The following is a 72,089-nucleotide window of genomic DNA, read 5'->3' as shown; positions in this document are numbered from 1 at the left end:
GTTGTTTAGAAGCATTTTAGCGGCGATCCAACATGATTAGATGATTTTGTCAATTTTTCATGTGTGTTAGCCCACGGTTTTTTTAAGTGTCTGAGGTCCATGTTGAATTTTCTTGGAGTCTTCTTTAATCGCATCCTTAGTGACCTGGTAAATAACTCTAATAGCCTCTGTGCGACTTTTACAGTATTTAGAACCAATTTAGGGGCGACATAACAAGAATTACTCAATTTGGCCAATTTTTCTTATGTGTTAGCCGACGAATATTTTAGGTGCTGGAGGTTCGAGTTGAATTTTCTTAGATTCTTGTTTAGTAGTGTCTATGACGACCTATGGAATGACTCCAATAGACCAGAGGGGATTCTATGGTGTTTAGAAGTATTTTAGGGGTGACACAACAAAAATTAGGCGATTTGGTCATTTTTTTGTATGTTCACGCCCCTCAAATTGTTTAGGTGCCGGGGGTTCGTGTCGTATTTTCTTGGATTCTTCTTTTGCAACATCCATAACAACATGGAAACTGACTCCAGTAGCCTCGGTTTGGTTTCTATAGCATTTAGAAGCATTTAAAGGGGTACTCAATAGGAATTAAGTGATTTTTTCAGTTTTTCGTGTGTGCTAGCCCACTGATTTTTTAGGTGCCAGAGGTCCGAATCGAATTTTCTTGGATTCTTCTTTAGTAGAATTTGTAACGAGCTAGAGAACGACTCCAGTAGCCCTAATACAGCTTTTACGACATTTAAAAGCATTTTACAGGCAACACAACAAGAATTAGGCAATTTGGTCAGTTTTTTGTGTATGTTAGCCCACAAATTTGTTAGCTGATAGGGAATCGAGTTGAATTTTCTTGGAAAATTCTTTAGTAGAGTCCATACCGACCTGGGAACAACTCTAATAGTACCGGTGCAGCTTCTATGGTGTTTAGGAATATTTTAGTGGCGACCCAACATGATTAGGTGATTTTGTCAGTTTTTCATGTGTGTTAACGCGTGAATTTTTTAAGTGTCGAGGGTCCAAGTTGAATTTTCTTTAGTAGCATCCGTAGTGACTTGGTGAATAACTCTAGTAGCCTCGATGCGGCTTCTACGGTATTTAGGAGCATTTTAGGAGCATCGCAATAGGAATTACTCAGTTTGGTATGTTTTTCTTTGTGTGTTAGCCGATGGATTTTTTAGGGCTAGAGGTACGGATCGAATTATCTTAGATTCTTCTTTAGTAGTGTCCATAATGACCTGTTGAATGACTTCAATAGCTCCGGTGTGGCTTCTACGGTATTTAGAAGCATTTTAGGGGCAACATAACAGGAATTACGTGATTTGGTCAGTTTTTTGTGTGTTCACGCCCACAGAATTTTTAGGTGCCGAGGGTCCGTATCGTATTTTCTTGAATTATTCTTTAGATGCATCCGTAACAACCTGGACAATGACTCCAGTAGCCTCAGTTTGGCTTTTATAGCATTTTAGAGCATTTTAAGGGTTACGCAATAGGAATTAGGCGATTTTGTCAGTTTTTCGTATGTGTTAGCCCACTAATTTTTAGGTGTCGGGGGTTCAAATCGAATTTTCTTGGATTATTCTTTAGTAGCATTTGTAATGAGCTAAAAAATGACTCCAGTAGCCCCGGTTGTTCTTCTACGACGTTTATTAGCATTTTAGGGGCGACGCAACAGGATTTAGGCGATTTGGTCAGTTTTTCGTGTGTGTTAGCCCACAGATATTTTAGGTGCCGGGGGTCCAAGTCAAATTTTCTTGAAATCTTCTTTAGTAGCATCCGTAACGACCTAAGAAATGACTCCAGTAGCCCCGGTGCAGCTTCTACGGTGTTTAGAAGCATTTTAGGGGTGACGCAATAGAAATTAGGCGATTTGATTAGTTTTTCATGTGTGTTAACTTACAGATTTTTTAGGTTCCAGAGATCCAGGTCAAATTTTCTTGGATTCTTATTTAACAGTGTTCATAATTATTTGGGGAACGACTCTAGTAGCCTCGGTTTAGCTTGTACAGTGTTAAAGATCATTTTAGAGGTGAAGAAACAATAATTAGGAGATTTGATTAGTTTTTCGTGTGTGTTAGCCTACAAATTTTTTAGGTGCCTGGGGTCAGGTTTGAATTTTCTCAAATTCTTTTTTTGCAGCGTCTATAACGACCTGAGAATGATTCAAATAGTCCTGGTCTGGCTTCTACGGTGTTTAGGAGCATTTTAGGGGTGCCGCAATAGGAATTAGGCGATTTGGTTAGTTTTTCGTGTGTGTTAGCCCATAGATTTTTTAGATGTCGGGGGTTTGGTTTGAATTTTCTTGCATTCTTCATAGTAGCTGCCACAATGACCTAGGGTACGACTCCAGTAGCGTTGGTGCACCTTTTACGGTGTTTAAGAGCAGTTTAGAGGCAACAAAACAGAAATTTGGTGATTTGGTCAGGGTTTTTTTATGTGTTAGCCCACAAATTTTTTAGGTGTCGAGGATTCGGGTCAAATTTTCTTGGATTCTTCATTAATAGCGCCCGTAATGACCTGGAGAACGACTCTAGTAAGCCCATGTGGCTTCTATGGCATTTAGAAGCATTTCAGGGGTGATGCAACAAGAATTAAGAGATTTTTCTAGTTTTTCGTGCGTGTTAGACAACAGATTTTTTAGGTGCCAGAAGTATGGGTCGAATTTTCTTGGATTTTTCTATAGTAGCATCCGTAACAACCTGGGGAACGACTCAAGTAGCCCAGTGCGGCTACTATGGCGTTTAGGAGCATTTTAGGGGCGATGCAATAGAAATTAGGTGATTTGATCAGTCTTTTGTGTATGTTAGCCCACATATTTTTAGATCTCGAGGGTTTGGATCAAATTTTCTTGTATTATTCTTTAGTAGCATCCATAACGACATGGAGAATGACTCCAGTAGCCCTGGTGTGGCTTCAACGATATTTAGGAGCATCTTATGGGTCATGCAACCAAAATTAGGTGATTTGCCCAATTTTTCGTATGTGTTAGATCACGATTATTTTAGATGTCGGGAGTAAGGGTTGGATTTTCTTGGATTCTTCTTTTGTAGCATCTGTAATGACCGAGGGAACGACTCTAGAAGCCCCGGTGCAGCTTCTACGGTGATTACTAGCATTTTAAGGGTCACGCAACAGAAATTAGACGATTTGGTCAGTTTCTTGTATGTGTTAGCCCACAAAATTTTTTGGTGCTGAGGGTTCAGGCTGAATTTTCTTAGATTCTTCTTTAGTAGCGTTTGTAACGACCTGCAGAATGACTCCAACAGGCCTAGTGCGGCTTCTACGACGTTTAGGAGAATTTTAGGGGGGAAGCAAAAGGAATTAGGCAATTTAGTAGTTTTTCATATGTGTTAGCCCACAAATTTTTTAGGTGTCGGAGGTTCGGGTCGAATATTCTTGAGTTCTTCTTTAGTAGAGTACGTAAACACTTGGGGAGCAATTCCAGTAGTCCCGGTGTGGCTTCTACGATGTTTAGAGCATTTTAGGGGCGACGCAAACGAAATTAGACGATATGGTCAGTTTTTCGTATGTATTAGCACACGGGTTTTTAGGTGTCGAGGGTCCGGGTAGAATATTTCTAAGATTGTTCTTTTATAGAGTCTGTAATGGCCTGGAGAACGACTCTAGTTGCCCAGTGTGGCTTATATGGCATTTAGGAGCATTTTAGGGGCGACACAATAAGAATTAAGCGATTTTATCAGTTTTTCGTGCGTGTTAACCTAAGGATTTTTTAGGTGTCGGGAGTCAGGGTTACTTGGATTCTTCTTATTAGCATTTATAATGAACTGGAAACGACTCCAATAGTCCCGGTGCAGCTTCTACGGTATTTAGGAGCATTTTAGGGTGGCGCAACAGAAATTAGGCAATTTGGTTAGTTTTTCGTGTGTGTTAGCCCATGAATTTTTTAGGTGCCGGAGTTCCGGGTTCAAATTTTCTTGGATTCTTCTTTAATAGTACCCTTAACGACCTGTGAAATTATTTCAGTAGCCTCGATGCGGCTTCTATGGAGTATAGAAGTATTTTAGGGCTACGCAACAGGAATTAAGCGATTTTGTTAGCTTTTCATGTGTGTTAGCCCATGAATTTTTTAGGTGTCGGGGGTCCGGATCAATTTTTACTCAAAATTTTTTCATTAGCATCTGTAACGACCCGAGGATTGATTCAAATAGATCTGCCACAAATTTTGCAGCATAGATGAGCAGTTTAGAGGCGACGCAACATAAATTAGGCAATGTTTTTAGTATTTTGTCTGTTTAGCCCACAAATATTTTAGTTTTCGGAACTCAGGGATGATTTTTGTTCGAAACAACTCGGGGAATGATTTCAACCTGGGGAATGATTTCAATAGCCCCGCCCTCGATTTTACGGCATTAAGGAGCATTTTAGGTGCTACGCAACAGAAATTAGGTAATTTTATCAATTTTTCGTATCTATTAGCCCACCGATTTTTAGGTGTTGAGGGTATGGATCGAATTTTTATCGAAACCTCTTTATTAGCGTCCGTAAAAACACAAGAAATGATTCCAATAGCCCGTCATAGATTTTAGTGCATTTAAGAGCATTTTAGTGCGACGACACAGGAATTAGGTGATTTTGTCAGTTTTTCATATGTGTTATCCCATAGTTTTTTTAGGTGCTGGGGCTTCGGGTTGATATTGGCTCGAAACTTTTTTAGTAGTGTCCGTAGCAATCCAGGAAACGATTCCAATACCCCTCCATGGATTTTATGGCATTAAGGATTATTTTACGGGCAACGCAACAGGAATTAAGCGATTTTGTCAGTTTTTCGTGTGTGTTAGCCAAAAACGTTTTTAGGAGCCGAGGCTCCAGGTTGATTTTTGCTTGAAACTTTTTTAGTACCGTCCATAACGATTTGGGGAGCCTCGCTGTGGATTTTAGGGCATTTAGGAGCATTTTAGGGGTGACGCAATAGAAATTAGGCGATTTTATCAATTTTTCGTATGTTTATCCCACAAATTTTTTAGGTGCTAGGACTCCGTGTTGATTTTTGCTCGAACCTTTTTTAGTAGCATTTGTAACAATTTGGGGAATGATTCCAATAGCCCTACCCCATATTTTAGGGCATTTAGGAGCATTTTAAGGGCGACTCAATAGGCATTAGGCGATTTTGTCAGTTTTTCGTATGTGTTAGCCCACATATTTTTTAGTTATCGGGGCTTCAGGTCAATTTTTTCTTGAAACATTTTTAGTAGTGTCCTTAACAACCCAAATAATGATTCTAGTAGCCCCACCGCAGATTTTAGGGCATTTAGGAGCATTTTAGGGGAGACGCAACAGAAATTAACCAATTTTGTTATTTTTTTGTGTGTGTTAGCCCACTGATTTTTTAGGTGCCAAGTCTCTAAGATGATTTTTTTCTCGAAACATTTTAGTAGCATCCTAACGATCCGGGGAATGATTTCAATATCTCCGCCCTAGATTTTATGGTATTTAGGAGCATTTTTGGGGGAGATGCAACAGAAATTAGACGATTTTCTTATTTTTCGTATGTGTTAGCCAATTTATTTTGTGATATGAATTTCGGTCAAGTTTTTGTGAATCCTTTATGAGACCCTCTATAAGTACCCGGTGGGACAGTAGGTGTAGTCTCGGTGCGATTTACCACATATTTATATCATTTAGGGGCCACTCAAGTGGAATGAGATGATTTTCTTATTTTTTTCATATTTATTAGGCCATGAACTTTTTTGTTGATATGAATTTTGGTTAATTTTTTTTGGCGAAACACTTATGGAACCCTCCATAAGTACCCGAGGGAGAACTACGTGTAAATTCGACACGATCCAGAGCCTATAGAAATTTTTTTCCCAGGTCATTATGGATGGTTCCTTAAAGGTATTGCGAAAAAAATTGATGGGATGCCATACAACCAAAAAATTCATTATTAACACGCACGAAAAAAAATGAGAAAATCACTTAATTCTATTGAGTGGCCCCAAAATTCTAAAATAAGCCGAGTGGATCATGGTGAGCTTATAAGAATTATTCTCTATGTCATTACTGATGATTCTATAAAGGTTTTGCATAAAAGTTGATTGGATATCATATCACCAAAAAATTCACGAGCTAACACACATGAAAATCGAGAAAATCGCCTAATTCCTGTTGAATGACCGTTAAATACTAATAGAAGTCACGTGGATCATGACGAGCTTATAAGAATTATTTTCTAGGTCATTACGGGTAGTTCTGTAATGGTTTCCAAAAACATTGATCGAATATCATATCACCAGAAAAAATCATAGGCTAACACATGAAAAACTGAAGAAAATCGCATAATTCTTGATGAATGATCCTTAAATGATAAAAGAAGTCAAGTGGATTCTAACACCCCAAAAGTTTTTTTAGCGAATACTTGAATTTCTGATTTATCATATTGTGATAGTAAAGGTATATTTTACTTTGCACTTCCTAATTGTGAACTTGACGATATTTGAAGCTTGTTTGAAATGTTATGGTGTAGTTATATAAATTACTCCTACTATGATTATCTTATTAAATTTATTAAATGGATTAGATATTTATAAAAGTGGGCAGACCCTTTTTTATTTTATTTTATTTTATTTTATTATTTTCATCTTTATCTTACTAAGTAAGATATATACCCTCGGTTTTTATCCTCTCCATCACCCCTCCAATTTTGTTTTCTCCAGGGAAGAAATACACCAAAAAGCTCTATTCATTTATAATATTCATCTACTAAATCAATCATAAACACTTGTGTTGGTTGAGCCCCAAATAACTCCACACGATTGAGGTAAATTCAAATTCGTTTTGGACTGGACTGCTGTTAGTGTTTTTAGCATAACTCCTTGTATAAAGCTCCATTCTAAGTGATTCAATATGTTTTAGAAATCTATTTCATAGCCCTACAACTTTCGTTCAGGCTCCAAAACCTAATTTTTCTTGTATCTACTCGAACATGGGCGGGGAAGTACAGGGCAGGTGCTGCCCAGAATTCTATTTTGCAAACCCTACATGTACTGCTGTTAGTATTTTGCGCATATCTTTTTGTACAGAACTTTTATAGGGGTGATTTTACTTTTCCTGAAACCTCGAGACACACACACACACACACATATATATATATATATATAAACAACTTTTATTAAGGCTACAAAGTCTATTTTTTTCGTTTACCCCTTTGAAACTGAGAGACAGTACAGGGCAGTAGTACTGTCCAGAATTCCTGTTTTGACAGTTTGGGCTGATGTTCACTGATTTTTCCTGTTTAGTTTTGATGTGCTGAACCTTGAAATTAAGTAGATATTTGATTGTGTATTTAAGGTATATATGCTCTTGTACAAGCCAATAGGAATTGTTTGACGAAGGGGATTTTGGTTGCTCTATGGCTTAGACGATTCGAACTTCGCAAATTATGGTAGAATTATGTTGTGGTAAAACACCAAGGTTTGTGTATAAACTTGATATTGAAATATCTTTACCTTCTGGAATTTTTGAAATATCTTGATGGGTTGCTTCCTTACTCTTCATCATACAGCATTGTATGGTTATTATCTCAAGTATGACAAAGTTTTCGCTAAATCGCCCACTTGTACGAATTGCTTGATCATTTTGCATTCTTGTTGGGACTTTGTCCTTTTTGTTGTGGTGAATTTGTCATCGATATAGGCATGCCTCTTGATTCGGATCTTGCCCATCTTGACTTTGGATTTGCATTTCATCTTGATGATGGACTTTTGAGCATTCTCAAGTACGAGTGGAAATCCACTTTCAACATGGCTCTTGATTCTCTTGATTATTGGGTGACGATCCTTCTTTCTTCAAAGCTTCGGTCCTTCTTGGTATGGGCTTTGATCCATCTTGATATTGATTATGCTTAGTGAAATGGCATGACGTACGTATTGGGTGAAATTGGTTATTGGACAAACTCTCTTGAATTGATTTATAAGCTTTCTTGACATTGAGCCTACGAATATGGATATCAATATTTTGAAACTCTTCAAGATTTGATATTTGATACTTTGATATACTTGGTTACTTGATTTTTTTGTCTCATTGAGTTACCTACTACGGATAAGGGAATTGGAGAATCTAATGGCTCCAAGCCCAAGGTTTATGCACCACTAAGCTTTATGCTTAGCGATAGTTGTTTTCTATCATAGGTAATGTTCGGAAAGAGCTCTGAAGGTAGCCATTTGAAGTAGCATTTTTGATAGCTTTAGTGAAGATCACATTTGCATATGCATCTAGGTCTTGTAAAATTTTGGGGACTTGTATGTGATCCATATGTCACACTTATGTATGTAATCTTGGAGGCTTGTTGAACATAAGACCATATGCTTGTAACTTGAACTTGGAGACATGGTTTGCTATTTTAGAGTGTACTTTCAACCCAAGTCATGCCATGTACTGGGTTTACATTTTGTCTTGTAATTATGTACAACAAAAGATGATAGTTTCTATGATAATCGCAAGTTTGAGCTTCGTGTTTCTTATGGAACCCGCAATGGCGTTGATTTGAAAATATAAATTTCAAAATGAAGTTCTTAAATGTGGACTACTTGAGAAGGGCATTACCATCTAAAATTGATACTCTGATATTGTATTTCATATAAGAAATTTTTTGGAGGGTACAATGGAAAAAAATATCGCACTTTCAACCCTTTTTTGCATGGGCCTATTTCCGCTATTAAATATTTTGTGAATATATTTTGGCATAAATTCCTCTAAAACATTTTAAGTATTAAATTAGCTTTTGTTTCGTAAGTGGTATCCTCCCAAGGGGATGCTACATGGATCATGGAAAGCATATTGGAATTCTTCTCTAGGTTATTATGAATGGTATTGTAAAAGTTTTAAAAAAAATTGAACGGATACCATATCATCATATAATTCAAGGGCTAACACACATGAAAAGATGAGAAAATTATCTAATTTATGTTGAGTAGCCCATAAATGCTAAAAGAAGTCGCGTGGATCATGGCGAGCCTATTGAAATTCTTTCCCAGTGATTATGGATGGTTCTGCGAATGTTTTGCAAAAACATTGATAGGATGCCATACACCAAAAATTTCATAGGTTAACACACACAAAAAACTAATAAAATTATTTATTTCCTGTGTAGTGACCCCTAAATTGATAGGATGCCATACACCAAAAATTTCATAGGTTAACACACACAAAAAACTAATAAAATTGTTTATTTCCTGTGTAGTGACCCCTAAATGCTAAAAGAAGTCGTGTAGATCATGGAGAGCCGATAGAAATTTTTCTCAGGTCATTACGGATGGTTCTGTAAAAATTTTCCAAAAAAATTGACCGGTTACCATCACCAAACAATTCATGGTCTAACACATACAAAAACTGAGAAAATCACCTAATTTCTATTGTGTGACTCTTAAATGCTAAAAAAGTCGTGTGGATCATGGTGAGCCTAAAGGAATTATTTCCAAGGTCATTACGGATGGTCCATAAAGGTTTTGCAAAAAAATTAACTGGATGTCATATCAACAAAAAATTCATGTGCTATTACACTCACAAAAAGTTGAGAAATCGCTTAGTTCTTGTTGAGTGACCTCTAAATGTTAAAAGAAGTCGTGTGGATCATGATGAGCCTATTAGAATTCTTTTCCAGGTCATTACGGATGGTTCTAGAAAGGTTCTATAAAAAAATTGATCGGATGTCATATCACCAAAACATTTATGGGCTAACTCACACGGACTAAATGACAAAATCTCCTAACTTCTTTTGAGTGGCACCTAAATGCTAAAAATATTGCTTGAATCATGGTGAGACTATAGGAATTCTTCCCCAGATCATTATGGATGGTTATGTAAAGGTTTTACAAAAAAAATTGATTGGATACCATATCACCAACCTCTTTGACTTTGATATAGAACACATAAAGGGGGAGAGTCACAATCTCCCTTATTTCCTAACAATAAAATTCTTTTTTTGAAAGGCCAGTAACAATGCGATATTCCATAAATCAAAAAATTAAGAAAATCACATAACTCCTGTTGAGTAACCCCGAAATGCTAAAAGAAGTCGCATGTATCATGGCGAGCCTATATGAATTCTTCCCTCTTTTGCCCTATTGGTTTTTATTTTTTTAATAATCATTTGATGTTCGGAATTCATTAATCCGTCTTATTCAAATTCAAGCGGCATGAAACTCATTAAAGGGAGACCGAAACTATACTATGCAAAATTATGGATACGATTATACTAGCACTAACACATCGGATTTCACTAGAACACCAAAATTAAGCATGTTTAGGTGAAAGTAATACTAAAATTGGTGACCTTCTGAAAAGTCCTCGTGTTCCATCCTCTTTTTGGTTTCAAAAAGTAATATGGAAAATTTGCACCTTATTAAGTTATTTAAAAAATATATGGAGTAATGTTTCTTTTAATTATCTAGCATTTATGTTTCAAAATGATACTGGATGTTAAGGCTTACATGTTAAATCAAATAGGCCAAAAAGGTGCATTCCTTTTTCCTTTATTTTTTTGGGGTTTTTGATATAATCATTTTACTTTCGAAACTTATTGACTCGATTAATTCGAATTGTATTGCATAAGTTCATTATAAGGATAAACACTCCTAATCAGTAGCTTCTTCATTCACAAAGCTCAAACTTGAGATCTTTGATTAAGAATAATGAAATTTTGATTATTTTATTTTTCTCACCCTACCTTTTTGATACTTATTATTACTTATATTATATGCTTTCTATAATAATATTTTACATTTTCAGCAAAATTGTACTAGAGAATCTCCTCCTACATAGTAAAAATACAACAATAGCTTTTCGCTTCATCAAAATTTATTAGAAAATTAAGAAAATAAGGGAAGGAACTCCAATAACAATAAAGTATATATTAGCATATTCATCAATACTATACATTAATAAAAAGTAAAACCAGTCTAGTCATTCCTACCTATTCAGTTGATCCACAATTTTCATAAAACTATTAACAATAGATGAATAGAACACTCACACAAGCATATGAACTTGTTCTTGAAAAAGTTATCTTCCAAGTCCATGATATATATTGTTTGCTTTGGCTCAACAAATTCTATCGATTTGTCCATTGGATTACGCTATCATAGAACTCGTCCAAAAATGTATATACCATGTAGACTCCGATTATGCCTAGTAGTCTTTCATTTTTCTCTCTCATTCTAAAATGGAATTCTCCTAAAATGTCATGCGCATCCTTCTACACAAGTGTTTTTCATAAGTGTGATAGAAAAAAATATATATTAAAGACTAATTAAACCTCAACACTATCATTCCTATAGCTACAAAAAAAAACAGAAAGAGAGAAAATGTTAAATTATCTTTCATCATTGTATCCTAAATTATTAAAAGATGAAAAAAAAGGAAATCAAGAACAAAAATAAAAAAATAAAATATCAATGATGTACTTTATTCTGAATTGGATTTGAAGAACTTCTAGGCCTTCTTCTCAAACCATTTTCCAAAGCTTTCTTCTCATTCACTTTACCAATATTTGTAGAAATTGAATTGAAAGAAACCATTAATCTTCTTGAATATTGGGATTTTATTCCTTCAAGAATTAATGTGTCATCAAGTGAAAAAGATCTAGCAGAAATCATGATGAATAAATGAGAGAAAAATAAAACTAAAGTAAGAAGAAATAATGTTCTATGACTATTTTCCATAGTGGGGTACTTTAAGTTCAAATGGAAAATGGAGAAGTATATTTAGTTTACAACAAAACACTTGGTTTATATAAAGAATAGCATGAGGAATCCATTCTTGATATATAGTAATATGTCATGGCTTGTGATTAAATCTGACAAAACATGTGTAAATGGATAAAATATAAGAAAAAATGATAGTAATACTTGAAAGGATATAGTCCATAGTTTTGAAGATTCACGCTGAAAAGTCTCACTTGAAAAATAAAATATCATTAAAAGATTGATGAAGAAAAAATAGAAGAAGAATACTGAAAATACAAAAATGACTTAAATCATGTGCATCATTATATGAAATTCCAAATTTTACTAGTAAATATCCATGATTCCAAATTCCAAATTATATGAAATTCCAAATTCTTTTTTACTGATGTTGTTTAATAAGGATAGGATTTAGAAGCATAAAATTACACTGCCTTTCAAATGGTCTGCTCTTTAATTTTTGCCTTTCAAATGACTTGCTCTTTAATTTTTGGCTTTCAAATAATCTATTCTTTAATATTTGCTTTTCAAATAGGACGATCTTTGATTTTTCTTTCCCTATAGAAAAGAACTTATGCCTAGTGAGGCATAAGTTCTTTAAAAATTGAAATCATGTTCGAGTGTAACTTGATGGAAATATTATGATAAGAAAATATAAATTTATGCTCCACGAAAAAAATATTTATTACGAGGGACAAAAATTAAAGACAAGCACAATATAGGGGCAAAAATGTAAATCACCCCTTGGAAGCAGAAAAACATGTGAGACCTGATTTGACTAATATTTAGTAGATCTCTTTGATTCAAATCAATTTCCTAATTATTAAGACTATATAAAGAACATGTTCATGTGACTTTACGTAAGATACAAAATTAGTCCACTTTCTTTTGTGTACTTTTTCTTGTATTATATTTTAAGCATTTGAATCTAAGGTTTTTCAAGATTAAACAAGCACAGCTAAAATTAGTTGGGAAAGAAAATAGGATGCATGCTTTTAAACAGTAATAGTATAATATACAGTCAGATTTGATTAACAATCAATTTATGTAACAAACTTTTACTATAACAAATGAAGAGAGCGGAATGAGGATGGTCAGATGAATGTGTTGATATATTAGGAGAGATAGGATTAGAAACGAAGTCATACAAGATAAGGTCGATAAGACTTCAGTGCCGGGCAAAATAAGGATAGCAAGACTGAAATAGTTAAGAATAGGATGCACTAGTAAAAAGGTGCGAGAGGTTGACTATACCAAGTTTTAGGAGAGGTAAATGTAGGTCGAAGAAGAATGGGGTAGGTAATTACACAGGATATGACATATCTTCAGCTTACTAAAGATAAGACCGTAGATACGACAGTATAGAAATCGAAGATTAGGGTAGAACTTAGAAAGGTAGTAGATAGCTGAGGGTTGTCGTACTTTTTCATGGGAAAAGCATGTTTATAGTCTCCTCGGTTAATCTAGTTCTTATTTATTAGTTTTAGTTAGTATTTACATAGTATCTTTTTCTTCTATTTTTACGACTATGTGCTGCTTCTTCTGCATTATTCATCTTGCTATTTTGTTGTCATTATTTACTTTTCAATCATATACTCTGATTTCACTTATTTTGAGTTGAAGATCTATCACAAATAACTTCTTTACCTCATAAAGTTAGGAGTAAAGTTTGTGTATATCATATCCTCCTTAAATTTCACTTGTGGAACTACACTGAGTATGTTGTTGTGGTAAGCTTTTACTATAACGTGTACAGCTTTGTTTGGAACCAAATTCTATCATTATAGCGTATACATTTTGTAAAATGACATGTTTGTATATAACAACTAAATAAAATCTAAATGTCAAATGCTAATATAGGTTTGTAACAACCATTCACAGTAAAAAAGGATGTTGCTATAGAAAGATTTTACTGCAATTGGAGGAGCGAGGGGAAAGAAAGAAGAATTTTTTGAGTACGATAAGCAATCACTATAACATTCAAATCATGAATCCATCTCCGCCCTCAATGCAGGTAGGGATGCCAAAGCTTTAGAATGGAGGAGAGAATCGAAACCATCTCTACTCCTTTCTAGGTTCTTAATGTCACAATCGTGGCCTATTGATCTTCACTATGTGTTCAAATCTACCTTCGCGTATAAGACATTAAGGACCTATAAGTAGATCATCGAGCTTGCGATTATATTAGTTTATCTTTCGATCGATACACAGTTTCTTACGCGATGCCTTTCAAGAGGAAATGATTGATCAATGGTCAAAACAAACATACTAATTGAATTTATATTGGTATGGAACTCGCGAAAAAATGCATTCTCCCACACAAAAATACGTGTCGAAATGCTACAAAACCACCCCCACCCTCCACGAAAAAGGGGATACATAAAAGGAATAGCTATACCTTTTACACATTACTACAAGAACGTAAGCTAAAATTTCTATTGCATATACAAGTTAATATCTTGCATTATATAGTAGAGAGAATTTATGAGGAACAAGAAAGCATGCCTACACCGGGACGATAAGCCCAAGCTGGAGGCAGGCGCGCGTACTTCTCCATGCCAGGTTGTTCGTCAAATGGACGTTGCATAACTTTCAGTAGTCGTCGGACCTCCCCAAAATCACCTTGTTCAGCTGCGTCTATTGCACTTTGACATAGATAGTTTCTAAGGATGTACTTTGGATTTACGGAATTCATCGATGCCTTTCTCTCATCGTCCGATACACCACTAGTAGAGAGCTGTAGAGTACAATAGTGACTAGTTAAGCATCTTGCATGCAAGAAAAAATTACAGAGAACGAGAAGTGCAAGGGCGGAGCCAGATAGGGCCAAGGGGTTTCATCCAAACCCCCTTCGGTAAAAAAATATATTGTTTATACATGGTTACAATTTGTTATTCGGACAAAATAACAAATTGTAAACAACCGAGACGGTTTCACACCAGAATTATCATCGTCGACACAACAATTAAAAATACAATCAAAGTTGCAATAAAATAAAGCTATGTATTTACTTAAGCTAGATATTTCTACACCATGGAGGGACCGGGTAGATCTATGATAGGTTCAGTAGTTCAACTATACCTATTTCTTTCGACTTGAACTAAAAAGAGATTTATGTATACATATAATGAGATCAAACTCATTCTAAATCCACCGATGAGGAGGGGGGGTATCATTCCTGGAGAGTAATAATTCGGCCTTTCCACCAACAGCAGCCCGTGTCTAAGGGGAACAGAGCAGGTGAGGCAAATAGCTCTTCCACGCAAATGAGAACACTACGAAGATAGTCTAAAAGAAGGGCCTTCATAGCGCTCGAGCATGCTTATGTCACTCGATCCTTAGTTATTAGAGAACAAGTGAAGCAATGGGATTTAACTTGCAAAGAAGATATGACTTTGTCGACATGATTTATGATGCACTACGAGTCTACGAGTCTAAGACTGAGCTCAAGAAGAAGATGATTCCTATTCAAAGAAAAGAAGTTAATTATGCATACCTCCTGTATGTACGATTTCACCCAGCTTGTCCAAGCTTCCTTGCGCTCCTTACCAATATCCAACAGGGCAGCTTTCAGAGGAATCAGTAACTGGTTGTCTGGAATTGTAGGATCAGCTTTGATGTTTGACAGTAATCGGAAGAAGTTTGTGTAATCAACTTTATCGACAGCCATATTCTTAAGTAATTCACCAATCATCTGTTTATTGTACTTGACCAAACCAAGCTTTTTGGTCATGATAGCTTGATAGTCATCCATAAATTTGATGCCATACCTAAAAAAAAGTCAATTGGTGAAATGTCACTCAAAGGTATAAAGATGAAGACCAGCAACAGAAAGAATACACTCCAGCAAACTGTAGTATTTTTTGTCACCTCTCCATGGCATAATTTGCCTCCTTATCATTTAGCAACTGTGCAGTAGATAGAGTAGTAGCAAACTGAGCAACATTCCATAAACCTATATCCGGCTGATTCGCAAAGCAGTATCTTCTGCCAGGTAGATCAGTGGTGTTTGGTGTGAAACTGGGATCAAACGCATCTAAAAATCCAAAAGGGCCATAATCAATGGTCAGGCCTAACACACTCATGTTATCAGTATTCATCACTCCGTGTGTGAAACCAACACCTTGCCACCTTGCGATCGTGGAAGCAGTCCGCTCGGCAACTTCCACTGCCCATGCTGAATAAATGTACCCATACATTAACGCATATGAGAAAAGTAATTTGTCAAAATATGCAGATAAAAATATTTTTCTTCAGTTCCGTAATGAAAATGCACAATAAATAGCACAGAATATAATGAAATGAAGTTAGAACTATGTTACAAGAATACATGTAAACTCCACATCCATTTTTCCCGGTGTCAGATGAACTGAAAATACTTGCAAGCAGAAATTAAAACATATGGTCTTCCCTCTTATAAGACCAAAGGTAGCATCTTTTTATGACAATAAGGCACTTCCTTTCCTACAACAACATATCCCGTGTAGTCCCACAAGCGGGGTCTGGGGAGGGTAGAGTATACGCACCTTACCCCTACCTTGGGAGGTAGAGAAGCTTTTTCTGATAGACCCTCAACTCAAGGAAAAGCATTTCAAATTACACTCTACCTTCCCCAGATCCCAAGGTTAAATTTTTGGAGTCTAGAACTTTGCTTGGTACTGTATTAATCTGGATGGTGGAGCTCTAGTAGATCATTGTAAAGACCACACAAATGACCAGCAAAAGATTGTATTATCCTCCTTCACGTAGACATGGGAGGATCAAGAAGTCCACTGGCGGAAACAGGTAAAAATGAGAAGGTCATTAAGACTTTGCTGACAACGAAAATACTGGGACAAGTACTATCATCAATAGGCAATTACGATCACTAACATTAGTACATAAACAATCCATCCTTACATTCACTTCAAGATAATCAAGATTACCACATTGTATGGAGACCAAAATGTAGCATCTTTTAATGACAATAAAGTTTTTTAGATTCTGAAAATAGAAGTTCGCCTCAAAGTAACCACCAGCTGGATGTTAGAAGCCTGACATATCATTACCAAGCCCGTACAAATAGCTAGTAAAACACATTATGTTATACCTTCCACTTAGACATGGGAGGACATTAAGGACCACAGCAGAAGCATATAAAAACATTAAGAGTCTTGCTGACAACCGGAATGTTGAGACAAGGACTACTCATCAAGAAGCAATTTACCATCACTCTCTTTGGCCACACTCAATTCAGCAATAAAAAGGAGAACAGATTTAGCACAGGCACAAACAATCCACCCCTATATTCACTTCAAGAAGAGCAATATATTCACCTGCATATTTGTTTGAAGTTAAATCCACAACCGAATCATCTTCCTCGCCTGTGCTGAATGATATGCTTTCACTCTTACTCATGTTCTCTAGATGGGGGAAATGATGTCTAATTGTGTAATCTGCTAAAGTACGCACAATCTCAAGGTCTTCTTTATCCCTAGAGGCATGTAATTGGTAAGAACCAAAGCGCAGAAAGGATTGAGCAACTCTGCAGACAATGGCACCAGGCTCATCCTTTGGATTCCCGCTGCATGAATAAGAATAGAGTCATGCATAGCATGAACAAAAAACAGACGAATGGATCAAAAAACAACTAACACAAGCATAATCCTATAACATGGCTCCCTATACATACTCAAGTCTACAATGAAAATACTATATAGGTGTTTAGGTGGTTCTCACCAATTTTAGCAAATAAACTGCAAGTATATCATTCTCCCAAGAGTTCTCAACACGAGAACATTTCAAAGAAAAATGATAGACATATTGTACAATTAACTACATAAGAGAGAGAGAGAAAGAAATTGAAGTCTCAATGTATCCTTGCTGATTAAATGGCACAAAACTGTAAAGAGTAACGTACTCATAAAACATGTCCCTGGTGACATCTTTTCCTGTCATTACAAGACAGAATGCTCTTGTAGTTGGGATTCCAAGACTATGCACTGCTTCACTGCAGAGGAACTCCCGAATACTACTCCGAAGCACTGCGAGACCATCAGCAAAACGGCTATATGGGGTCTTCCCAGCACCCTTTAGCTGCAGTTCCCATCTTTCAGACTTTGAATTCAAAACCTCTCCAAGAGTTATTGCTCGACCATCACCTAGCTGACCAGCCCACGTCCCAAACTGATGTCCTCCATAGTTCTGAGCATAAGGCACACTGCAGAAGCAAATTCAACCTAACATGCTGTCAGACTATTAAAAGTTTAAGCAGATCCAAATTAGAGAAGAGAAGTGACACTTACGCTCCGACTAAAGGTGATGCCCCTGAGAACAGAAGTGGAAAATCAGGCCTCTTAAATCTGAAAGGTTAAAAGAACTCAGCGTCACTTCCATCACAATACATTAGAAAGGACAATCTTCAGCAAGCATTAAAACCTCACTCTTTAGGATCCAACTCAAGTAACTCTGCTACTGATTCTGACCACACTACGAGCTGAGGATTCTCCACCTCAACAGAAGGCAACACTTTCGTATAGCACGCATGCAATACCTACATAAGCACAATATTTGACTCTAATAAATAACTTGCAACATAATTCTCCACCTCAATGCAACAATATCAACGTCATCTCATCATCTTCAAAGTCAAAGGGGACTGCAGCAATTACTACATATGGAAAAGCAGGATTTCAACTTTCTTGCTATGCAGACACTACTAGCATAGGATCATATTGTAAGGTATTAACCTTCCTAATTTTGCTAGTAGCCATGAAACAAGTCTATTTTTTTTCTCTTTTTTTAGAAAGGTTGTAAACCATTCGGATATTCCCAAATGGAAATTGAATTCACAGAACTTACCTAGTACCTGAACTATGAGAGTTGAAGAAAGGGAACCTCAACTGAAACTAATTTCAATGCCATATCTGTCAAGACAATTGGTGGAAGCACAATTTTGTACAGGCATGAATAACTAGCAAGAAAATTTCTCCATCACCTAAAGCAATAAAATACTTTCTTCACATTAAAATTTAAAGGGACTGCAGCAGTTATTACATAAACAACATTAAGATTTCGACTTTTTGGCTTTGTGACCAAAGAGACTGTCTCATAAACTATCAGAAGATGAATGTTTCCACAAGTAAAGACTGTCTCATAAACTATCAGAAGATGAACCTTTCCACAAGTAAGAGCACTAGAAGTCCCAACTTGATTTGATACAACACACGAGAACCACATGCCAAAAGCTAGCTATTAAGGAGGGAGAGCCCAAGGCTATATAAGCTCCACATCAGCTTCCCATTTAACCGATGTGGAACTCAAGTCCCATACGTTGCAATAGGATCATACCAAACCACCACACTCTGCATCCGTCGTCCTCGACGACTCCACACTGGGTAGCTTTTCCTCTACCACAAATAGGTAGCTCTTTCCTAGGTAGCCCTTTTATAGTCAGGTGCCCAGGTGCCTCCATGGCACGGTGGGCACAAAGGGTGGTGGATGGCTCAGTTACAACTCCGAGAAAACCACATCCCAAAAGTTTAGATGTTATCAATGATTATTATAAGCATGTTTTCATACGAATTACATGATTTCGAGTTGAATTATGAATGTCCATGCATAAAGCTATTTTCAATCATGATTATGAAGTTCAAAGATGATTAATCTTATGAAATTTGAAAGAATGATAGAATGATGATGAAAGGGCTTCTTAGCCAAAAAATGGATTCTATGTGATACGGACAATTCTCACATATTCGAATCAAAGAAAGATTTTTAATGAGCTAGCTATTAAGGTGGGAGAGCCTAAGGCTATATAAGCTCCACATCAGCTCCCATTTAACCTATGTGGGACTCAAATCCCATACCTTACAATAGGATCATAACACAGACTCAACATCATTAGTGAAGAATTCATGAAATTCCAACTATTCAATTCAAAAGAACCAATTCGATAAAGATCACAAATTCAATTAAAACCCAATCTTAATACAAAACAAAAAAACACAAATATCAACAAGATTTTTCTTTTAAAACAAAAAACTCTCTCGGAATGGTATCTGTTCTTGGATCAGCCAGCAGTTCACGAACAAAAGAATGATGGTAGGAAAATAATACTCCCTCTGTCACATTTTATGTGGCACTCTTTCCTTTTTAGTTTGTCCCCAAATATAATGTCACCATACTATAGTAGAAACTATTTAACTTTAAAATTCTCATTTTTGCCCGTAATGAAATAATTTACAACCACACAAATATGTAAACATTGTTTTAGACCACAAGTTTCAAAAGTATTTCTTTTTTTCTTAAACATCGTGTCAAGTCAAAAGGTGCCATATAAAATGGGACGGAGGCAGTAATAATAATACTGATAAGGGTACTAGACAACACTCACCTCCTACTAAACTTCTGCCATAATCCTCTACCTCCATATCTTTCTACCTAGCACAGTAAGCTGCAAGACTGTCATGTCTGGTCTAATCACCTCTCCCAAGATTTCACCAGCCTACATCTACCTATCCTTATATCCATTATAGCCAACCTCTCGCGCCTCCTCGCCTAGACATCTATGCACCTTCTCCTCACATGCCTCCCTCATCTTATCCGCCACGGAGTTCCCTCCCACCTTGGCCCCAACTTGAAATCAAACTCCACAATATCAGTAAAGAATTCATGAAATTCCAACTATTCAAATTCAAAACAACAGCAATCCAATAATGATTAAAAAAATCAATTAAAACTCAATCTCAATACAACATAATTAAAAAAATACACAAATACTAACAAAAAACATAAAAGGAGAAAGAAAAAAAACCTCTCTTGGAATGGTATCTGTTCTTGGATCAGCAGGCAGTTCACGAACAAAAGAATGATCCCAATTAAGTTCTTCAAGTTTCAACATACGTATACTGTTACTTCCATCATTTCCCAAACTCTGCTTCTTCAATTTGTCAGCAACTGAATCAACCGTCACAGCAGTTGATTCCATTGACGATGGAGAAAAAAACAAAGCACGGCGGCGATTGGGTTGAATTGGGTATGAAAAGGGGTTCTTTGGGTGGTAAAAGAAATTGGGTCGAAGAGATTTGGAGAAGAGAAAAGCGGTAGATGAAGAAGAAGAAGTATGAGAGAGTGAAGCTGAAATTTTGGAAAGTATTTGCATACTTGTTTGTATGTTTTAATTTTAATGGGGACTGAAATGAAATAGTACTAAAAGTGTGTTTTATTATTTATGTTGAGAAACTTGAAACTTTGATCTCTCAACTATGGTAAAAAAAAATACAGTTAGATAGGTGTTAATAATTAAGAGTTATTTTTGTGTGGATAATTTTCAATCATAATTATAAGTTACTGTCATTAACCCTCTGTCATCGTCATCACTGTCAACCATCACCAATCAGTTGTCATCATATTAATTATCTCTATCATTACAATCATCACGATCAACCATCATCGCTGAAAATAATTATTATTAGCCGCTATTATATTTATCACTTTTATTATGATAATTATATTCAATGTCGATCACCACCATTGTAGTTGTCACCATCACCATAATTATTAATCATTAGCACTATTGCGGTTAATTTCTACTACCAACCACCTCTACAATAGCAATTAGCATCACCGTCAGACGTCAACTACCACAAACACCATCATCAACTGCCAAATATTCTTTGCTCACCAGCATCAACACTATCAACTACTAACATCAACGAACTCCATCATCGTAGAACCACCAGCATCAATGTCGCTAACGATCAACCATCTCTGCTTTCATAACCACCATTGACAATTATCAACGGAGCCAACTACATATCTACTATCTCCATCAGTATAATTATATACATTATCATCACTACAGCCACTGTCTTTGTCGTCATCTCTGTTTTTACTATCAACCACTACCATTATTATGGACAATTCCTACTATAAATTACCATCTCTACCATGACAACTAGCGTCATCGTCAACTACTACCAACACCTTGTAAATCACCACACATCTTTCCGCCATCACCATCAACACCCGTTAACTACTAACATCCGCCAACTCCACTATTACAACCATCACCACTAACCACTTATGCTATCACAACGACCACTATTGTCGTCAACCACCAGCCACCACCATTGCTAACCATATTCATATCACTAGGAACAAAAACATTTCATTTTTAATTTTAATCAAATAATAATTTTATTTTATTAAATTTAGATTTTTAAAAATATATAATTACTTTTTTATTGAAATTGTATATGTATTATATTTAAAATAAATAAATTATGTATATTCATGTATTGAAAAATAAACAGTCTTAATTATTTAGTATTTCAATCTAGAAACAATATCTTAATCATTAAGATGTTCATTCAAATTTAAATGTCTTAATTTTAATGCAAATAAAAGGAATATTTGTTCATCAATACTTAACGAGCTATTTAATAATGTCAATTAAAATTTAAATCGATCATATTGTTACCTCTTGATTATTAGGTTGTCCAATTAAGAACTTCCTTTGTCTCTTTGAGTACATTAACACTTTTATTATTATATATTGGTTTGATTAAAAAATATGATCAGTAAGAATTTTTATAGTCGATCTAACTTATTTGGTATTGAAGCTTAAGTTAGGAAACAACTACCACAAGAAGGAAATGTATCGTATCATTGTGTGCTCAATATATACTATGAGGACCAAAATTAGAGATTTATCTCTGTGTGAGGAGCCAAAATTGAAATTTACTTTTTTATGTTTTCTTGGAATTTAAGTAGTTTTATTAGGGTCATATATTTTTTATATATATAATTATATTTGTGTTTGAGACTTTGACTTTTCGTTGTTTGTCATTGTCCTACCTAGTTTCTTTGCAATACTAACTTTTGGAATTTGAAAAAAAATGATTTTGGGATTGTGTTCAATTTGTTGTTTATTTTCTTTCCTTTTCTCTCATTTCATTGTCTTGTTTGGCTCCTTGATAAAATTATAACGATATTGAGAAAATTAGCATGATAATATAAGAGCGATTTACAATCAATCTCCACAACAAAGATGCATATCAATGTGGCTACCAAATCATTGCCTAATAGGGATAAAAAATATATTTATAATGTTTGCACCGAATCAATGAATGCATGACATATATTTAAAAATACTCAACATATCACTGAACCATGATTACTCAACGTGCACTTTCATTAAGTCACTTAATCATGATAACTTGAATTATTTTGGTGTAAATATCCCATGCGGATAAGTATTTACCGTCTAGCATATTTGCCATGTTCTTTAATGTTGGTAAAAAACAATCTAGAGTTTAGGAGGCTCCTCTAATAAGATTAGAATTTTGATTTGTTGCTAAATGATCTAAAGATATAACTCCTCTGGTGTGAACTTGCTCATATTGCTGGTCTCAAATTCAGATAAAAGAAAAGGATTGCGATAAACTGACGAGAAAAAATCACCTAGTATTTTTGCATTCGATTTTGGATTCTTTAACTGTGTGCTCTAAAATCAAGAATGGAAATCTCAGAAACAACTGCAATGTTTAATTTGTCTGAATATATTGATCCATATGATGTTGAGCAATATACAACTTAAGAGCTATGTTGTTCGGACTCTTCAAAAATGTCACCAAGTGTGTGTCAGATCCTTTAAAAGTAGTGCATTTATGGAGGATCCGAAACGGGTATGACGGCATTTTTGAAGAGTCTGAACAACATATCTACAGAGGGCTTTAGGAAACAGTTCCTAAAAACACATTTGAGAAAGATAATCCTTCGATTGCTGTCCAAGATCTGCTACTTCAATTGAGCATCAAAATACTGGGAAGCCAGACTTTGCGAAGTCAGTGACTGCTCGTCTCCACCGCGGTCCAGTTCCGACTGAAAAGAGCAATAAGTCCCGTTTTAGATATATCAAAACAATGTCAAATGTTAAATTCTAACTCGGAAAAGAAAAAAACAAGTAGTTTTCATGAAAACGAAGACAAATAAATCAGCAGGTGCACAATGAATTACCACAGTATCATGAAGTTATGCATATATCTGATTACACAGCTCGTTGGAAATCGATAAATAGAAGTAGGAAGGGGTATTTTGTCAGTCTCTCCCTAATTCATCAGTATGCATTTCGAGATAAAAAAGTTGATAAGGAAAATTCCAATTAGAGGATGTACAACAGAACTGGTTGTTGCATATAAAGGCACGTTGACAATTTACCTGATCGATTTCGCTGGTGATTTCAGCTGATTAACGACAGTCCTTTTCCTTTGTTGACAGCATTTGGTTCAATGTTAAGGCCACTAAGAACAATGTCATCAACTATTTCTGAAGCCACTTACTACATCGTCTCAGAAGTTATCTGACTAAGAACACGTGATACACAAAATCATCTTTTGGATCATTTCTATTGCTAGTCTTTGAACTATGAAACTATCGCGCCTTCTCCAATGAGGCAAGTAGGTTTCGGAGCTCTGCTGCTTTGCTAGTCATTCCATTTACTGAATATGCTTTAATCATACTTCTGTATGTTATCTTATCTGGCTTACATCCACTCCGTTCCATCATCTCGAGCACCCCTTTCAACTCTGTGAAGCATCCCATCATCCCATATGCATCCACTAGGCAGTTAAAAAACACGGTGTCAAGTGCCACATCAGAATTCTCAATAAACCGCAAAACAGCTCCAAGTTTTTCAGCTTTACCAGCTTTCCCATAAGCTCTAACAAGAGAACAAAGAGTAACACAGTTTGGTTTTATCCTCTCAGACTGCATCAGCCGAAAAAGAAATTCCATCTGCTTTAAATCTCCAGCCCTTCCAAATGCATCTATTACGATATTGTAAGTAACAATGGTCCATGAAAAGTGGTATTTCTGCATAAACTCCATCACAGCACCCATTTTCTCGTAATTTTCTGTTTTCCCGTATGAATCTAAGAGTATGTTGAATGTCTTGATACTAGGTTCAATTCCAGCACTCTGAAACTTCTCATAGCATTTTTCCATCATTTCTATTTGCCCACTGCCACCAAATGCTCTCAATGTTGAGTTCATGGTCCACACATCTGGCTTGCAGTCTCTTCGCCGCAGCATTTCGACAAGTGTGGATTCCATCTCTTTAAACCTTTTGGCAATTAAAGAAAAAGAATCAACTTCCCTATCATAAAAACTAATGCCAGGCACCTGCCTCGAGAAATGATAATCAACGGATACAAAAAACATTTTCTCAGCAAAGATGTCACAAAACCCAAGTTAGATATGATTGTGCAGCTTAAGGTTTTCCATCTGATAATCCACTTAACATTTTTCAGTTGTTTCATCTCTCATTTTGGATATCGTAAGCTAATAGAAACTCATTTCTAGTTGTGTTATAATTAGAACTTTCAATGAATAAAACCATACCAATGAATAGCAATCAAACCTTTTCGCTTTGCCATAGGAATCAATGAGAGTATTATATGTTACTGTATTGGGCTTAATCCCCATACATTCCATGTCGGAAAGCAGAATTTGCACTTTGTCAAAGTCATAAACCTGCAGGCAGGACTTTATCAGGATGGTATATGTGAATACATCAGGGAGGCAGTTTGGAATGTTCTTCATCTCTTCCAGGATAGAAAAAGCTTCATGAAAGTGACCACTGCGGCTATAGGCGGACAAAAGAGCAGTGTAAGCTTCTTGATTCATGACACAGCCTTCCTCCACCATCATCTCGAATAAAGATTGAGCCTTCTCAGGTTCCTTACATTTCCCAAGCATGACAATTAATTTGATATAAATACCCACATTGGGCCTGTACCACAACTGCTCCTGGAGGAGTTCAAAGACCTGAAGGGAAAAGAAAAATCAAGATTATAACGGATTGTCAGATTCTTGCACGTCTTCAACAGAATTTAGTAACACCGCCAAAACATAAGCAAATGTTTCTGAACTATCAAAATGAATTTAGAATATATTGTTGGAATCTAGAAAATCTTTCCTCTCACACATCAACACAACATCAACAACAACAACAATATAGCCGGTGTAATCCCACAAAATGGGTCTGTGGAGGGTAGGTAAAATACTATAACTATGACAAAACATATTGAACAGTAACTACAGCAAAAAAATACAACGCGACAGATAGTAACTACAGCAAAAAAAAATACAACTCGACAGATAGTAACAGAAATTGAGGAAATCATCTCTCGTATGCACAACAATGGCACTTCCTTAGTAGAAACCACTCTTCTGGCAATGCACTAGCATGAATCAACTGGAACAAGGAAAAATCAATAGATGCTGCAGAGGCCTTTTTTTTTTTGAATTCAATTTGTAAGTGGCCAAAAGATCTCATTTTCTCGAAAAATTCCAACTTGGAATCCAAAATTAACAAACAAAGAACAGGAAAACTCAACATGTGCTTCAATTTGAGTTCCACAATTAAGAACCAAAAATAGTGAAAAAAACTCAAAATCCCAAGTTGGGTTTCAAACTTAAGAACCAAAAAGAGAGATAAAAACTCAAAATCCCAATTTGGCTTCCAAAATTGAGAGCCAAAAAGAGTGAAAAAACAGAAAATCCCAATTTGGGTTCCAACATTAAGAGACAAAAAGAGAGAAAGGAACTCAAAATCCCAATTTGGGTTCCAAAATTAAGAACCAACAAGAGTGAAAAAACACAAAATCCAAATTTGGGTTCCTCAATTAAGAACCAAAAAGAGAGAAAGAAAACTCAAAATCCCAGTTTGGGTTCCAACATTAAGTACCAAAAAGAGAGAAAAAAATTCAAAATCCCAATTTGGGTTCCACAATTAAGAACCAAAAAGAGAGAAAAAAAAATCAAAATTCCAATTTGGGTTACAAAAAACACACACCTTAAGAGCAGATTCCCAACGCAAAGCAGTAATACGTTCATGAAGAGCTTCAAGAACAGTACGAGGCAATAGTTTCTTCGAATTCCCTTTCTTCTTCTTATACTCAATCACTGCTTTAGTAGCTTCTCTTCGAAGAATAATCGATACCGCTTTCTGTGAAGCTATCTTTTTGTTCGTTTCCTCTTTCCTTTCCTTTGCTTCCTTCTTCTCCTTCACCTTCTCAACCTCCATTGAAGAAGAAGAAGAATTCGGTTTCATGGGTTTGGATCCGGGTACAGTAACTTTCCGGTGGGTTAATGGGTCGGATCTTTGTGACCCGACTGATTGTGGAGGAATTGGATTCAACGGTCCGAAGAGGGACGCCATTAGAATTGGTTCGCTGATGTCTCAAAAATATGAGGCTGTCATTAGTAAACGATATGATTATGCGTGTCAGATTTATGCGGAGCGAGACGAGTTGAATATAAAAAGTAATTTCTACACGAACTGGGTGGCGGGGGGTGAGCTGAAATCTTTGATTTATGCAAATTCACTCTGCAATTACATATCATCTCGTATCGTTTGTCATTTGTTTAATACATATATAGACATTTTAATTTAATTTTAATAGATATATTTAAATATCTTAGCTCATTTTTAATGTATCAGTTGAAATGTCTAGACTTCTTTAGAATTTATATGTTATCAAATTGGATTTAGACTTTATCGACTTATTTCATATCATGATTCAGGCGTTAAAAATCAGTGAGGTTTATTCTTTCTTTTCGATGCACGTGGAACTACTGTCAATGATTTACTTCTTGAGAATGTGAAAAAAAAAGATTACTACGTAATTTTTGAAATATGCCTATATCTATCGCTTTTGCTTCATTGATTTGATTATCTCAATAGATATCGAGACTCATATTGAAAATCAAAAATATAGTAATTCAAACTATAAGACATAAGAGTAATTCAGGATAGTGGGTAGAGCATATCTTTTTCCCAAACTACTTTACTCACTGAAAATCATTCCACGTACACGAAATGGGGAACTCAAATGCCAACACATAAATAGAAAGAGTCATGCTTCAAAGTGGAATTCTTCTAAGATTCATTGCTCGATTTTGCTGCATGCTCTGCTCCCAGTATTGAAAGTACACGAAATTTAGTGAAAATTAGACGGAGTGTTTAGTTATCAGTTAAAACTAAGTTGAAATATCTAAATGAGTACTATCAAAATTGGAGAACTTATTTGCCTACTAAGATTAAGTTTAAATATCTATTTAAGTTTTTAACAGCTCTTACAAAAAATTTTAAGGACTCAAAACGGGGAATTGATTCTATCTTTTCTACCCTAATCCTTGAGTTTTAGATATATTTTATTTGAACCGATAATTTATCAAAAATAATATTTTCACCTTCTCAATATAGGATAAAATTACATACATATCACTCTTCATAAATTTCACTATTATAAAGTTATAGTGGGTATGATATTACTTATTACTTACCAAACAAAAATAGTAATTAGTATTAGAGTATTAGTTAATCAAAAATTTGAAGGTATGGTTAGTTTAATCCTATTTTCTTGTAATTACTCTATTTATATCCTACTTTTTTTAGATTCATCTTTTAAATTATTGATGAGCAGTATTATATAACAACGTAAAAATGATACAATATATTCAAGTAACATTGCATTATCAAACAAATATAATACAATACAATACAAGTACAATATAATACGATACGTTATGAAATCATAACTAACGACCATCCAAACAACCACACAAATAAATTCTCATAGCTACTAAATTTTTAAAGACCACAATAATTCTTGAGACCAACTCCATTTTTAGCACCTAACATAACATATTCAAAATATTCAAGCATTTTAAAAGACTTGAAGAGTAAAGGGTGTTCTTCATCCACCAATTCTTTTGGGACCTCCATAAGGTGATCTGGTCTTGGTGATGAAAATAATTGAATAGAGAATCTATCTCTGTCTCCTGTCATTTTTACCCTGTGGACAACAGATTGCAATCTACCATTTGTCCATGCCTGTATAATTTATATTATTAGTATATAAAATTTAAATTATAAGACAAAATTTAAGTTATATTTACTGTTGATATGGTGAAAAAAATAATTTTTATGCTTTCGATGAATTTTAATAAGTGATAATAAGTTCTTAATTATCATATATTTTGATCGAATTACCAATTAATTAATGATTATCAAAAAATTTACCTATGATTAACCAAGGAATAGTTGCCTTTTTGAGTCATTTTTATAAAATATTTAGTGCTTTTGAACATACTTTTATCATCTATAGCACAGTACTATATTAATATTGAATTATATATGCAACTATATCATAATTGTATTAAAATGTGTTATACTTGATTGTTACAAAACAATACATATTAAAAATGAATTATGCGTGTAATATAGATGTATTTCATCATGTATAAAAATAAACTTTGCATGCAAAATATATGTATTGTAAGTGTCTTAAAACGTATTAAGCTTATTTTTTTAAAAAAAATCTACACTATGCATTAAAAGTGAATTATTCATGTATTGAAATTAAGAACTATAAATGATATATATTTTCTAAATATGATATATTTAAATAAGTTTCTCATTAACCAATATCACCTCTACATTTCAACGATCCTTGCAGCTGAATTAATCCCCCATGTGTCGGGCGGAAAGCCCTCAGGCTGAATGCCCGAGTAGAGGAATGCACTTCTAGCTTGTGTCACACTTTACTTTTTAATTGATAACCCCAAAAAATATAATTTTTTTATATTTAAAAATAATTTGACGTTTAGATTCTTATTTTACTTTTATTCTCCTCTACTTCCAAAAAGAAAAAAAGATGAACTTACCATGAAAGCATCAGCAGATAAAACAACATAGGAATTTGGTGAAGTATTATTGAGCTCAATCCACTCTCCATTTTTGTTGTTGAGAACTTGCAATCCAATTTGATTTTGTTTAATTATAGTCATGCAACAACCATCTGTGTGGGAACTTAAACCTGGTTTAGTTCCATCTTCACCTTTAATTGCCTTATAATTTGTAAATCTCATCAAGTAAAAATTAGGCTCCAAAAATTCATCAATGTAATTTTTTAGTCCAAGACTCTCCAAAATCATCCTTTTCACCATTTCATCCAATTCCATAAGTGGCATGTAGTAGGATTTTGCCACATTGCTGTAAAATTAAGCATAAATTTGTAGAGAAACATTAATGCATTATTGTAATACACTACGACAAACATAGCTTTTAATGCTAATAAATATAAACACAAAGAGTGTAAAAAGCCTTTACCAACATTAAGTAATTGCCATTGAATTAATTCAATGTTACTTTAGGCTTTAAGAATATTTAAAGAGAGTGTTGATTGCCGCTAAAAATATATATTTAGCGACAATACAACTATTGATTGCCGCTAAAAATATATATTTAGCGACAATACAACTATTGTCGTTAACTATTATTATTAACTAATTATTGCTAAAGATCAATTTTTGATGTAGTGATACTACTACAATGCTAAGGCTAATAATTGTGCTTCAATTCCATTTGAAATCGGATTATATGAATTCTTATTGACGAAGTTACTTCATTTAAGCTCATATGGTAGTCTAACATTATACAAAATAAATAAATATGTTAATTGGAAATACAAAACAGAAATAATATTGAATTGATGGAATATATCTTCCATAATAGAAGAATCTTACTTATCGGTATATTGATATCTAAAATCATGATGTCAGCGAACCACTCAAAAGGCAATTAAGTACACGAAAATTTGTTTGTGCAGTATGAAAAATGGTTCAGAAAATTCATTATTGAAAAATGGGTAGAAATCCTCTATTTATAAATAATAAAGGATAGTATAAACAAGTGTTTATTGTGTCTTATCAAAAATGTCACAACCTTTTAAAAAATCACAATTTTTTGAAAAAGTCACAACTCTTTAAAAAAGTTATAACCCTTCTGAAAAGTCATAACCCCTCGAAAAAATCACACCTTAAGTCGCAACTTTTCTGAAAAATCCCCGCTCTTCATTTTCCATTCACACTTTTTAAAACCCCAAAAAAATACTTATAAAAAATGACTTTCTATCGTATCAAACAAGTTAATATATAAGTTTAAGACATACCAATAGTAACAAGTTAAAATTTATGTTTAAGACATACCAATAGTTAGGGTTTCCATGAGGCCATATGGTATTAGCTAAAGTTTCAACACTATTTGGGAGGAGAAAATCAACAGTGCCAACACTATCATAAAATGGTACATGTGGAATTTGTCCTTCATAAATATGATAAGGTTTCTCTCTATATTCTTTCAATTTTGACACCAATGGAAATTCAAAAATTTCTTTTGAAGTATCAAACATGGCCTCTATAATTTTATTTGGAACTTTATCATATATTGCTTCAAAACAACCAAATTTTTGAAAGGCTTCAAGAACTTGAATTTTTGTGGATTCCCATAGTGGTGTGTTTGGCTTTAGCTCTTCATGATTGCAAAAATCTATGGTGGGAACTTTAACTTTAGTAGATGCCATTGATGAAATTTATTGAAAAAAGAGAGGAAATAGAGAGAAGTAAAACTTCAAACTTCAAACTTCAAATGAAAGAGGAAATAGAAGTTACACATATATATAAATGTGGGATGGGGATGGGGATGGGTTTGAAAAATGTATCTAGTGTGATTCGGTATTTGGAATATATATAAATTTTATTTGCTTTTCTCTCTGTTTTACTCACTTTTCTTTTTATTTTATTGTATATGGTAGCAAAATTGCATGTATCTAAATTGTATCTTTCTCAATATATGATAAAAAATATTTAATTAGTAATAAAATACAGAATATTTTAAAAATATAGACACTAATAATAGATATGATAATGAAGTATGTGTAATAAAGTGTTTTCCAATTATAAGTATGATTTTCTTTATATATATAAATATAAAATTTTATTTTATTTCTCACATTCATACATACTCTATTACCCTTCCTCCCTTTCCAACTAATTATTTATATGGTATAATTTGTATTTCAAAAATTAAATTTATGTGAAGGAATTTGAAAGTACCAAGGATAAAATAGTTATGCTTATGAACAAAATCGTACAGACACTTCAAATTTTGGGATACTTCACTTTATTTTGTACATAAAATTAACTATTTTTTCTATTTAAATTTGTTTGTCATACGCTTTTTTTTTGTAAGTTTGGTTTTTTTTAATAATGTTTTAGTATCAATTTTTCATATGGACTATAAAATTAAAAGATATTTTGATATATTTTATATATTTTTAATTTAATAATGTAATTATTTTAAAAAACTTATTTTATTATATTTCGTGTCAAATTAAAATTAGACGAATAAATTAAAATGAATAAAATATTATATTTTTTTATCTCTCATACTTCAGATTTCTTCACATAATTTCAACATCCTTCCAAACGAAAGTGAACAAGACGGGGGAATATACGTAAGTGAAAAGAACAAGTGTATTTTCGAAATTACTTTCTACACGCCTTGTTAAAATATAATATTTTATCAAATATTGAGGTATTTATAATCTTTAAAATTAATAAGAACAAAATGAGAAAACGATAATCAATTGTGTTACAATTTTAATATAAAAAACAATTAAGATAATATTTTTAAAAATTACGATACATAAAATAAGACAGATGGGATAATTTTATCACCAATAGTTTCCACAAAAATATAAATACTATATGAAAGTATGCATGTACCATGCAAAACACGTGTAATACCTTCTAACACATGTAGTACACGTGTGAGTGATTATCTAACATTTGAAAGGTATCCAACTTTGTTTCTGTTTTTTAATAAAAATAAAATCAAACTTCTTGAAAAAGACAAAGTCAATTATTGTATTACTTATTTTGAAATTTTCGAAGTGAGATCCATTTAAATACATAATTGTTCTATCAGATACATTGAAATAGAGAGATGAATGAGATTGATTTATGTATTTTAGATATATGTGAATTACACTAGATACATCTAAATATATCTCGTGTGATTCACATGAATTTGAGATACCAGATACGCAAGCGAGATAAGAGAGCAATGAGCGAAATGAATACCATCAGATAAAACACTGTTGATGATATACTAAGTTGAAGACGATACAATACTTTTGGAGGCAGTAACACATAAGAAAGCACTTATCGCATCTAGAACTCTTCATGATGCAGTTTGAGAAAACAACACTTGAACCTTTAGATGCAATAAGAAAAATTAGTGGTGAACTTCAACAAAATTTAAATTTTTCATAAAAAATAAAAAAAAACACTAAAATCACATTTCACTATATTGTCTTAGATATTTTTTTTTATAATTTTAAAGAATTATTATGTCACAGCCAGAGAGGGCACCCTAGAAGTAATCGTCACTCAAAAATCATTGCTGGCTCCCAAGCGAATCACTTGGCCTGGTCACACATTCATTCATTCAATGGAAAACTTAGTTTAAGAGAAAAATAAATCTTAGTGGGCTATCTCAATCAACAATCTCAATCATTCAAATCAGAAACATAATTTGAAAGACAACTAATCAAGAGTTAAAAACATCAAAAGAAATCCATCACTATCTGATCTATGAAGCCTCTATCTTTACTATCTAGATGGTGTCAATGACAGGTTCATGGCTACCAAAATCAAAATAAAAAAAAAGTCTAAACTTGAAAGCTAGATGATAAAAGAGTAGTATCCTCTGAAAGTGGGAATGTTAACTTGGCAAGCTAACATGGTTAAAGTAGTTAGAATATTGTTAAGAGTAGTTAAAGGTTGTTAGCAAGTTGTTGTAGTTAGTTAGAATGTAGTTGAGATGTACAAGTGTATAGTTGATGTATATGTACAAATGGAGAAAATATAAATACATATACTGATGAAATGAAATGAGATGATAAGTTCATTTTGGAGATATTTTTCTCTCTCTACTTCACTTCTCCTTCTTCTCTCTACAATTCTCCTTCTCTTCTATACATTCTTCTTCCTCTTCTTCACTATTGTTCCTCTTCTTCTTCCGTCTGCTACTTCTCTTCTTCTTTAGCTCAACTCCACTGATGGAGTTTTCATGGTATCAGAGCCTACAAGATTTGTAGGTTAGAAAAGGCGATCTAAAACTCCAGTAGAAGAAGTCAATCAGCGATCGAGGCGTTGAAGCTGTCAATAGATACATACAGCTAAAGCTATGGTAGGATCCATGAAAACTGGTGGCCCGAACCTGAACGGAGCACATGCAACAGCTGGTTCAACCAGCTATGAAGCTCCGATTGTAGGTCACAATCATCTTTTGTACCTTCATTCCAACGACACTTCAGGTAGCTCTTTAATCTCACTTCAGCTCACAGGCTCCGAGAACTATGTTGTATGGAGTAGGTCTATGCGCATTGGACTCGTAGGTAACGGGAAATTAGGTTTTATGGATGGACGGTTTCCTAAATCTCAGTTTGCACCAGAGTTGTTTGACATCTGAGAAAAGTGTAATGCTGTAGTTTTGTCTTGGATAATGAATGCGGTTGCACCTGGTCTGTTGAGTAGTATTGTTTATGCTGGTGATGCACATAAGGTTTGGAGTGATCTGAAAGACAGATTTGATAAAATCAATGGTGCGCGTGTATTTCAACTGCACAAAGAAATACATAGTTTTACTCAAGGAACTTTGACTATTACAGAATACTACACACACCTAAGAGGATTGTGGGATGAATTTGATTCCATTATGCCATGCCCAGGGTGCTCTTGTGATGAATCAAAAAGGTTTCAAGAACATTTTGAACACCAGAGACTACTTGAATTTCTGATGGGACTAAATGAGTCATATTCAGCTGCCAGAGGTCAGATATTGATGCAGGACCCAATTCCTAACCTTAACAAAGCTTATTCTCTAATAGTTGGTCATGAAAGCCAAAGAAACCTGGCAAGTGCGTGTCATGAAGGTGTTGCCTCTAAAATGATAGAATGCACTGCCTTGTTCAGTAAAAATAGGGAAAATGGTTCAAATTAGGGTGGCAGCTTTGGTCATCAACCAGAAGGTGATGGCAACCCAAGAAGAGGGCACTATGACAACCAATACAAGTCACAAAAGTTACAGAAGTCAACTCTTGTATGCGAGGTCTGTGGCTAGAGAGGACACTCTAAGGAACAATGCTTCAAAGTGAAAGGCTATCTAGTTGGGTGGAAGTCTAAGAAAAAGAGGGAACACTTCAATCCTAATTCATATGCCAATCAGGATGAAGCCACTCAGTGTGAAGGTCCACAATCTGCTGGTGACATATCTACACCTACAGCTTTCTTCACACAGGATCAATATAATCAAATACTGCAGATGCTGTCCAAAGGAAGTGAAAATGAAGGAGAACACTCAGCTAAAGCAGCTAAAGCAGGTAGTGCTCTATCTGCTTTAGTGTCTAAGTATGTAGATAGAAGCTGGATAGTTGACACTGGAGCAACAAATCATATGACTTCTAAGACTAAACTCCTAAATAACTTTCATACTGTACCACCTTCTGAGAGAAGACAAGTAATGTTACCCACTGGAAATGTTGTATCAGTCCCACATGTTGGTAACACACAAATCCTTGGGAATCAATCTATTGCCAATGTTCTGTTTGTTCCTGACTTCAAGTGTAACCTGCTTTCTGTATCACAGCTCACCAAAGAGCTCAAATGTATGGCAGCCTTTTTTCCTGACTTCTGTGTTTTCCAGGATCTCTTCAGTGGTCAGGTCAAGGAGATTGGTAAAGAAGATCAAGGGATCTACATCCTGAAGGAAGGAAATTCAAATGCAACAGTCAATGGGTGTTCAACTCAGTTTCCAAGTGTAGTTTCTTCACTCTCCACAAGCAGCAGTGGCCTTCCAGTTAGCAATCCTGTCTCAGCTACTCTATGGCATCTTAGACTAGGTCATGCTCCTATAGATATAATAAAGAAGTCCTCCAGTATTGATGTTCTAGACAATGAACACTATATCTGTACAGTTTGCCCACTTGCTAAGCAAACTAAACTTCCCTTTCCTGTAAGTTCTCATGTGTCAAATGCTGTATTTGAACTAGTTCATTGTGACATTTGGGGTCCCTATAGGGTACCTACTCATGATGGAAAGAAATACTTTGTAACTGTGGTTAATGATTACTCCTTGGACCTTTCTTATAGCCTCTAAGTCTGACATAATTGTGGTGTTAAGAAATTTTTTCACACAAGTTCACAACTTATTCTCCACAACAGTGAAGACTCTGAGAACTGATAATGGCAGTGAGTTTCTTAGTGCTGCATTTCAGAACATGCTATCCACACTTGGCATTTTTCATCAGAGGACGTGTGTTTATACTCCTCAACAAAATGGAGTTGCTGAGAGGAAGCATAGAACTATCCTGGAGATGGCCAGAGCACTCAGGTTTCAATCCTCTATTCCCTTAAAATTCTGGGGGGAGTGTATCACTACTGCAGTCTATCTCCTTAACAGAATTCCCTCCAAACTACTACAATTCAAAACTCCCTTTGAGATGATTTATCTTCATCCACCTTCTTTAGCCCACATCAAAGTCTTTGGTTGCCTCTGCTATGCTACCTACCCTCATATTCATGACAAATTCTCTCCTAGAGCCATACCAGCTGTTCTTATGGGGTACTCCTTATCACAAAAGGGGTATCTTCTTTATGATCTCCACTCCAAATCCCTCTTTGTTAATAGACATGCAGTTTTCAAAGAGGATATTTTCCCCTTCAAAGATGTCCAGACCTCCTCTAATCCCATGTTTCCAGTTCTCACACTTCTAGATCCCTCTCCAGACTCCATCCAACCAACTTCTACTCCTGCACCATCTCTTGCTAGCCTCCAGCCTCCACCTCCATCCCTTTCTGTTCCTCCTAGAAAATCTTCCAGACTTAGTAAGCCCCCTTCTTGGCTTCAAGACTTTATCACCACCTCTACAGGCAACTCCTGCTCCTATCCTATTACAACACATATCTCCTATTCTCATGTCTCTCCTTACTACAGTTCTTGTCTGGCTTCTTACTCAGCTATCACTGAACCCACCTCATATAAAGATGCTTCTCTTGATCCTCAATGGGTTCAGGCAATGCAGTTGAAAATTAAGGCATTGGAGGATAATCACACCTGGTCACTTGTGGATTTACCACCTGGCAAGAGACCTATTGGATGTAAGTGGGTATACAAAGTCAAATATAAATCTACAGGTGAAGTTGAAAGGCTGAAAGCAAGACTTGTGGCAAAAGGGTTCAATCAACAAGAGGGCCTTGACTACACTGAAACCTTCAGTCTAGTGGCAAAAATGGTTACTGTCAGAGCTGTTGTAGCACTTGCAACCTCTAAGGGGTGGTTTATTCATCAAATGGATGTCCATAATGCTTTTCTCAATGGGGAACTGCTGGAGGAGGTATACATGACCATCCCAGATGGGTTTGCTAGACAGGGTGGATCTAATACCAAGGTCTGCAAACTTCATAAGTTCTTATATGGCCTCAAACAGGCCCCCAGTTAGTGGAACTTGAAGCTAACTGAGGCCTTACTGAAGTTGGGATTTCATCAAAGTCACTATGACTACTCCCTGTTCACCAGGCAAGTTGAAAATGACATACTTGTAGTACTAGTTTATGTGGATGACTTGCTGGTTACATGTAGTAACACAAGTCTAGTAGAGAACACAAAAAGAGATCTACAAAAGCAATTCAAAATGAAAGACTTGGGTGAGCTGAAGTTCTTCCTAGGCATTGAGTGTGCTAGATCCAGCCAAGGGATTCACATGTCTCAGAGAAAATATGCATTCGAGCTGATTGCTGAATGTGGGCTAGGAGGAGCTAAGTCTGCTGACACACCACTAGAACAGAATAAGAAACTCACTTCAGTAAAATATGATGCACTCATCCCACATGAAGGAAGAGTTGATGATCAACCACTGCAGCATCCTGAAAGGTATCAGAGACTGGTGGGGAGACTCTTGTATCTCACCATGACCAGACCTGATATAGCCTTCCCAGTCCAAGTCTTGAGCCAATTCATGCACAATCCTAAGGAGTCACATATGGAATCAGCATTGAGGGTTGTTAGATACCTCAAGGAAGCTCCAGGTCTTGGGTTGTTAATGTCATCTCAAGGTACAAATACACTAACTGCCTATTGTGATTCAGATTGGGGTGTTTGTCTAAAAACAAGAAGGTCTGTCACTGGATACTTAGTAAAGTTTGGTGGATCACTAATCTCCTGGAAATCAAAGAAACAAGAAACAATATCCAGGAGCTCTGCAGAGGCTGAGTTTAGAAGTATGGCCAATTGTGCAGCTGAGATCACCTGGCTGGTGAGCTTGTTCAAAGAGCTAGGAGTCCAGATTGAATTACCTATTGACATGTTCTGTGATAGCAAAGCTGCTATTCAAATTGCTGCAAATCCTATATTTCATGAAAGAACCAAACATATTAATATAGACTGCCATTTTGTAAGGGAAAGATTATACCAAGGTATGCTAAGAACTAACTTCATACACACCAAAGATCAGTTAGCAGATATACTCACAAAAAGTCTGGGGAAACCCCAACATCAATAGCTGTTGAATCAGCTTGGAGTTATGAACCTCTTCAAACCATGAGCTTGAAGAGGAGTGTTAACTTGGCAAGCTAACATGGTTAAAGTAGTTAGAATATTGTTAAGAGTAGTTAAAGGTTGTTAGCAAGTTGTTGTAGTTAGTTAGAATGTAGTTGAAATGTACAAGTGTATAGTTGATGTATATGTACAAATGGAGAAAATATAAATACATATACTGATGAAATGAAATGAGATGATAAGTTCATTTTGGAGATATTTTTCTCTCTCTACTTCACTTCTCCTTCTTCTCTCTACAATTCCCCTTCTCTTCTGTACATTCTTCTTCCTCTTCTTCTTCCGTCTGCTACTTCTCTTCTTCTTTAGCTCAACTCCACTGATGGAGTTTTCAGGGAAGGACTCAATAATCAGTTGAAATGTGAACAGATCTTCAACGGTGCGCTTGTTGATGATTTCTAGAACTTGTCTCTGCATCATGAAACGATGCTGGCCCAAATAGACGTCAGTACATAGAATGTACGAGTATATAATATAGCAGAATGAAACATGCATCAAGATAGAATAATACCTTATCTCAAATAAGAAAGATGAGGAATTCACTCATGATGTCGTAAGACTAAACTAAGAGTAAGGTTTAGACAGAGACAAATCATATACAATCCAATTCAATTAGAGTACTATCAAGACCTATATAAGAGTTTCCCTTATCCGACAACAATCCCTTATGAGGTAGTGATCGTACAACAAGCCCGTTATTGTTGCCACAACCGTCTAGTACTTTGTCAGAGTAAAGGACAAATCATCCAATCAAGGATCCAATCAAGCAATCAAGTCCTATCTTTTCAGGAGATTAAAAAAAAGGGAAACATCCGACTTTAACGGTTCAATTCTTCCTTACGCTGGCTATGTAGTTATTGGGTTCGAGTTATTACTTACCCTTACCTAATTCGGTGCTCGATACTCCTCCCAAGACTCAATACTCATAAGACAATCAATTCCAATCAACAAGTCTTACATGGACTCTTATCAGTTCATCAATTATATCCAATAAATCTTCCAATCATTTAAGAGTAGTTAGGACAATCATTTGTGACAACATTTAATTGAGACCATTCAGTTGAGTTCAATTATGAAGATATAAAGGACTATCAAGTTTCATCAAGACTATCATCATGCTCACGTCCCAATCACAATCATACATTCATAAGTTCAAGGCTCTAGACTCAATCCTTAGTCATGTACATCCAATATTAGTCAAAATATCATGACGGTTTATAAAGTAAATAGTCAAAAAATATTATTTTCAAGAAACAAGTTCATAGAAAACATCAATTACGCAATATTATGTAAAAATATGTTAACTTTAAGGAAAATTCTCAAGAAACACAATCATGGGGACTCAATTCATTCACAAATCAACCTATCACAATAATGGGGCACATGGAAGAACAAGGTCCATGCTTTAGTTTAGCCTTACATACCTGGGATGAAGATTGGACAATCAAACTGACAAGATTCTGGCTTGAAATCTTTGAATCTTAGCCCTTTCTCCTCTCCTTAGCCATGGTTTCTTTTGCTTGAATGCGTTAAAAGTCTAAGGAATGGATTTAGAAACCCTTATAAGGTCGAAAACGGCCTATATCAGTTGTGGATTAAGTATAGGAGCGGTGAAAAAAAGACCGGAATGCTCTTCACTGAAGCTGAAAAAAGTACGGAAAAAATTACACATTAATCACATTCATCAAATGTGATTTATGTACAAAAGTCGCGCAACACATAAAATGCACTTGTCAAATGTGTTTTGTGAACAAAGTTAGAAAATGAACTGGGTGGGGGCAGGTCCACGCACACTCTTCTTATTAGGCTGCTTTTACCGCGAAAAATTATCTTTTGATCCGATTGGCCTAAAATTTAATCGAGATCTCTTTTTCACATAATTTTTCTCCTGATCGATATTCCGGTCTCGAATTGGCTGAAAAAGTTAAGAATGATGTGTTGTGCGAGCGTTCTTTCGTCTAGGGATATTTTGATAATTTTATTGAGTATAATATATTATTTTATAATATTAACAGGATTATATATTTATATAAAAAAATTGAAATATATATTATTTTATTATTTTATCGAAATCAACGATTGATGAAACATATCTGAAGAAGTTGAAGACGATTTTTTTTTTATGCGGACCGGACGGGTTGGAGTTTTGGCGTATTTGCTTGAATTTGTCCCGCAACTATATCATCCCTAAGGTTTAGGTGTTTTATTATGAAAATGTTTTCATCACAAATATATTCTATATTTTAAAATTGATTATTTAAACCTTTTATATTATTATATTTTAAAATCAAACATTTATATTTTGTGGTATAGAAATGTTACATAAAAAATATAATAACTCACCTATAAATATCCATATTTTAAAATTAAATACTTACGTTCCATGTATTATTAAAATACGTAAATAGTTTAATTGAGGTAGGAAAAAAAACTATGAATAATTGGGTGTGAAATTTTTGAAGAAGTAATAATTCGGATACGTTTTTGTCATTGTTTTTATTTTATTTTAAGTATAGTAATTGTTGTTGATACCCAATTTTGATCCTCCACAATGCAAATTAGCTATCAAATTTCTTTAAATTTTGAACATTTTTGAAATAATTAGCTTTTATAAAAAAAATATTTTCAGGTTATTCGTAACTATTTTTATCTTTTTATAAATTTTAGTATAATATACATATTAATATATAACTATATCTTTTATTACTAATTATGTGGTTATTCGAAAATCATCTCAAAAGATTTTATTTTTTACTAAATACAATGTTAGTTAGGTTAGTTTAATTATAGTTTGTATTTTTGAAATTTTTAGTTTTTTCTTTAAAAAAAAAACCTTCTCCACATCGAAAATGTATGAAAATTTGAGGTTTTTGGAGCCTATATAAATGCTCATATTCTTGATAAGAAGGGAGAAGAAGTGAGAGGTTTTTTAGCCACCCAAAGTTAGAAATTTTCTTAACTTGACTAGGATTTTGGAATCTTATCCCCAACCTAAAAATTGTGAAAAATTTTTAGCTTTCAATCTATATTTTTCTTCAAGGAAAATAGAAGATTGAAGTCGAAATTTAGGGTAAAAACAGTGTTCTTATAACATCGATCCCACGAAGATTCGAGTCTAAATTTTTAATTTTTCTTTTTGTGGATTGGAGTTCCATCAAGCTCTTGGGTGGTGAAGTTGTCCTCCGTTCGTCGTCTTCACTCTCGCTGCCCGAAAAAAGGTAAAATCTTTTCCCAGGTTTAGTTTATTTAATTATTTCATGTTTTATATTTAGTTGACTCGTAGTCTTGTTTTTTTAGTTGGCATGTATTAAGAATAATTAGATTAATGATAGAAATTTCTTGTAGTTAGAATGTGCTAGGATTAATTAGATATCATGTGTTAGGATTACTTCATGAAAGATCTTAGTTTTGTTTATTATTTTTCCAAATAGTTTTCTTTGACAATGTAGATTTTCATGTTTTTAATTTCTTCTTTTAATATAATTTAGATAACGAAAATATACTTAAAGTTGTTATTTGATGAAAACTTTCATGGCCTAATTGATTTAATTCTTTTTTTAAAATTTGAGCTAGTATAGAGTATATATTAAATCCGTGTTCTTTAGCTACTTGAATATATTTCTTCTTTCCTTTTCTTTGTCTACATATATGCATATTGTTAGTCACTTCTAGGATGCCCATCAATTTGATAAATTAAAATATCATGATATATTCCTTAGTTTAGCTTAAAATGAATAAATGCTTATTTAATTTTATTTGGTCCATCTGATATCAATTCGAGTCCATCTTTGGACTCCATCCTTGCATATTATTGAGTTTTGAGTCTTCCATCATCTTTCTCGAATTGTTGGAAAGTTGATACATGGAAAGAAAGGTAATATTCATGATTTGAATACTGATATTGGGCAGTATACACAGAATGCAGGTGGAAAACAGTATCGTATACACTGATATATAGTATCTATACAGTCTGATATGCAAGAAAACAATATTGTATACACTGATATACCGTGTATATACAGTCTGATATACAGAAGATACAAGAAACAAACAACTGGTATACAGTATGTATACAGTTTGATATACAGAAATAATGTTGTATACACTGTATATAGTATATATATATATATATATATATATATATATATATATATATATATATATATACTCCGATATACAATGTATATACATCTGCGATATATAGTGAAATTGTGCTTAAGGCCCAAAACGTAGATAGCCCAACAGCTTAGTCCAGACGTACAGAAACTAAGTGTCGAACAATATTTTCATGTGTTATTTATTGTTTATTTATATTGATTCGGGTTGTAATAATTTATTTACTTATGTTATTTACGTTTGCTTAGATATTAATTTTAATTTTCTTTAACTTAATTAGAATCCCCTAAAGATAAACCAATTAATGTTAATTTACTCTTTAAATGATTTTCTACCTTTACTTTGTCATTTTATAAACTTTTTACTTTTTTTTATACACATGTATATTATTTTCAAATGTTTAAATTTGATCATTTTTCTAAAAAAAATAACAATTTTAAAGTCTTTGTTTCCTTTTAAATTAATATTTTTAAAAGTTAGTCAAATAATTTTTTAAATCGTCGGATAACCGCGCGTTAGCGGCCACTTTGAATGCTTAACACCTTCTCAAAGTGTAAATAAGAACCTCGTACCTTTTTTTCTTTATTTTTAAGACTTAAATCTATTAGTGTCTTTTAAATTAAGTTTTCTTAATTTCTTAAAAAAATTAAGTGGCGACTCTTCTTTTCTAAAATTATTTTTTTCTCTACAAAATTAAAATTAATTTTAAATCATCTTTTTCTGATATAACAATTGTCTTCTCAACATTAATATTGCACTTTTTGAAAATATTCAAGCCGCATTTTTTCTTCTATAATATAATACATGTCCTGCACAAAATCTTCGATTTCACTATATCTCTATTAAATAATTACTATTTATGCATTGACAAATGTTAATAGATAAATATCACATGTGGATATGAATGGTTGAATTACATAATGAGTTAATTTTTTTTTGTTGATTGAATTAAAATTTAGGTAGATAAAATTAAGAGAAAGTCTATAACTCCATTCACTATTCAAAATTATTACATTTATTTACTTTTCAATAAAATCTTATCAGTCACCCTAATTTTATCATCATGAGGAGATTTTTTCTGCATTCCTCACTTAAAGTTTAACTTAATATCACATTTTCATCAGTTTCATAGCATAACTATATATTGTTCATTTATCTATTTAAATATCATAATCTAAATCATTGTAATTAACATCCACGGTAATCCCACAGTAGACGAATCATATCTTACCAATTAAGCCATGTCCTAATTGATTCATTCAACACATTTAAGACATGAAATAAAAGTTCTTAATTATGGATAAGAATAGTGTGGGAATTTAACTATTACATTCTCAAAACTTTGAAAGTCACTGTACAAGAACTTTAACTAACAATGTCTAAGAGTAGCAAAACTAATCGAGTAAAATAATGTCCGAAAAGAAATAGACATTTATCCCAAGAAGATTTATTACAGTCTGCATAGAAATAGCCCACACTTAGATCGGTCAATTGATTATACTAACAATGGGGTTGCGTAGAAGATTTTAGGTCACAATCTACACTCAAAGAAAAGTACAGGAGTAGCATCACTACAAACACCATGTACTTATAGACATCATAAGCTGACTCTGATTAATAGCAAGTATATACATATAATAAAGTCAATAAAACAAGTCGACAGGTACAAAACAACACATAATCGATTAACTTAACCATTCAAGTAATCAACACCAGCCAGATAAATAATTTCATTTCTGTCACGTCTTTCGCCACAGAGGTCACTTCTTCATTGCAGCGGACTCGCTGTGGCGACCAAGCCATCGCTTTGGTAAGTCCTGATGATATAGCTAACCACAAGTCTTCGATCACCACCACAACTCGCTGTAGCAGAAGACCCACCGCTGCAGCGGTATTCCTGACCTTAAATTAAATCTTGATAAAAATTGAGATACGCTTCATTTTACAACCCAAATCTCAAATACAATATAGCAGGACATAACTCAGACGTGACAATCATTACAAATACATGCTACGAATTCACTCGTAGTTTTAGAATTTTCTACGGAGGTTTGAATAGTCTTCTAACATAACACAACAAACACAATTCATCACAAGTACATAAGAGATTTTAATTTTTAAACCTCCCTATCTTTCAATTTTATTAGCTTATAAGTTTCGCTAACCGGACTCTAATAAGGATACTATGGCCCTAATCATTCCATAATGATTAAATGGATCGTTACACTAAACAATTACTCTCTTTGTATTAAGGCATTTAACTAAGACTTATCCGTCACAATATAAATATCAACCATTAAGTGAATAACTTAAAATATAATAAAAAATAGGAACTTGTCTCCCATAAGCATTTAAAAGTGTGGTTGATGAGACAATGTTATGAATTGCTGGTGGGTGTTGTGATATATGTAATGAATTTTTGCTAAAAAAATGACTGTTACAAAAAGATATTATTGTATTTTTTTTCTTTTCCTTTATTCACTTCCCCCTATTTAATAGTGTTTGTTAAATTCTTATCAAAAGAAGCTACTTAATCAAAAAACAGTGTTGTTGCCAAGAGATTTGGCCATATCATTTTACCCAAACTTCAACATTAATTTTAATCTGAAAATTCCAAAATATGCAATAATAAATTAACTTGATATAGGGAGATTTGACTGCACCATTTTTTCCAACTCTTTTGTTCACTTTCTCATAGTACTTCAATCGAATGAGTTGGAGAAGAAAGTCTTAGAAGACTACGATTTTCTAAATTTCGCGTCTTATTTTTTTGCGTTTCTACTATTTATTTAGGTGCAAAAAGCCTAAGCGGTTCAAGGCTGGAAGATAAGATTTATGTCGTCCATAAAAAAAGAAAAAGAAGAAAGTATTCTGAAGTCAAATACTCTTGAATATGATGATATAATTATTAATGTTGAAGATTATGTTAAATTCTTTGTCAAGTCAAATTAAATCATATAAATTAAGACGGAAGGAGTAGTACATATATTAAATTCTTATGATCAATAGAAGATACTTAGTAGATGTTTGGACATGCAACTTTATCTCGTGATTTGAAATTATGAAAGAAAATTAGTGTTTGAACATACGATTTCATCTTATAATTTTAAATTGTACATAATTTCTTGTGAGAATAACAAAGACGTGATGATATATGAACATAATAATATATTTACTAATATTGATGACTATATTAAATTCTATATTAAGTCAAATTAAATCATATATACTAGATGATAGTAAAACATATATTAAATTTATTATATTTAAAAAATGATATAATAAAATTATTATTTTATTTAGCACTTCTTAAACTGTGAGTCAAATCAATACTATACAAGTAAAATAGACGGAGGTTAGGTTGTGCCAATTGATTTGTCTATATATTATCTATTCCCTCTTTTAATTTCCACATTGTGAAGTCTTTCTCTTTTTGCTTTGTTTCTATTTCCTCTCTTTTTAATTTATTCATCAATGGCATCTACCAAACTTAAAATCCCCACCATAGATTTAAGCAATCCAGAGCTAAAAGCAAACACTCCACAATGGGAGTCCACAAAAAATCAAATTTTTGATGCCTTACAAGAATTTGGTTGTTCGATACTATAAAACAAATATTTGATTTTCCATTGTCCAAATTGATAGAATATGGAGAGAAACTCTTTCATATCTATGAAGGACAACTTCCAAATCTACCACTCTATAGTAGAGTGAGGGCTGTTGGTTTGCTCCTCCCAAATAGTATTGAAACTCTTGCCAATACTTTTTAGTCTGATGGAAACCCTAACTTTTGGTATGTTTAACAAGTATAATATATTTGGTACGATGAAAGTTATTTTTTTATTAATGATATATGAAAGAATAAGATTCATGTAGGCGCAACCATTTTGCTAGAATTAAGTATTAGTCATGTTAGTACGCCAATCATTTGATGTTCGATATCTATTTTGAAATTTCGACTAATATGGAGTCATGAAGTGTAAGGCACATTAAACGAAGAAATTCTCCCTACCAGAATTGTTTTTATTCTTAGGGTAAGAATCATAGAGGTCTAGTTAAGGCTATAGAAGATTCTATCTATTTCACCGCTAAAGGTAAAAGGTAGCTTATTAAATTCTACATAAATTATACATACATAATAAGCGTATTTCTTACATGCATGATTTTAACCAATATACTGGATTTTGCTGAATCTGTATTTAGAACTCTAGCTTTGCCTTGTCCTCCATAACTGTCACGATCTGAATCTGGGTGTGAAGGCACCTGTCCTTTCCCACCAGATAAGTCAGCCTAAAATCTGACATTTCGATAAATAAAACGGAAACAGTCTAAATAGATAAATAATAAACAAAAGCAGAAGTCTTTCCAACTTAAATTACCCCTAAATATTGGTTGTCACATGTACAAACCGCTAAAGAAAACAAAATAGAAATGAAATACAGTCTGAATATGTCTTCAACTCACAAGTAGAGTAGAGCATAAAAGTACAGGAAATCTGAGAGTATGCTGAATGTCAATAGCTACCTCTCTCAAAAATCCTAGAAGCCTCGAATGATCAGAAATAGACGATGATCAAAGTCCAGGCTCAGAACCTACACAACTGTAGAAGCAATGGTGAGTACCAAACAACACGATACACAATAAGCTAACCAGAAAAACTAAGTAAATCTAATAGAATACACGAACTCCTTTTACAACCCAACTGAACCTCCAGACTATAACCTGCACAGAAATCAGTCCAACCTAACAGTTCATACTAAATAGTTTAGTAAGGTTCAGATCACAGCTTAATATCACAAGACATATCATACAAATACTCACAAGTCACAAATAGGCATCAAACTGTCAACACAAATATGTGGCATATGTGTATACACACTCAATAATCATGCATGTGTGCAATTATCGGCAAAGAGCTCGACATAATAAACTTTGACCGAAAATGACCTCGATCTCATAATCATTGATCGAAAATGACCTCAATCCCACAACCTCGCCAAAAATGACCTCGACAATATAATCCCACCGGAAATGACCTCGACAATGTAATCCCGCAGGAAAATGACCTCGGCAATATAATCCCGCAGGAAATCAATCTCTCGCTGGAAATGACCTCGGCCATATCATATCTCTGATCGAAAAAGACCTCGGACTCGCAATCATATACCTCTCATCACAGTGTTTTAGAACCAATACAAACAACATGCTCACATAAGTAATGAGGAATAATCAATTCAGATAAATCGCAATCACAATTAGACTATTAAGTATTTCATAAAATACACATAGATATCTAGATTACGACATATAATATTCAACACTCAACAATATCACACCTCGTCTTTTATTAACCGCATCAATTTATTTTAGATTAGTTCATATCACAATTAAACCCATAACCTCATCCCCATTACGCTCCAACACATATACAATGGAATATTCGGGAATTCTAAGAGATTCAGGGAGTTTTAAGAGTCCACTTGCCTTAGCCAATACGCGATTGATCAATCCACATGAGCCTTTTCCTTCCGAATGCACTCCAAATCCCCACAATCTATGCAAATTTAAGTTTCCAATCAAAATACGGAACTAGCGATATTCATATCATATTTTTTAAAAATCAGGCTGAAATTGACTTTAAATGCCCGATAAATTTGATTTCAAAAATGAGTAGAAAATTTCAGAAACTTTTATATGAAAAACATCCTCAAAGTATTTGGGATTTACTAGAGAAAATGGATGTGGAATCGAATTTAAAACGAACTCACAATCATCAAAATATTGAACTAATTCAAATTCTTGAAAATCCCATTTTCTCCAATTCAAAAACCTCAATTTCATGCTAGAAACCTTAAATAATCAATGAATAATCAAGATTGGAGGTTAGAATCACTTCCCCAAAGTTTTCCCGCAAGAAACCTCTGAAAAATCGTCTCCCCAAGCTTCAAAATCACCAAATATGATGAAAATAGGCTAAACCCCGACTTTACATGGTTCAAGGGTCATTTGCTCTCCGCGAATGTAGATCTCTAATTCCGCAAACGCGGAGGCTAACCAAACATCCCTCCGCGAACGTGGCATAAGCTCTGCGAACGCGGAAGAGGGACAATTGTCCTTCCGCGAACGCGGCCAAGCCTCCGCGAATGTGGAGAAGGAACTTCGTTCCTTCGGCGAATGCGGAGAAGGACTCTCAGGTACCAGATAACAGCAATGTTCCTTAAGTCTCCGAATGACCCTCAAAATTTGTTTGGAACCCCGTATAGACAAACCATAAATGCAACTCTACTAAATTCGACTTTCCGGACTTAACAGAAGCATCGAAATTCAATTTCGAGGCCTCTTTGACCCAAAAACCAAAAGTCACAACTAAATCAACTTTATGCCTCAAAAGACCAAAATGCCCTCGGAGCTTTTGAAAAATGCACACGAACTCTCCCTAGGCTTAAAATCACCCTCCGAACACAACAAAGTCATCGAAATTCAACTCCGAACATCTGATCCTCAAATGTTGACCAAAATCAAACCTTTGGCCAAGAATTCAACTATTTTCAACTCAACACCTCAAATCTACGATATGACCCCAAATCTGGTTCCTTCAATTTCCCTAGACCAATTTCAATATTTTGGAACTGATGGAATCGACGAAATTTCGTTCTGAGACTCGAAACTCTGAATGACCTCAAATACCACTTTTGAGTCATTTTAAACCTCTAAAACTCAAAGTTTACCAAAAATCTCAACTTTTAAGGAAAACCACAAAATTAACATCAGATATCAATCAAATATGAGTTGAGGAAACAACCGGGAGGGGTAAAATAGTCTTTTTATGAACATTTCCAAAAATGACATTCAGGGTCATTACAATAACCCCTAGTGGTTAGGAGACTTTTACTCCTACAAGAGATTTATATATCAGTAGAAAATTAATAAAATGACTTATAATTGTATTTTTTAAATTTATATCTCCAGTTTGAATTAGTATATGAATTCAAATGAAGTGATATATATCACCTCATATAATCGATTATGACTTGTTGTAGTAGATTAGTAGTATCACAATATTGCGTTACTATTTCTTCGAATTTTTTTTATGTTTAGAGCCCGTTTGGATGGGCTTAAAAAAATAACTTTTATGTATGAAGTGTTTTTAGAACTTTAAAGTGCTGAAAGTTATTTTTATAAATAAGCAGTTGAGTGTTTGGATAAAAATGCTTAAATGAGGAAAATTATGTGAATTTTAGGGTTAAAAGAATAAAAAGGGTAGTTTGGGAATTTAGTTAAAATATAAGGGATATAAAAGTAATTTTCATGGTCAAAGAAAATGACTTTAAGCACTTAGAAAATAAAAAGTTAGGAATCCTAACTTTTCATTTTTGACTGACTTTAAGAACTTTCTGGCTTAAAGTTAGCATTAGGCAAACACGTCCAAAAGATGAAAAGGGGCTTTAAGTTGGTTTCGACCAACTTAAAGCCAATCCAAACGGGTTCTTAATTTGGCAGCAATGTGGCAAAGTTCTTCTACAAGTTAATGTTGGAATTGGATGTAATGGTGAAAAGGGTGGTTTTGGAGACTCTTGGGCTAGAAAATTACATTGATGAATTCTTGGATGGAAAAAATATTAGGAAAAATATTTTTTAATAAATAATTACTGATTTTAGCGATATTTTTTATTTATTACCATTTATAGCAATATTATGATATATCTACTATGTATTAAAAGTGAATTATGCATGCAATATAAATGTATTATAAGTGTTTTAAAATATATTATACTTGTTTGGTGAGAAATTGACACAATATATTATAAGTGTATTAAAGTATGTGATAAATATATTATCCATGAATAAAACTTGTATTATATGAGTTTTCTAAATTATTCTCGCTAATATGTATTAAAATTATATTATAATTGTATTATAAGTGTTCAATGAAAAAAAATATTATTACTATATATAAATGATAAATATTTTCTTAATATAGTACATTTATGTAAATTTCCCTTCAATAGATGCAGACATTCTGGAATCAGAAACTGAAAAAAAAAAACAGGTCTCTTCTTTCCTTTCCAGTTTTTTTTCTTGGATTCCAATTTTTTTTTGTCAAGATTTATAAGTTATAGGGTAATGGAAGGTGAAAATGGGAATAAACCAGAATTACAATCCCACACAGATGGTAATTGCATGACCATAATCAAACAACATCAAAGTGGATTGCAAGTTCTCCACAAAAATGGAGAGTGGATTGAGTGCAATGCTTCACCAAATTCTTATGTTGTTTTAGTAGCAGATATTATGATAATTTTTTTGGGTTGGGGGTGGGGGTGTTTCGTGGTATAACATTATATCACTTATTAAAATTCACTCAAATCATAATTTGTTTTAGGGTAATAGATCTGATATACCTCTTAATTTTGCGATTTAGAGCTGATATATATTTTATTATAAAAATAATTCATATATATCTCTAATGTTACATAAATGATGTAAATATACCCTTTTGGTCAAACAAAAGTAAAAAGTTTATTTTAAATTAATTATTTTAATACTGATATGATATTGTATGTAACTTAAATTTTCGTCTTCTTATAATATAATTTAATTATATACTAACAATGTGAATTTATACATGGACAAATGGCAGATTGTCATCTCCTTACCACAAGATAGAAGTGGCAGGAAATAGTGATAGATTCTCTATTCAATTGTTTTCATCAGCAAAACCAGATTACAATGTGAAGGTTCCAAAAGAACTAGTGGATGAAGAACACCCTTTACTCTTCAAGCCTTTTAAAGTGCAGGAATATTATAACTATACTATGGCAGGTGCTAAAAATGGATATGGTCTCAAGAGTTTTTGTGAGTCTTTAAAAATTTAGTACTCTATTATTTTGATAAATAAAATGTATCGTATGAGTGGTTGAATATTTTGAAATTACGTTTGGATGGTTGTTGTTTATAATTTTCATAATATATTGTGTTGTGTTGTATTGTATTGTATCATTTTAATAAATACGATGTTTAATTTGCAGCATATTTGAAGTGAATTTTATCATCTTAAAATATTTATTTCAAACATCATATTTAAAACTGATAAATCATTATATTTGAAATTCCATCTTATCTCGAATATCAAACGACCAAAAAGAGACTAGAAAAAAGGCACTTACAACATCATGTGTTTACTGACTAATAAGGCACTTACAACATCATGTGTTTACTGACTAATAAATCTAGGTTGTGGAGTTATTAACTTTTATTTTTTTGGTTTCTCATCCGTGTTTGGAATTTGTAGAGTCTCTACTAAATTTGAATCACGCACTACAGAGCCCATTCCAAACCTCTGATTAAGGGTGAAGCAGTCTCACCACTTGGTCGGAGTCACTCCAAGTGTTGGTAGGCCCCATTGTACTTTTTTTGTTTGTAATATATTGGCCCTGCATTATTAGGATTTAGGCAAATAAATTCATGCAACATTAATCAACCACCTTTGGTAAAATTATTAGCAATAATCATATAATTAATTGCATCAAAGTTCCAACACATAATTACATGTAGTCCAATGGAAATGCTTGTATCAAACATTAATACTTTCAAAGGAGTACTGATCATATCGATTCATCTGAACCAATTATTTTTACATATAACATAAATTTATATTAATAAAAATTCATGAAAATTGTACTTCTCCCACTAAAATTTAGGACATAAATTGGTTCCACTTTTGCTCTTTCAGTTACTCTCAAACTATTTTTGAAAATATAAATAATTCAAAGTAAAATTATAAATATGAACAATTAACTCTTTTAAAATTATTACCCAAAAAATGTAAATGAGGGACAAAAATGGAAGAAATTTTCAACAATTCTCTTAAACTTTAAACAATTCACTTATTTTGAATTATGAAAAAGACACAACAGTTTAGTTATTTTGAAATGGAGATAGTAATCGTGGTGGCTGATTGTTCTTGATTTTTTATTAAGCAAGCAAAGAGGTTGTAAGTTTCTACCTTTTGTTTTGTACTATTTATTTTTGTAAAAGTTTATTCCTCATTTAACTCACAATATAATAATTGCTTTGGTTTGTGAATTTTAGGTAGTATCAATAGTAGAATATAATGGTCCAAGGGCACTGGTTAACTGTTCGTTTTGTTGTTTATGATTTCAGTATTGTGTTGTGTTGTATTTTGATGTATTGTGTAATATTGAACAGTATCATTTTAATGCATACAATGTTTAATTTGAGGCATATTTGAAGTAAGTTTTATCATCTTAAAATATTTATTTTAAACGTCCTACGCAAAACTGATAAACGATAATATTTGGAATTTCATCTTATCTCGTATACCAAACGACCACAAAGAAACTAGAAAAAAATGCACTTACAACATCATGTGTTTATTGACTAACAAGTAGGGATGAAAAACTGGCGGATCGAGTCGAATATGGTTTGGTCGAAAATGAGTTAGATAAAAATGTATAAAATATTCGATCCGATCCATATTTGATATTGCTAAAAATGGGTAAATCCAATGGATATATTATTCATTGTTTTTATTATGTAAAGAAATAAGTACTTCAGATTATAAGATTTTTTACTTATTCTTTTTCTCCTTTTAGAGTGTGATTGGTATTTTTATATTTTTCTAGAAAATATTTTTCTGAAAAATGAGGGGTCCTGAATCAAAGTGGTTAGGTCAAAATTCAAATCTTGAATAAATCAAAATTATGTATCGACGTCATTTTTCTTAAACTGTATAAACAATAAGTCCATTTGAAAATTAAGTCAAAATAATAGAATAGTCATTTTTTATAACGCTTAGTAATATATAAATATATCCTTTTTTCAGGAAAAAAATGAAAAAAATTATGTTATATATAATTTTTGTGTTTTTATATTTTAAATTTCTTTAATTGAATATTATACGTGTAAAATTAAAGATCACTTGAGATTGACATAAACTAAGAGAATTTATAATGAACCACAAAATGATTCATCCTTTGAAAATTTAATTAAATTAAACTAAACAATTAAGGTTAGAGTTAATACAAAACTAAACAAATACATGGAACAACAAAAAAAGAAGTAAAAGAATAAAGGCTTTTGGGCCTTTCGGAGTTTATTTCTTAGGCCCAAACCCAGTTTCTGTTCGCCTGGATTGAGGTATTTAGGCCTGCTCTGCTGCTGCTAAAGGAAAAATTACTTAATTGAATGTGTTTTAAAAAATATTTATCATTTTTAAACATACTTTTATTTTATTACCATTTTTAACAATTACTAACAATACTTTAATTAAATAAGACATTATATATACTTTTTAATTTGGGGAAAAGGAAAAGGGCGTCATTATCTCTCTCTTTCTCTTAGGGTTTTTTCTTCATTTTTCTGGCTCTCTCTTTCTCTTTTCTTAGGGCTTCTCTTCATTTTTCTGGCTCTCTCTTTCTCTTCTCTTAGGGCTTCTTCATTCTTTTCTTATTCCTTCATCTTTTTATTTGTTTCAGACGGAATTCGTAGGTTTTAGGTGCACAATTGTAATGGAAGGTCAGAAATCTCCTAGAAGAAGCCCACGAATTCGAATTGTTGATTCAACCGATGGTGGTGAAGTGAATAGCGGTCCTACTTTTAGTTTGGGAATTTCTGCAAATCAATCTCTAGAAGAAGTAGGTGGTGAAGTTAATCAAAAATTTCAAGCAATGCATGTGAAGAAAATGGGCGGTAGAAGTAAGAAAAAAATCACTGAGTTGAGTTCTAAATCTAAATCGAATAGAAAATGAGTTGATATTGCATCGACATCTAATAAAGTTGTTGACAGTGGTGATGATTTTGAGGATTTACCTTCTCAATTTCAGTCAAAGAAAGTGAGACCTACAGTTGCTCAAGAGAAGAATCCAAAAACTCGAAATCGATTGTGCAAAAATACGATTCTGCCGGAGAGTCTATATCCGGTATGTCATTCTACCAACACATTATTTAACTGATAGCATTTTTAATTTGTTTATGTGTATTTTCTTAATTTGTTGTTGTTTCGAACTTTGTGATTTTCGGAGTTTTAGTTAAATTCATACTGCAGTTAGGAGTGATGTATCCCAATTTCGAAAGTTCATTTTCACTTATTATAAAGGTGGATGTGATGCATCAACTGGGGTGATTTAGAAGTGGTCACAACCGTAGGGCTCCTGGAGGTGTTATCAGGTCAGAGAATATGACTGAAACTTCCATTTCCTCTTGCCAAGTTTAGATTTCTTTCGAATTTGTAGCAAAGTCCGATCGAGTTGTCAAATCACATATATCTAAGTAATGCCTTGACTAAAGAGATGAAATGTGACTGAGCATTAAACTTTATAGTTCAATGACTTTACTTAGACGGTGTCTTAATTTTTTCTACTCTCAATCTTTTAGTTAAATTTTGTAGGGACTGTGGAGTTTTTATGGCTGCATTTGCGGAGTTAATGAGCAATGGCCAGAATATTGCAAATAAACAACTAAGTGCAGACAGTGTCCGAAAGAGGTTTGAGGCTCTACTATGGAAATATGCAGTGAAGAAGCAAAAGAGTAAATCTTCAAAGTGAAGACGAAAGACCACATAAATAAATGTAGTTATATTAATTAAAATGTCTATAAAAACTATGTTGTCTAAAAATAGTTTATAGCTGATGTATTAGTTAGGTTTTGAAGATTGTTTTGTGTTATCTTTTTTAAGATGATTTTTGTTCATGTAAAATACACTTTTAATATAGTTTTTTGTTCATGTAAAATATATTTCTTATTTTTTTATAATGCAATACATAGGTACGTTAATGTTAAAGTGTTGCAGTAGTGTTATCAAACTGAAACCTGTATTATGAATTAAACTTGAATGAAAAATGAATTAAACTTGAATGAAAAATAAATTACATACATATTAAAGTTGAATTATAATAGAATTAGATACGAATGAAAAGTGTAGCTAATGAAAAAGCCTCCAGTGATCTATAGAAACACAAAAATAAATTACATACACACTAAAGTTGAATTAGAAGAGAATTAGACACGAATGAAAAATATAGCTATTGAAAAAGCCTCCAGTAATCCACAGAACACAAAAATGAATTAGACTTGAACTAAAAATGAATTACATGCACACTAAAGTTGAATTAGAAGAGAATTAGACACGAATGAAAAATATAGCTATTGAAAAAGCCTCCAGTGATGTGTTTCAGTAGTGTTATCAAACTGAAACATGTATTATGAATTAAATTTGAATGAAAAATGAATTAAACTTGAATGAAAAAAAATTACATACATATTAAGGTTGAATTAGAATAGAATTAGATACGAATGAAAAGTGTAGCTAATGAAAAAGCCTTCAGTGATCCATAGAACACAAAAATGAATTACATACACACTAAAGTTGAATTAGAAGAGAATTAGAGACGAATGAAAATTATAGCTAATGAAAAAGCCTTCAGTGATGTGTTTCAGTAGTGTTATCAAACTGAAACCTGCATTATGAATTAAACTTGAATGAAAAATTAAAGAAATGAAAATCAGTAATAAAAATGAAAAATTATGGAGAAAATTTCGCATGAATATTGTTGAATATCGTACTATTCGTTGCTCATGTTTGTTTCTTCCTCTTTTTGACTATGGAGAACAAAAAGTTTTCTTCTGAGAAGTGAGATTCCACCAAATACACTTCACTTAATTCCAAAATTGGAGTACAAATGTTGTAGAAAGTCGTGGTTGAGAAGCTATGAAGCTAAGTATTGCTCTAATTTTGGAGAAAATTATGGGTGAGAAGATTGGAGAGAATATGAGTGAGAAGATTGGAGAGAATATTGGTGTAGCAAATTTGGAGAGAAACAGGGGAAGAGAAAATAGCGGGTGAGAGTTTTAGAAGAAACAATTTGCTATATATGGTTAAAATAATTATGTTGCTCTATGTGGTAAATAATTTTTGAATATTGTACATTTATGTGATTTACCCGCTGCTAAATTGTGGGTTTTAGGCCCAAGTTTCGTCCCTGTATTAAGAGTATATCAACACTGTATATCAATGTATATCTCCTATTCTCTACCTGTATAACATGAAACCAAAGCCACAAATAAGCATTGTATCTATGTATTGTTGTTGGGTAAGGGAATTGGGGTTGGGCCTGTGGGCTACTGCTGTATTTGTGAAAAAGGGAAACGGGGTTTTTGTTTGTATGGGCTGAAGGAGTACTTTGTAGGAAAAATTATGCGAATTGACAAATATTACTAGTATATTTAGCCATGCAATTAGGAAATTGGATCGTAAATTTACCCAAATAGGTTAAGAATTTAGCCAAAATTGAACTTAGTTAGTGAATTCGGCTAAAAATTAAAAAAGACGAATTAATACTAATTAATTAGCGAGTTTCTTAATCTTAACAAAATAAACTAATTAACTAAATTATAAACTAATTAATTCAAAATATAAAATGCTAATTTACAAAATAATTCATTAAATACAAAAAAAAATTGAGATCATTTCTAAGTATTTAGAAAAGCTAATAATTATATAGAACTATATATATCATTTAAAAATTTTATTAAAAAAAAGACAAAAATTACTTTAAAATAACTTAGAAATTATTTCAAAATTTATAAAAATTAATTATCTTAGAGATTGAAGAAACTCAATAATTAATTCATATTGTGGAGGTCAAAATTGAATGTCAAAATATAAATAACAAATGACGGTATGGACATGTGTTTATTATGCCTTATTGGAAAGGTCACAGTCCTTCGGAAAAGTCACAACTCTTCGAAAAAACCACAATCCTTTGAAAAAGTCACAACCCTTCGAAAAAAATCACAATCTTTCTGAAAAATCACAACTCTTCATTTTCTACTCACACTTTTTAGAAGTCACAACTTTTTTTAAAATCACAACTCTTCATTTTTTATTCACATTTTTTAAAACCCTACAAAACGTGTTAATTAGAAATGACTTCTATTGTATCCAACAAATTGAAAAATAACTTAGGAAACCGGTAGATTCCATTGATGAAATTTATTAAAGAAAAAAGAGAGAAAATACAATAAAATACAACATAATATGATACGTTATGAAATCATAACTACCGTCCAAACAACCACAAATAATTTCTGATAGCTACCAAATTTTTAAAGACCATAATAATTCTTGAGACCATATCCATTTTTAGCACCTGACATAATATATTCATAATATTCAACCATTTTAAAAGACTTGTAGAGTAAAGGGTGTTCTTCATCCACCAATTCTTTTGGGACCTCTATAAGATAATCTGGCCTTGGTGCTGAAAATAATTGAATAGAGAATCTATCTTTGTCTTCGTGCATCTCTACCCTATGCATAGCAGATTGTAATCTATCATTTGTCCATGCCTGTATAAATTTATATTATCAAAGTATAAAATTTAAATTATAAGACGAAATTTAAGTTATATATACTATTGATACGGTGAAAGAAAATGTTTTTGAGCTTTCGATAAATTTTAATAAGTGATAATAAGTTATCATATATTTTGATTGAATTACCAATTAATTAACGATTATCAAAAAAATTAGGAAAAACTTATCTAAATATATCATATTTTGAAAATAGTTATCATTTATAAGTCTTCTACATTTTAAGACACTTATTATACATCTATATTGCATGCAAAACGTACTTTTATACATAGTGTATTACATCTATATTACCTTCATAGTTCATTTTTTAAAAATGCAATTTTTTTTATCAAAACAAATATAATACCTTTATAATTCATATAAATTGTATATATAATTCACTTTAATTACATAGTATAGTGGCTATAAATAGTAAATGTTTTTTAAATATGATATATCAAAATAATAAATAAAAAATATGTTTAAAATCAGTAAAAATATTTTATAAAAAGCCCTCAGAAAGATAATTATCCCCTAATTTACTTCTGATTAACCAATGTTACCTCTGCCCTCAATTTCATGTGTCATTCTTTACTTTTTAATTAATCACTCCATTTTTTATTATCTTATTTTTTATATTTAAAAATAATTTGACTTTTAATTCTCATTCTACTTTTATTCTCTTCTATTTCCAAAAAGAAAAAAAGATGAACTTACCATGAAAGAATCTGCTGATAAAACAACATAGGAATTTGGTGAAGTATTATTGAGCTCAATCCACTCTCCATTTTTGTTGTTGAGAACTTGCAATCCAATTTGATTTTGTTTAATTATAGTGATGCTACCACCATCTGTGTGGGGACCTAATCCTGGTTTAATTCCATCTTCACCTTTAATTGCCTTATAATTTGTAAATCTCAGCAAGTAAAAATTAGGCTCCAAAAATTCATCAATGTAATTTTTTAGTCCAAGACTCTCCCAAATCATCCTTTTCACCATTTCATCCAATTCCATAAGTGGCTTGTAGTAGGATTTCGCCACATTGCTGCAAAATTAAACATAAATTTGTAGAGAAACAGTAATGCATTATTGTGATACACTACAACAAAAAAGGAACTTTTAACATCAATAAATATACATATTAACAAAAAGTGTTAAAGCCTCTACCAGCATTTTTTAATTATCATTGGATCAAATATCGTTTTAAACTTTAGAAATATTTAAAAAGAGTGTTGATTGACGCTAAAATACATGTAATTATCGTTAAAGATCATTTTTGATACAGTGATACTACTAAAATGCTTAGGATAATAATTGTGCTTTTTGAAATCGGCTTATATAAATTCTTATTGACGATGCCACTTCATTTAAGCTCATACAATAGTCTAACATTATATAAAATAAATAAATCTATTAATTTTTTATAATACAAATTATACAAGTCCTTTTTTTTTTGGTGGGTAGCGCAGAGCAAAAGTTTAGCTATAAATTTAATATAATTTGATAGCTTTAATCAAAGTGTTGTATTTATTTATACTAAAAAATATAGTTTGGAATTGTTTGATAGTATGTATAACAATAAGTTCATATAGTAATTTAATATTATAAAATATAAAAATATAATTAAATTTTACAAAGTATAAGTCTTTTTAACGAAAAATATGTTGTTGAATATGTATTACTAAAACACTTAGAACAATAATTTTACAAAACTTCGTAAGAAATAACAGAGTTTAAAGTATTTTTTCAAAACCAGTAAAGAAAATATAATCTGCAACAAAACAGAAATAATATTGAAAAGTAGAAGATTGAGCCCATTGAACGCACAGTGTGTCTTTAAGAAAATTAATCCCCTCAAATACCCGAGTTTAATGGAATATATCTTCCAAAGAGCGAACCACTCAAAGGTGGTTAGTATACAAAAATTTGTTTGTGCAATTAGTTATTGAAAAATGAGAGAAACTCTCTATTTATTGATAACAAAGGGTAGTATGAACATGTGTTTATTGTGCCTCATCGAAAAGGTTACCATCCTATAAAAAAATCACAACTTTTCAAAAAAATCATAACCCTTTAAAAAAAATCATAACTTTTTCACAAAATCACAATTCTTTATTTTTCATTCACTTTTTAAAATCCATCAAAATATGTTTATTAGAAATGACTTTTATCGTATCAAACAAAGAAAAAATATGAATAGCAATCATAGATATCATAAAAAATAAGTTGTGGACATACCAATAGTTAGGGTTTCCATGAGGCCATATGGTATTAGCTAAAGTTTCAACACTATTAGGGAGGAGAAAATCAACAGTGCCAACACTATCATAAAATGGTACACGTGGAATTTGTCCTTCATAAATATGATAAGGTTTCTCTCTATATTCTTTCAATTTTGACACCAATGGAAATTCAAAAATTTCTTTTGACGTATCAAACATGGCCTCTATAATTTCATTTGGAACTTTATTATATATTGCTTCAAAACAACCAAATTTTTGAAAGGCTTCAAAAACTTGAATTTTTGTGGATTCCCATAGTGGTGTGTTTGGCTTTAGCTCTTCATGATTGCAAAATTCTATGGTGGGAACTTTAACTTTAGTAGATGCCATTGATGAAATTTATTGTAAAAAGAGAGGAAATATAAAGAAGTAAAACCTCAAACTTTAAATGTACTTTGAAGAGGAAATAGAAAGTGTACAAATATATATATAAATGTGGGATGGGGATGGGAATGGGGATGGGGATGGGGATGGGGTTGAAAAATGTACTTTGATTTTTTCTTCTTTGTTTTTTAATTGTTCTTTAGGATGTGGTTGGAAAAAGACTATTTATTTAAATAATATAGTATATAATATTAATTATGAATTTTAATACATATTTGAGTTTTATCAAAAATGACAATAATTTTTTTTTACCCTAAATAATAATTAAAAAAATTCTCTTTCTCCCACCCCCCTCTTTTTATTTTGACCGTTTTCTCCTGTCTCTCTCTTTTTCCTTGTTGTCTTTTTTTATCCCTTTTCTCTCTTTCTCTCTCTCTCACACTCACTCACTCTTTATTTTTCTCTTTCTCTTTTTCCTTCTTTAAAAAATAATAATTAATTATTTTAATTTAAACTTAATTTTGAATTGAATATTATTAAAATGATAATTTTACTATTTTTAAAATTAGATAATTTTGTATGTAAATACAAATATAATACATTTCTAACACAATAAAAAAAATATAAACAATAATTGTATTACATTTTGAATTCAATATATTATACATATTATAAACATGTTTTAATAAACGTGGTGAAAATATAATTAAAACATTTTCAATAATATATTCAGTTAATAAGAGAAAAAAAATTATAATAAATTTTGAATTCATTATATTATAGGCATGTTTCAATGCACATAGTGAATATATAACTAAAATATTTTTAATACAATAATATATTTTAGCACTGTTAATAAGAGAAAAATTAAAAATAATTATAATATTTTTAATTCAATATATTATACATATTTTAGGCATGTTTCAATGCACGAGATGAATATATAACTAAAACATTTTTAATACAAATGTATTATAAGTATTATGTGTGAATTTCAAATATTTTAGTACTATTCAAATTAATTTACGGTGTTAGAAATGTATTATATTTGTTGAAATAACAACAATCGAATTCATAACAATTATAATATTGAATTCGAATTGTAATACATTTTGAATTCAATATATTATACATATTATAGGCATGTTTCAATGCACATCTTGAATATATAACTAAAATAGTTTTAATATAATAATATATTTCGTTAATAAGAGAAAAAATAAAAAATAATTATAATAAATTTTGAATCTAATATATTATTATTTAAATATTGTAAATATATAATTAAAATATTTTTAATACAAATATATTAAAAATTATAATACAACTTTTCAATGGATGCAATAGCTTATCTTGTACCTCCTTTATCCTCTCTTTTATGCACCAAATCTATTTTTTTCCCCACTAGTCCCACTATTACCCCTTTAGTCCTCTTTTTTTATCCACCAACTTGATCTATTTTTTCCCCATTAGTCCCATTATTTTTGTCAACCTCACGAGATTGGCCGGAGAAGGAGATAGATGAAGAAAGTAATGATGTGATTTTAGTTATTAATTAAAGTAAATATGTTATAGATTGTAATAAAATAAAAGTATCTTAAAAAAGGATAAATTATTAATCTAAAAAAGTTTATGTATGTAAAAATTTCGATGGAAAATTATATAAATTATTTTTTAAAAGAGAAAAGACATAAAGTCACCATTGAAGTAGATCATCAAAGTGGAGGAAAATTTAAAACATTTGTTGTCGGAAAATATTTTTTCGCCAGAAAATATTGTTTCACCGGATAAAATGGTGACTAGTAATGATCATCTCCCTCTTCATTTTTTCCTTTGACTTTTTATTATCTTTTCATCATCTTTATTGAAAAAATTAAACACCAAATGACGAAATTAATTATCAATGTAGTGCAAAAAGCATCTCTTTGTAGTTGGAAAATGCCTTTTCACTGGATAAAATGGTGATCAATAGTAATCATCTCCCTCTTTATTTTTTCCTGTCGTTTTTATTACCTTTTCATCAATCCTATTAAAAAAGGCAAATACGACGACAAAAATCCCTATCAACGCATTGAAGAAGACCGAAAAAAATAAAGAATTCAATAGAAAATAAAAATTAAAAAAGCCAAGAAAAATAAAAATGAAAGATAATGAAATGATTGGCTCTGGGAAGAAAAAAAAAGTTGTTCACGCGCGTCAGCTACATGTTTACAAACGTTGGGCCAAATTGGATTAAAATGGTCTATTTACAAATGTATTAAATAGTTTTGTGGGATAATAGGACACACGTAAAATTAAGATATCTTTTTAAAAAAGGAGGGACAACTTCAATGGTGCGTTTATGTTTTTTCTCATTTTAAAATGACATAATATATAAATATTGGATGGGGATGGGAATGGGGTTGAAAAATGTACTTTAATTTTTCTTTCTTTGTTTTTTTAATTGTTCTTTGGTCCAAGATGGGGATGGAAAATTACATGAATTAGTTTTTAAAATGACATAATATATAAATATGGGATGGGGTTGAAAAATGTACTTTGAAAGAGGAAATAGAAGTTATATATATAATGGGAATATATCTTCTGTGGAACTCGTAAGCAGAAGAGGAATTATTTCATTAGTTTAGAAGCTAATTACTTAGATATATTTTAATTTGTAATATTACGTATCTTATCATATTTTTGTGAGTCCAGATACATTCAGATACATCCGAATATATGTATCTCCGGACAAAATTACGTATAATTTATTCTAAATACATTATATTCAAGTAGATTTACATGTATCTGAGATGCATAACAAATCTCGCTCGCCTCTCTTTCATTTCGCTTGCCACTCTCGCATGTATCTAATAATCAAATAAATGTGAATCATGCCAGATACATACAAATACATATATCTAGCATGTCTCTAGTGTGATTCATACGTATTCGAGAAACATACAAAGCTCGCTCGCCTCCCTCCCCATTTCGCTCGCCTCTCTCCCTATTTTAGTGTATCTGATAGCAAAAATACATGTTTTTAAATGTATCTTCCTCAATATATGATAGGATACACTTAATTAGTGGTAAAATACAGAATATTTTGAAAGTATAGATAATAATAGTAAATATGATAATGAAGTGTGTGTAATAATGTATTTTTTTCAATTATAAATATGATTTTATTTATATAAATGATTATTATTAAATTCTGCGTCAATTCTAATTAAGTTAAATAAATTGGGACGAAATGACTAGGACATATATTATATTTAAGAACATATATTAAATTCCCGGGAAATCTGGCCGTATCATTTTGTTTATGCTTCCACGTTAGAAATCTGAATAGACTTTGTAGCTTCAAGAAGCATTTTTTACTCTCCCGTCCCTTTTTATTTGTCATGATAAAGTTTAACACAATTCTTAAAAAAAATTAATTAAAAGTATTATTTGACTAATATTACTTTTATTAATAATTTAATTTTTATCTATATATGTGCCCTCTTAATTTTAAAATAATTAATGCTAAGGGCAAAATTGAGAAAAAAGACAAGTAATTCTTTCTTGATTATTTAAATTGACAACTATTTTGAAACAAATATTTTTAGTATACATGGCAACTAAAAAGAATGGAGGGAGTACTACTTATACTATATAGAGAACTCTAGAAGTAGGCACCTCTTTATCGACATGCTTGCTTTTAATCGAGGACATTTATATAATTTATATATTTTTTTTGTTTTAATTTATTTATCTTATATTAATGTCACAATTCCAACCCGCCATGACCGACACCTACATTAACCCTCCGGTGGAAACCATTTTTGTAACTACCTGTCCCTGTCATTATGGATAGGCCAATGAGGAAGGATTTTGGGTCAGAAAACTTCAGGTAGTAATTTTGAAAAATTTTAGCCTAGGCCAGACTTGGACGAATTCTGAGTCAGGTGAAGTCTAGGGTGACCTTGTGAATTGTGAGAGATAGAATCTCTGATTTATTTGGGTAAGCTGATAGACAAGATGATACGGAGCATTTACGATTTCACGGAATCACATTCGGGCGAGTAAAACTCCTAAAATTGAACTTGGCGTGAAAGATATATTTTAATACGTTTTTGAAATTGGGTGTGTTGTGAAATGAGGGATTGGAGCTCAAACTAAGAGCTCATTGTTTCTGCATATCCCACCAAGGCGGGGCCGCCAAAGAAGGATGGGTTCCGCTAGAAATGGTCAAAACCCCCATTTCACAACCCCCCCATCCCATGGCATCTTAAATCGTACCCTTCACGGCGAATTCAATTTTGAAAGTTTTACTCACCTAAATGAAATTTCGTAAAGCCATAACAGCTCCGTATCATCTTGGCTATCAGCTAACCCAACCAAATTTAAGATTTGATCCCCCACCTATCACAAGGTCACCTAGACCTCACTTGACTCAGAATTCGTCCAAGTCTGGCCTAGGTTAAATTTTTTCAAAGTTACTACCCGAAGTTTTCTGACCCAAATTCCTTCTCTATTGGACTATCCATAACGACGGGAACAAATCGTTACAATTAATATTTTGGATATTTGAAATTTATGTAAAAATCCTATAAATCATGATCATTAACAATTTAAAATATTTAAATTTTAAAAGATATATAAAAAAAATCGATTGACTCTTGAAATTTTATCGATGCCAAATAAATTGGGATAAAAGAAGTAACATATATTATTTGAAAAATGATATAAAAGCACTATAAGTCACAATAATTAATAATTTAAAATATTTAAAAGATATTTAATAATTTGGTTGACTCTTGAAATTCTATCTATACCGCTTAAATTGGAACATTATAAGGAGCAATATCTATTATTTGAAAGTTATATAAAAAGTATCATATTATAGTAATTAACAACTTAAAATATTTTTAAAAATTATATAAAAATTTAAATAATTTTCTAAATTTTAATTGTGTCGTATAAATTGAGATCGGAACATTGAAGAAGCAAGCTCACTCTCATTCCAGGAATCAGAGGAAGGCATTCTGTCCGGTAATCGCTAGGCGCTCACCTTTTTTGGCTGAGCCATATCGTATCTTGCTGGTAATGGGTTTCTTCTTGAATCTTGTTGGAAATGATACCTTTATTTTCGTGTCTTCCAGCTACCTTATCGCCTACTTTGAATAGCATGTATTGGGGCCACGAATTTCCATGTCTAATATTAAAATAGAAATAAAGCTGGATACCTTTCAAGCTAATCAAATCTCAGTTATTTAGGGTAAAAAATTATTAATATTATCTCCAGTTGAGACCGGAAGAATAACATGTATTGGGGCAACGAATTTCCATGTCTAATATTAAAATAGAAATAAAGCTGGATACCTTTCAGTGCTAGCTAATCAAATCTCAGTTATTTAGGGTAAAGAATTATTAATATTATCTCCAGTTGTTTTAGTTTAGTTACTTATATATAAAGGAACAACTTAGCAGCTTTCTTTGTTTGACTTTTAGAGAAAAATATTATACGTACAATACTTGACTTTTTTAATTAGAAAAAGAGCAAACACTGACGTAACTCCACCGTCAATAGAAAAGATCCAAAAACAATATTCTAAGTAATACATATGTTGACTGCAAATTTCTTATATACTTTTATAGAATAGTGGGTAGGGGGTGGTATCAACGTGTTAGCTATTTGTCCAGCAGCTTTCGATTGTCCAGTTGTTTGAAGCACGTAGCTGATTATTGATGTATTATTTATATTTATTTTTATATTTTTTTAATTTTAATTTTAATTTTATTTTTTTGAAATACGTTATATATTAAAAAATTAAGTGTGAAATATTATAAATTTTCGTGATTAGCAATTTTAAAATTTTATATAAAAAGTACTATAAATCACAATAATTAGCAATTTAAATTGGGACAGAGGAAGCAACATATATTATTTGAAATAAAGTAAAAGGTATAATAAATCACAATAATTATCAACTTAAAAATTTAAAAGACATTGACAAAATCTAAATGGTTCTTGAAATTTTATCAGTGCCACGTAAATTGGGACAAAGAGAGTAACATACATTATTTCAAATTATGTAAAAGGTACTATAAACCATAATAATTAATAATCTAAAATATTTAAAAGACAAATAAAATTTTGATGCGACATAAAATGGAACAAAGTAAATAATATGTATTAATTAAAATGACATAAAATGTATAAATCATAATAATTATCAATTTAAAAATTTAAAAAACATAATAAAATAATTTTCAATATCACATAAATCGAGAGAAAAGAATAACTAGCACGGGTCTCTTATGACTAGTCCATAAATATACAAATACTATATATTTCCACCGTTCATATTTATTTATCCATTATATTAAAAATAGATATTCATTTTTATTTATTTAGTTTTAAAAAATCAAAAGATAACTTATCACTTAGTTAATTTACCTGTATTATTAATTATAGTCATTTTCTATAATGACCCTGAAAGGTCATTTTTGGCATTTTTGATAAAATTACTGTTTTATCCCTCTCGTTAGTTTTTCTGAGTCACTTTTGTGTGGGTTTGAAAATTAGTCTTCGAAAATCTTGTGAAAAGTTGATGTTTTGTTTGAGAAGTGGGTTCTAAAGGCTTAAGTTGTCAAAATTTGAATTTTGAAGTCATTCAGAGTTTCGAGTCTCGGAATGCAATTCCGTCGATTCCATCAGCTCCTAAATGCAGAATTTGATCTAGGAGAGCTGTCAGAATCAGATTTGGAGTTAAAACGTGGATTTTAAGTCTGAAGCTGAAAATTGAGTTAAAGTTTGATCCAAGTTTGACTTTGATGAACATTTGAGGTTCGGGTGCTCGGATTGGATTTTTGATGGTTCCAATGATTTTGAGAGGTGATTCTAATGCTAGAAATGGCTTCGTTATAATTTTTAGAGGTCTTGAGGGTATTTTGGGTATTTCAAGTTTAGCTGCGACTTATCAGATTTTGGGTCAAGGAAGCCTCGAATTCGAATTCCGATGGTTTCTTTGAGTCCGGAACGTCGAAATTAGTAGGGTTGCATATCTGGCTTGTGTTCATGGGATTTCGATCGAATCCCGAAGAACTATTCAGAGACTTAGCCTTGTGAAAAAGGCTGTTGTCAATTGGTGCCTCTAGTGTGCTTCACGTTCGCAAAGGATCCCGGTCACGATCGTGATGCACCATTTATTTGGCCTCAACGATCGCGAGGTCCTGGCTGTGATCGCGATGAAGTGAAGGCGTGACCTTCGCATTTGCGACGTAAGTGGATCGCAATCATGAAGGGTCACAGGGGGCGTGAGTAGTATCTTTTCTATAAGACGGGATTAGGGCTAATTTCCTCCATTTTTGACATTCTAAGCTCGATGGAGGCAAATTTCAAGAGGTTTTTTCGTGAGAAACTATTGGGTATTAGGTAATGTATTTCTAACACTTTCCCTTAATTTCCACTGAATAATTTCATATTTTAACTCAAATTGTGGATTTCAAACTGGAGATGTTGGAATTTTCTTAAACATGAGCTTTTGAAGGAGAAATGGAGATTTTGAACTCATTTTAACTTCATTTTAAAACGAATTTCACCATTAGATTACTTATTACCTGGAGAATGTTTTCATATAAAAATAATTAAATTTCGAGTTCAATTTTCGATATGAGATTTTTTACCATTTTACCCTTTTCACCTGAATTGCTTGATTTTAGTATCAATAGATTCAAAATATGATTCTAACTGTATACTTGATTAGATTATGGTGATTTAGAGTATCGTTGGAGAGGAAAAGCAATGATTTCAGACTGTTCATGACTTTTTGAGTATCGTTGGAGAGGAAAAGCAATGATTTCAGACTGTTCATGACTTTTTGGCTAAGGCAAGTGGAATTCTAATCTTTGCTAAGTATGTTGAACCTTGTATTTTCCTATGTGAGGGGATTAGGGTGTTTTGGGTCTTTAGATTGAATTGAATTATATAAGTTGAAGGGTGATAGTGGAAATTCGGATAGAGTTAATTGTCTAAGTGTTGTGAACTATGAGGCATTGGTCTATTGTGTGATTATGAATTATATGGTATCTTATGTGAATATTTATCTTGCTTCACTCATTAGTTGTGCATATATTATATCTGTGATGGCTGAGAAATGATATGAGTGAGGTACTGGATATTGGGACCGAGGTTTCTACTCGTCGAGGTGATTTGCCGAGGTTTCTTTCGGCGGTTAAGGTTTTTTTCAGGTCGATATTATGGCTGAGGTCTCTTCCAACAGCTATTGGTCGAGGTCTTTTCCGATGGATACATGATCTATGTGAGGCCCTCATGGGTTTCGATCTGATATGATCAACAGATGTGTATCGTAGGACAGATATCACGTTATTTGACATTACATTTGCATCCATTTCATCTTGTGATTGATTATGATTTGAGATTTCGTATATTTTCCTGAGTATAGTGGTGATAACGTATTTGTACTTTCTATTTGTAGACTGTCTAGTATTCTAGTGTAATTGTGATATAAACTATGTAGACTGGGTTGTTTGAGTGCAAGTGTGTAGTTGTTGAGGATTGTGGTTGGGATGTCAAGAGTACCCGTGTTTCGCATTGCTTTACTTAGGGTTTAGTTTTCATTTTACTAAGTACCGTGTTATTGGTGCTCATCCCTTGCTTCTACATTTATGTAGGATCTGAGCCCGACACTTCTTGCTTATAGTACTCCTATCGATCCGAGCTTCTGGATGCTTGAAAGGTAGCAGCTTGTCCTCTTCGTTAGACTCTCGACGTCCATTACTTTATGTTTTGTTCTACTTGGGAACTGAGACATATATCCTTGTATCATTTTCATTTCGGTTGAAATAGTGGCTTGTACATATGATACTAAGTCTTGGGTAGTTTAGAATCTATTTTCCGCTTATCCTTATCTATGTCATGTTAGAATTTACATTTCTGCTTTTATTTCCACTTACTTAGAATTGTTTAGAATTTTAGGTTGACTCGTCTTAGTGGGTCAGGCGAGAGCCATCACACCCGAATTCTGGTCGTGACAAATTGATATTAGAGCTCCAGGTTCGTAGGTCTCACATGTGTATAAGCCCAGTATAGTAGATCTTGAGGATCGATGCGGAGACGTCCGTTACTTATCTTCGAGGGGCTATGGAGACTTTTAGGAAATGTTCTTTTACTTCTTTCAATTCTGTCGTGCGTGGGTTCTTGTATAAGTGCTGAGTTATCTCATATTCTTTCGGCAGATAGCTACGACTGGAGCATCAGCTTCTATTGGACGAGGGGAGCCATCCTCTGAGATTGCTACTAAGACCCCAGCTCAGGGTAGAGGTAGATATAGGGCCAGATGTTGAGGTAGGGGTCGGGGCCGAGGAGCGGCACCAGCCAGGGATCATAAGAGGGGCATTTCCCCTAAGCTAGCGACAGAGGCCAGAGGGGAGCAGGTTCATCCTGAGTATGCGGTAGCGCCATTACTACATGACACTTTATTGAGGGTGTTGGGCATGCTTGAGACTATAGAATAGACTGGCAGTACAATGGGCACATTCGGTACATCATAGACCCAAGTGACGGTCTAGGTCCCAGACCAACAATAGGCTTTCGAGGCTCAGAGATAGGCGGGACAACCATTAATAATCCTTATAGGTGAGGTTCCTCCAGTACCTGTAGTTGAGGTTCAGGACGCACCAGTTCCTGCATTGACTGAGGATGAGCAACGTCGTTATGAGAAGTTTAGAAAGATGGATCCACCTCAGTTCCAGGGTGGGAAGGCCGATGATGCATATGAGTTCTTGACCACTTGCAGGGAGTTGCTTCAGACAGATGGGTTGGCTGAGTCCAATGGTGTTCAATATGTTACTATTCAGCTTCGTGGGCCGGCTAGAGAGTAGTGGAGGACATATTCTAGATATTTACGAGTTGGATCCCCTCCAGTGACTTGGGAGTCATTCACCATGCTTTTTATGATCATTTCATCCCTTGGAGTGCGAGGGAGGAGAGTTGCCTCAGATTTGAGAGCCTGAGGCAGGATGGGATGTTCGTTTCTGAGTATGAGGTTCTCTTTTGTTATCTATCCAGACATGCCACCACTATCATCCCCGATGAGACCGAGAGGGTTCGCCGTTTTGTGAGGGGTCTAACTTGTTCTATTAGGCTGTCGTATTCTAGGTATCTAGAGATAGAGCATCCTTTCAGTAGGTGGTTAGTGCCTCCAAGGAGGTGGAGTTGATGGAGATGAAGAAGTTTGGGGACCCCAAGAGGGCCCGTGCTTCAAGACAGTTTTTGGGTACCTCATCTGGAGGTAGAGATTCTAACAGAAGAGCTGTTCCTTTCAGCGCAGAGGGTTGGTTCATGCCTCTATGTCAGCATCTGAAGGAGTACATAGTTATCATGGTTCATACAGTTTGGTTCATGGTTCATCCAGTTCACAGCATAGGCCTGCGGGTCGATGTGGTTATAATATCCCTCTTATTTATACGTATCAACCATCTGTTCCGAGATCGTGTTTTAGGTATGGATCCCCAGACCATATGGTTTGACAGTGCCCCATGCAAACTTATTCAGGTCCACACTGTACTTAACAACAACGTTAGTCAGAGGTACGGCGCCACCAGCCAGAGGTCCAGCCCCACTGACCCAGGGTCATGGTAGAGGTTAGTCCGATAAAAGAGGTGCCAGACAGGTAGCGGGCGGGGAGGTCATTGTTATTTTTTTCCAAGTATACCTAAGGCTGAGGCCTCTGATGCAGTTATCACAGGTATTGTTCCAGTTTGTCTTCGCCCTGGATCTGTGTTATTTGATCCTGGCTCCACTTATTCATATGTGTCAGCATATTTCTCTTCTATGTTTGACTTACTATATGATCGTATGCCCGTGCCCATGCTTGTTTCTACCTAGTAGGAGAGCCTTTAGTAGTGCATCGAGTATATCGATCCTGTCTTGTGTCTTTGGAGGGTTATGAGTCGTGGATGGACATGATTATCCTTAATATAGTAGACTTTGACATTATTTTGGGCATGGATTGGTTATCTCCATATAGTTCTATTCTTGATTGTTATGCTAAGATGGTGACCTTAGCTATGTATGGTAGGCCACAGATAGAGTGGAAGGGTTCGAGTGGTTCCTATCCTAGTAGGATTATTACTTGTATTCGGGCCCAACGATTGATCGATAGAGGTTGTTTGGCATATTTGGCATTTATTCGTGATATTGATGTTGAGCCGCCTTCTATGGAGTCTATTCTTGTGGTTAGAGAGTTTATGGATGTGTTTCCTATCGATCTTCCAAGTGTTCCACCTGACAGGGATATTGACTTTGTTATTGACCTCAAGCCGAGCACTAAGCCCATATCTATTTTTCCTTATCGTATGGCTCCAACTGAGTTGAAGGAGCTAAAGGAGTAGCTTCAGGATCTGTTGATTAAGTGGTTTATTCACCCTAGTGTTTTTCCTTGGGGTGCCTTTGTGTTATTTGTAAAGAAGAAGGATAGGTCTATAAGGATGTCTATCGACTATAGACAGTTGAATAAGATGACTGTCAAGAACAAATAACCTCTTCCCCGTATCGATGATTTGTTTGATCAGCTTCAAGGAGTGACCTTATTCTCTAAGATCGATTTGAGAACCGGGTATCATCAGTTGAGGATTCAGCCTTCAGATATTCCTAAGACAGCATTCCGAACCATATATGGCCACTATGAGTTTCTTGTTATGTCTTTCGGGCTGACTAACGCCCCAACAACATTTATGGAGTTGATGAATGGGGTGTTCCATTCGTATTTGGATTTATTTATGATTGTCTTCATTGATGATATCTTA

The 72,089-nt window shown here is 33.2% G+C and overlaps 4 protein-coding genes and 1 pseudogene across 5 annotated transcripts; 1 reads left to right on the top strand and 4 right to left on the bottom strand.

Annotated features, from left to right (window-relative positions):
- Positions 1 to 13,937: 13,937 nt before the first annotated feature.
- Positions 13,938 to 20,863, bottom strand: LOC129887779 (uncharacterized). Its single transcript, XM_055963000.1, has 8 exons — positions 20,485 to 20,863; positions 18,113 to 18,222; positions 17,975 to 18,031; positions 17,590 to 17,889; positions 17,006 to 17,253; positions 15,561 to 15,867; positions 15,187 to 15,460; positions 13,938 to 14,427 (listed from the first exon to the last, which is right to left on the bottom strand). Exons 1-8 carry the CDS (start codon positions 20,830 to 20,832, stop codon positions 14,173 to 14,175), a joined length of 1,899 nt encoding a protein of 632 aa, XP_055818975.1. The 5' UTR covers positions 20,833 to 20,863; the 3' UTR covers positions 13,938 to 14,172.
- A 2,336-nt stretch (positions 20,864 to 23,199) lies between these two features.
- Positions 23,200 to 27,083, bottom strand: LOC129887778 (pentatricopeptide repeat-containing protein At5g48730, chloroplastic). 2 transcript variants are annotated; one of them, XM_055962999.1, is made up of 5 exons: positions 26,530 to 27,083; positions 25,093 to 25,499; positions 24,377 to 24,795; positions 23,892 to 24,292; positions 23,200 to 23,555 (listed from the first exon to the last, which is right to left on the bottom strand). In XM_055962999.1, the coding sequence occupies exons 1-4, from the start codon at positions 26,893 to 26,895 to the stop codon at positions 24,105 to 24,107; spliced, it is 1,380 nt and encodes a 459-aa protein (XP_055818974.1). In that variant the 5' UTR covers positions 26,896 to 27,083; the 3' UTR covers positions 23,200 to 23,555; positions 23,892 to 24,104. The 2 variants fall into 2 exon arrangements, with proteins under 2 accessions (XP_055818974.1, XP_055818973.1); XM_055962998.1 differs by having other exon boundaries at positions 23,892 to 24,795.
- A 1,233-nt stretch (positions 27,084 to 28,316) lies between these two features.
- Positions 28,317 to 31,155, bottom strand: LOC129885167 (deoxypodophyllotoxin synthase-like). Its single transcript, XM_055959368.1, has 3 exons — positions 30,729 to 31,155; positions 29,406 to 29,733; positions 28,317 to 28,572 (listed from the first exon to the last, which is right to left on the bottom strand). Exons 1-3 carry the CDS (start codon positions 31,100 to 31,102, stop codon positions 28,330 to 28,332), a joined length of 945 nt encoding a protein of 314 aa, XP_055815343.1. The 5' UTR covers positions 31,103 to 31,155; the 3' UTR covers positions 28,317 to 28,329.
- A 14,607-nt stretch (positions 31,156 to 45,762) lies between these two features.
- LOC129884401 (deoxypodophyllotoxin synthase-like) lies at positions 45,763 to 54,878 on the top strand (annotated as a pseudogene).
- A 2,410-nt stretch (positions 54,879 to 57,288) lies between these two features.
- LOC129885166 (deoxypodophyllotoxin synthase-like) lies at positions 57,289 to 60,358 on the bottom strand. The gene is made up of 3 exons (XM_055959366.1): positions 59,926 to 60,358; positions 58,405 to 58,732; positions 57,289 to 57,681 (listed from the first exon to the last, which is right to left on the bottom strand). The coding sequence occupies exons 1-3, from the start codon at positions 60,297 to 60,299 to the stop codon at positions 57,439 to 57,441; spliced, it is 945 nt and encodes a 314-aa protein (XP_055815341.1). The 5' UTR covers positions 60,300 to 60,358; the 3' UTR covers positions 57,289 to 57,438.
- Positions 60,359 to 72,089: the final 11,731 nt, after the last annotated feature.

This window comes from Solanum dulcamara, chromosome 4 (assembly GCF_947179165.1).
Source record: "Solanum dulcamara chromosome 4, daSolDulc1.2, whole genome shotgun sequence".
NCBI classification, from domain to species: domain Eukaryota; kingdom Viridiplantae; phylum Streptophyta; class Magnoliopsida; order Solanales; family Solanaceae; genus Solanum; species Solanum dulcamara.
This window is presented reverse-complemented; position numbering and strand designations above follow the sequence as displayed.

Excerpts from the sequence above, each read along its gene's own strand:
- LOC129887779 (XM_055963000.1), bottom strand. The coding sequence starts at position 20,832 with ATGCAAATACTTTCCAAAATTTCAGCTTCACTCTCTCATACTTCTTCT. Across the intron at positions 18,223-20,484 it reads CAGATACCATTCCAAGAGAG|GTATTGCATGCGTGCTATAC; the intron begins GTTTTTTTTCTT and ends GTGCTTATGTAG. Across the intron at positions 15,868-17,005 it reads AACTTCAAACAAATATGCAG|CATGGGCAGTGGAAGTTGCC; the intron begins GTGAATATATTG and ends ACATTTATTCAG.
- LOC129887778 (XM_055962998.1), bottom strand. The coding sequence starts at position 26,895 with ATGGCGTCCCTCTTCGGACCGTTGAATCCAATTCCTCCACAATCAGTC. Across the intron at positions 25,500-26,529 it reads GTTGGGAATCTGCTCTTAAG|GTCTTTGAACTCCTCCAGGA; the intron begins GTGTGTGTTTTT and ends TTTTCCCTTCAG. Across the intron at positions 24,796-25,092 it reads TCCTATGGCAAAGCGAAAAG|GTTTAAAGAGATGGAATCCA; the intron begins GTTTGATTGCTA and ends AATTGCCAAAAG.
- LOC129885167 (XM_055959368.1), bottom strand. The coding sequence starts at position 31,102 with ATGGCATCTACTAAAGTTAAAGTTCCCACCATAGATTTTTGCAATCAT. Across the intron at positions 29,734-30,728 it reads CATGGAAACCCTAACTATTG|CAATGTGGCAAAATCCTACT; the intron begins GTATGTCTTAAA and ends TTAATTTTACAG. Across the intron at positions 28,573-29,405 it reads TATCTGCTGATGCTTTCATG|GCATGGACAAATGGTAGATT; the intron begins GTAAGTTCATCT and ends TAAATTATACAG.
- LOC129885166 (XM_055959366.1), bottom strand. The coding sequence starts at position 60,299 with ATGGCATCTACTAAAGTTAAAGTTCCCACCATAGAATTTTGCAATCAT. Across the intron at positions 58,733-59,925 it reads CATGGAAACCCTAACTATTG|CAATGTGGCGAAATCCTACT; the intron begins GTATGTCCACAA and ends TTAATTTTGCAG. Across the intron at positions 57,682-58,404 it reads TATCAGCAGATTCTTTCATG|GCATGGACAAATGATAGATT; the intron begins GTAAGTTCATCT and ends AAATTTATACAG.